Genomic DNA, 72,089 nt, shown 5'->3' on the forward strand with positions numbered 1-72,089 from the left:
TAATCAGTGATAATGCTACAGCAGCTCTTTCACCACCAGCATGATGATGTGTTCTCGCCCTGGCGTGTTCGGGTAATTATCTTTATGACATCATTGTACGGTGAGTATAAATCAGAATGATTAATGTTACAGGTAGCTGGACATACAGGTGTGCACACAACACCACACCACGTGCATCATGCTCGTTCTCCACATCATTCACACATACAGTAAGTTTTGTAAGCAATACAATTAAGGGACCGTTCATAATTTATGGCTGGGGGTGGGGGTGATGATTTTAATGAAGAAGCATGTACAATGTGAATACCCATCCACAGGCCCTCGTGTCTTTGCGAAAATTAAAGATTAAAAAAAACATTTCTTTGAGATGACCCCCGACTTGAAATGCTACACAGTACAATACATTATGAGAAGGCCGAACACTTCGGTATACCCCACCCACTTGCTTTGCCGATCGCTACTTTGCCGATCATCAATTTTGTACACATGTTCTAGGGTGGGGTGGGGTGGGGTGGGTTCCATCAATTTTGTACATAAATATATTTTACAATAATGCTTTAAAAATATGGGAAGGGGAGGGGGTCATTGATTTTTGTACATGACATGCAGGGGGGTCACTTACTTTGTACATAAATTTTAGGGGGGTCATTCACATTGTACATGCTTCTCCATAAAAATCATTATCAACATATATTTGTAAAGATATGAAGTGCCGCAGACTGGTTGCAGCGCATACTGATTACACGCTCTAACTGGGCTCGTGCTTCCCTTCACTATCATAAATCGAACTTGTCGTCTAGTTATCGATCCGGGAGTTTTGATCGTTACCTAGTTTAGATGTGGAAGATGTTGACCTGTCGTACACTGTCCAGTGGAACTTGAGAGAACTCGACCTCCCCACGAACTAGAAGCCATTCAGGTAGGGTAACGTGTTCATTTCAGTCGGTCTTGAAATTATGTGTTTTTCTTGTGGTTACATGTATTTAATACAGTAGCATGATACGTTTAACCAGGCAAGGTATACAGTGTTGAATCTGTTATTGCTGGGTTGGGGCAGTTCTTGTACACCGCGCTGGCGGCACTGTTGTCGGTGGTAAGTGTATTTCAGTGGTACATCTGTAAACATACGTGTATGTAATTTAAACACTGCGACAGAATGTAATGGATGACACACATAAGGATTCTCTATGTATCGTCATAGTCCTAAATTCACAATAATTAATCCAAAATTATAGTGGTCATATTTCAATTATGAGTTTTGTGTTTGCATCAATTTTCTATTTGACAAATAGTGAGGCATGCACATACTTTCTAAGATAAAGTAACTCTGAATTTTGCAACTCAGTCAAGCTGACAAACTCAGGTTATACCCTCGGGTTATGTTGTGCCTGGCCGGGCACATCATTCTTGTCAGTAGATAATGTCAGATAGGTAGGACTGTATAGAATATTTAGTGGCCAATGGCATCGGTAAATAAGGAATAATTGTACTTGATACACCAACCACTCGACACGGCCACAGTAGAAGGTAACTTACATATTCGAGAGGACTGCGTCCTTATACACACAGACACGCTGAAACGGCATTCTGCCACGCGGCTCAGAGACAATGCCGCCTTCCCTCTCTTTTCAGGCAAGATTGTATTTTTATGCTTGTTAAAATCCTCTTGTCTTGAGCTAACCTTTCTTATATATATGAGTCGAGATATTCCTTCTTGTCAATACTCCTGATTTATTATCTGCATATATATAGATACATTAACTGATATGCCCAATGATGGATAAAGTATTGAGTTACATGGCATGGACAAGAGTATATTTTGGACAAAAGTATACCCGCGGGTAATCTCACGTAAATACCGTCTCGTGTGAATATAGGTTTTGCTGCGTCTATGATATTAGCGTTTATGGTATTGTAACAATACAGTGTGTAACATCCATGTGTGTTTAAATACGCCAGTAACTGTAGAATACCTTCAGTTTTAGTGTTAACAGTTAAATGCGTTAGCTGGAATAACATATAAAACACCCCTGTCTCTTCCCTACACAATTCACTGGAGTTAACTTGTGCTTACATTAACTTAGTTATCCTAATAACCACACTAACTTTCCAACATGTCACTTATAGCCTGTAAAGGTAATCGCACTGTAGCTACCCAAATAGCAATATTAATGATATGCTTCTAATGTTATATTACTTGTTTAATTCATGTACGGTATCTACCTTGTAGCACATTGTATGTAGTTTTACTGTTACCACTGAATCACTCCTCGTTAAGGGGAGGGCCGAGTAATCGGCTCTATCAAGTTAATTCCCCGAGTATTTTGGTCATTGTGACGTAACAAAACCAATAATCGCTTAAGATGTATGTTCCTAACACCTTCTGTCGATGATCTTGTGTCCATTAAATATTGACCACACTCGTTAGGTGTTATAGATACAGATATTACGCCATGTGTCGCAAGGTCACTGGCCCACATATGTGAACGTACACAAGATCCGCCGACGTTAACTGACATTATGACTTTAGGAAGGAGTTATGATAAAAGGGTATACGTTTAGAGAACAAAACTGATAGAATTTTGATGCACTTTGGACACAAATTGTAACAACTAGCTATTTCGATTACGTAAAGTTTTAAAGAATCTTAATGAAATTATTTGCACTATAACATTATTTTTTAGACTACTGTAACAATGCATTCACTGCAGCTGTTCTCTTTTGTATGTTAACAGTTAACGACACCACTGTGTTGTTGGCATGGTAACAGGGAGTTGCATATATTTTCCTGGTATTTAACACAATATCGTGGTAGGATTTTTGTCAATTTTAACAACGTGATTTCTTCGATTTAACAATATGAAATTCATTTTGTGCTGCCTAGAAAATGTTGAACATGAGTCTTTTACATTTTGTCACGACACCTACCTATGTTTACCGTTAATGGCAATTCTTATACTCTTTACAACAAACTAAACTCAATTTTAATTGAGACAAAATATATACAGGCTAACAACAAAGAACGATTGACAATCCAGTGTAAACATACGTCAGAGGTAACTAGCTGCCGTCGGCACCATTGTTGTGTTGATACCAGTCAATCAGAGATTGTTATCTTTTGTTTGTTTAAAAAATATTCCATCCGTATGACGGTAGATTGAACATAATCAATTCTAAACTGGACAAACCAGTTATTGATATTATGAAGACGGCCCTACGTTGCCGGGGAACGGTGAATGGCCATCAGTGGAGCTTGAACGCCAGATCTATTTGGTCGCCTCGTGTCCAGGGCCTATTCTGACAGTGAGTCCAGACGGAGATCTAAACAATAATCGTTTAAATACCAAAAACACATTCAAATGTGTGTCAGAGACCTTTTTCAATTTCTAATTCTGACAAACAACTGGTAAGATATTATCATTCAAACATGCCTGCATCGTGTGACCTGTGACAATGGTAGCAGTCAAAACTTCCCCAAAAAGTGACGTCACAATGATGCCTTGTGACGTCATATTGTCTTGGACGGCAACCAGTTGGTAAAACCAACCAGCATGAAATGATGCTCACAAACCGAGGCTGATAATCAGCACGGTCCTCTGGTAGTGCTACGTCATTGTCTTAGACAACTGGAGTATGCTAGCATCATAATTATATTTGGTGAAAATGTTTTGTATAATTGAGAATACATATACAGTGTTATGCCCATATTCCACACATACCACGAATGCAACGAATCGCCACGAATTGACAACTGTGAGGAATCGTAGTTGAATCGTAATCATTTCGTGACGTTCTTAACTAATTCGTAATATAGTCGTAGTTAGTTCTTGCAATTCTTGAGCACAATCGGGAATTCGTGGCAAAAGTTTTGAACTTCAAAATTTTGGCCACGAACTCCCGATTAAAAATAATGGTAGTTAATTCGAAACAAATTCTTAAGCCACCCTGAAACTTGCACGAATTTTGTCCCCGCACTGGCACGCAGTTTTGCATGCCAATGAGTAAATTCGCCGTTAATTGGTGTGAAGTGTGCATAAACTGTGAGGGGGCTGCGTACAAGTGCGCAAAATGTTTTGAAATGTTCAAAATTTCTGGTACGCATAATCTTTGTGTCACTTGCGTGAAATAGTCGTGAACATTGCGCAACCTACTCGCAAACACTGCGGGCGATGCGTATCAAAGCGTGTCAATTTCCGGCCCTGCTCGCATTGACGCATTGGCCCGCTTTGATCATGAACTGTGGGCGACATGGTCGCGACAGATTGCGCAAAGTTCACGCCTTCTAACTTGTCGTGAAGTGAGCGGGCGGGGCTTGTGTATTGTTACGACTTGTTCACGTGGTCATGGCACGACGGGTTCCCACATAGTTTGCACACGGCACGAATAGTTTGCGCATGTCACGAAATCGATACGCATTGGGCACGCCTACTTCACGCATTGTTGGCGCACGAATCAGCGACGACCGCGCACTCGGCAGTGCGTACATAAAAGCGTGCCCATCGCCAGTCCCAGCATTCCTCAACTCGACAGCGAACAGTCAACAAGATGCCTGCCAAGAAGAAGACAAGCAGAGGAAGAGCAGGAGCAGCAGTGGATAGAAGACTTGAAGAAGAGACCGGACAAGAAACAAAGGCAGAGAGAGGGATAGAGACAGAGGTCTCGGAGAGGGAGAAGGATATTTCTCCAGGTTCAGCGGACAGTAGTATTGGGCTGTCACCTTATCCCAAGGATATGGACACTTCTCTCATGACCCCCGACACTGACGGTGGACATATCTTTAACTTAATCGTTCACTTGTAAATAATGTATATATGTTATGTTTTAGCATAAGAAAGTGTGTTCAAAAAAAGAAGAAATAAAAGCACTTTCTTTATTGAGCTTCTTTACATAACGAATATAGAGAATAGTAGTTACAGTAATTAACAGGCATTAGAGTATGTGTTGCTGAAACGTCATGGTCCACATTTGTGGTTATTATTGGACAGTGTGTGACCATTCCCTCTTGCCAAGGAACATCACCAGCAGGAGACAAGTAAAACACACACACACCATGCAAACCATGCTTCACGCTTTCATGTGTACCACCTAAATTACACGCATTGCCACGACGAATTGCGCGGCAGTGCGGGGACAAAATTCGTGCAAGTGTCAGGGTGGCATTAGTGCATTCTTAGGCATCGTTACCGAATCGTAATCGATTCGTAGGTATTCTTAATACCCCCTTCACACTTGAGGCGGAATGAGCCGGAATGCCGTCGGAATGAAAATTCCTGGAGATTCCTGGAAATTCGAACTGCATTCTAAAACTTCTTACCCCATTCCGAATGCACTCCAACTATTCGTGTCAATTCTTGTAACATGCCCGAATGTTCAAAACTTTCGAGGTACATTCGAAGTGGAAAAATATCAAACACCATTTGAAGTGTATTCTAACTGCATTCTAAGTATTCTTACTGCATTCTTACTGCATTCTAACTGCATTCTAAGCATTCTGTACGTGTTCGAGGGAGAATCGTAAAGGCAAGCCACTTCAAATCCTGCAAGAATGTCCCGAATGCGCCTCGAATGTATTTCGATTGCTAGTGGAATTTAGGTGGAATATGCTTCAAACGTATCGGAATGTTTCGATTGCCCTTGGAATACAGTTAGAATGTACATCGAATACACCTCGAATACAGTCAGAACGTCCCGAATCGCATAAAAACGTAGCCACCTGTCACTGAAACTTCAGATATCATTCACATCTTCAAGCTGCGCAAGTTGTCTCCAGCTTCCTGGTACCACGTTGTGTTGCTCATCTTCCTCATCCACCATACCAATGTGGAGATTATGATAACGAGTCCTCATCAAGTTGTGCAGGCAGACACAGCATTCAATGATGTCCTTCAAAACGGAAGACCTTGGCAGCATGGTGGTGAGGAGGATTTTCCAGCCCCTTATTGCAAAGGCATCATCTCCCAGAATAAAGCATGGCATACGCTCGTCATCTTGGGGTAAGGGGAACGGATCAAGAAATCCCATGCTCCTGTCTTCAAGGCAATCCTTGAGCTCGCACTCGTTGAAGATCTGAGCATCAGACATACTTCCGTAAGCACCAACGTCCACCCACAGGAACTTGTAATTTCTATCCACAAGGGCCATGGGGACAACAGGGAAGAAGCCCTTGTAGTTGTGGTACAATGGGCCGCTCTTGGCAGGTTTCCTAATGGCCACATGTTTGCCATCTAAAGCTCCTACGGCATGAGGAATATTCCACCTGTTTCTGAATACCTCTTCAATGGGTGCCCATTCTTCCGGAGTGGTAGGGAAGATGATAACCTCATCCTTGTATTCCTCCACAACGACCTTACATACTTCTGGGATCATAAGGCTGATTGATTTCCTTGCCACGCGGAACCTGTACATGATGCTGGGGTACCTATCACCTGAAGCCAGGAGCCAACTCATCAATCATGGCAGACTCCATCCTATGGTAGTTGAAGAATGACTGCATGTCCCCAACTCTGAGCTCCTCCATCAGTCTTGTGTAATTGTCCATACAGCCTCCTCCTTTCCTCTGTCAGCCATGGTCTGGTATGGAATCTCCTGGGTCTTCTCCTATGTGCTTGCCATCCAAGGTCTCCAGGGCATGAGGAACATTCCACCGGTCTTGGAACTGCTGGGCAATGACCTTCCATTCCCCCTGGGTCCTTGGCAGTGGCATGATGTCATCCTTCAGCTCCTGTATGGTGGCCTGACAGACTTCCCGCACAATCCATACCAATGTGCTGTGCCGACATCGGAAGTCATCCTGGATGGTATGATACCGGATCTCCTGTAGCCAAGTGTCTGAGAGTCACGGCTAGCTTCATTCTGGCATCATGGGCTGGTCTCATATGGGTGCCCCTCCTCTGGATGACTGGGCTAATCCTGTTGAGGAGCTCATCAAACATGTGGGGTGGCATTCTCACATAGTTGGCAAAGGCATTCCCATTTTCCATCCTCAGCTCCTGCGTCAGTCTGTTGTAGTGACCATATTGTAGCCTTCTACCTGGCCGATAATTTAAAGCAATCCTGGTATTCTTCCATTGAAACTTCACATAAAACTGTTTATTATTGTCAGTATAAGACTCTGTTAGATGTAGAAAAATACTTAAATTGTAATATTTATTTAAATTTGAGATCTGCCCTTTCAAAATTTAGATGCGGAAACTTTAATCTAGCAATAGAGACTGGGAGATATGAAAATATTGCTTCTAAGGAAAGATTTTGTTTATTTTGTAAATCCAAAGGTATTAATGTTGTTGAAGATGAGTGGCATATTTTGTATATTTGTGAATGTTTCTCTGATATTCGAGGGAAATATATTGGGAAATATTTAAGTAAGCCGCCGACGATAAACAACTTTATCCATATTATGCAATCTGCAAATGTCGATATGATTAAGAATGTTTCTTTATTCTTATATAATGTACAAATTAGAATGAAGAGCAGAACATTTCTATAAATCATTGTGTACCATTCATGTGATGTGTGATCACGCATTTGACTGTATTATGGGCCAGTTGCCTTTTACTGAATAAAACTGTCTGTCTGTCTGTCTGTCTGTCCTTCTACCTGGTGTCAGCCACGGTCTAACCCACCACCTGTGTGCTCTTCTCCTCCTCCTTCGAAGCAGTCTTCTTCAAGCAATCAGCAGCTGGTGTTGATACTCTAGTTCCAGGGCCAATACTTCAGCTGCTCTACGTTGATCATCCATTTTGGAACTGATACCCAAACATGGGTGACGGCCTTTTAATACCTCTCTGCCACGAATTGTCAAGAATAGTCACTAAGTCCATTTTTCGTACCTGATTCGTACATGGATTCGGCGTATTCTTACCTGATTCGTAACTGTTTCCTAACCTTCTGGTAGTATTCGTAATAGATTCGTGTAAATCGTAATGAATTCTTGACGATATTCGTGCGATTCCAGCCGAATCCCACGAATATTCGTACCTCTATCGTAACTGTATCGTAGAGCGCTCCCGAATTGAACCAGAAAATTGGCACAATTCCGCGAATCCTCACTTTTACCAATTCGTGACGAGTCGTGGGATTCGTGGTCTGTGTGGAATAGGTGCATTAAGATGAATGGTTGATGTAAAATATTTAAAGATCACCTTGTGTCAAAATAGATTTTGACCAAGCCTGCTCCTTTTCAAAAATTGTTTACAGGGCAAGTATAGGCGAACATAAACTTTGGTGTCTTGCACTTTTCAACATAATATATATTTTCTAGTAGTTTCATAGCCAAAACACAACAGATATACCAAGCAATTACCTTTTGCATTATATCTTTTCATGTTTGAACTTTTACCGAGTGTGGTATTTCTAAAATAGACACACCATGGTTTATGTCCCTTGTTATATGACGTCATTGGTGCCAGGTAATTACGTCATTAGACCATAGTCCGTGTGCAAAATACGCATTATGTTGGAAACCGCAAGGAATATCTCCAAATCATCATGATCAGATCTTATTAGACCCATTTCACGTGGTTCAAGTACATGAGTGTTTCTTGTGTCTCGATACGCAGCCTATTGTTTTAACCCTCATGGCATATTTAGTGTATGTTTTGAAATCTAAATATCGAATGTTCACTCGGAGAACAGAATTTCGAAAAAGCGTATTGGTGATCAAGAGTAATTCTTGTTTCATCAATCCACCAATGATTTTTCTGAAACGTTGTCGATGACCCTATAATCGCTAAGGATGTTTATGAAAGTACAAAAATGCGAACGCTAGGGCGAACTGTTTGCCATATTGCTGAGTGTTTATAAGCTCACGTTACACGGATGTTGGTTGTGCAATCCCTATTACATCACTTATAATTTGATCTAAGCTTCAATTACATGAATCCTTGAATTCCAAATGGGTTTTTTCACCAAGACCAAAGGTCTCCAAATACATCAGGTGTGAAATTGAACGCAGTGCTCGGAAAAGAGCACTTGTGTGAAATGTAAACAAATTTCAGAATGTATCGTGTGTATCGATTTCTCATATTGTGCTCACACTTGCTCATGTATTATTGAATAAGCATGGGAAGAGTATCAATCAAGAACTAAGGAAATTAAAACAGAAGTATTTCAATGAGTTGGCACAGTCAAGACAATTTATTACATTTTCCGTCAAGCGTGACGCCATGATTGACGCAAACTCACGCAAAAGGTGAAGTCGCCATTATTTACTATTACAACGATTTGGTGAGTGAGTTAGGTTTTACGCCACTGTGAGCAATATTCCAGCAACATCACGGCGGGGGATACCAGAAATGGACTTTACACATTGTACCCATGTGGGGAATCGAACCCGGTGCCTCCTCTTTTTAATGGTATTATTCTAAAGGTGAAATGGTCTCTCCTCTTTTTAAAGGAAGGGGGTTGAAGCATTGTAAAATTATTGTCCTCCTGTGGGGGTACGTAAGTCCCAAAACATTCAAAGTAAATTTAAACATACAATTATTTTTAAGCGTAGAATATGTGTTATTTTAACTTATGGCTAAATTGTCTAAACTTGCTGGCAGCTGAAGGGCTGGTGTAAATCCAGCTAGGGTCCATGCAGGAAGCAAATGTACTGTAAGTCCCCATGTTCCCTAGTATGGTGATCTACCTTCAGTCGTTAGCAATCAACAGCCTGTTTTTATATTGTATTGTCATTTATAGTTCAAATATTTTAGATTTAATTGCTAGTTTTAAATGGATATATGTGATACACTAGTAGTTTTACTGTTCTTCGTCAACAGGTTTTTTAATTTCTAACTTTATTCATCTTTAATATAGTTATAAAATGTTCTCGTCACGATATGGCTGAAATATTGCCGATGTGACGATAAATATTAACTCACTCACTCACTCACTCACTTTTTAAAGGTATTTTTCTAAGGGTGAAATGGTCCCTCCTCTTTTTAATGGTATTTTTCTAAAGGTGAAATTGGCCCTCCTATTGGTAAATGATATATTTGCTTATTATATCTAAGAGTGATTACACGCTGACATTGCCTTCATGCATCGACACAACTCCTTTTGTATAAGCATTAGGGATACGTCGTCGATATCTCGACATGGATGTCAAGGTCCTTCACAATATTGCCATCACACCGGATATTAGCCAGGTGAACACTCTGAGATGTAATCTATACTGAATACTGTAGGTGTGATGACCATTAACTTGACTTGACCGTGGCATCCGCGTGAATATCATCGAGTTGATCAGCATCATTAAATATAAGCTGACACCGTCATTTGTCGTCATTACATCCGCCGTCCCTGATTTACAAACGACAAATGCGGACACGCCGATTGGTATCGATGTTAGCAGATTAATAGGCAGCATGCAAGGGGGTGATTTGATGGTGATTGTGTAGGCGTAGATAGGTAAAGTCGGATTCTCAGCCTGGTGAGTAACGGCCAATAGGGGCAACTCAAGGTGAGTGTGTCATTCGAACCGTGTAAGTGCAGTTATATGGGGTACAGGGGCGGTGGGGTAGCCTAATGGTTAAAGCGTTGGCTCGTCTCGCCGAAGACCCGGGTTCGAATCCCCACATGGGTACAATGTGTGAAGCCCATTTCTGGTGTCCCCCGTCGTGATGTTGCTGGAATATTGCTACAAGCGGCGTAAAACCAAACTCAGTCAGTCAGTCAGTATATGGGGTACATATTAAACGTCAGTGCAAACGAATACCCAGTCTTGACTATCCTTAGAAACTGATTCCCTTTGGCGTAAAGAGCAAACGAGCTGTGAACATTATATGAATGAACTTCTGAAAATCGGGACCCGTGAAGATCCGGGGTAGAATAGGACTTCAGCAACCCATGTGCTTGCCATAAAAGGTGACTATGCTTGTCGTAAGAGGCGACTAACGGGATCGGGTGGTCAGTTTCGCTGACTTGGTTGACACATGTCATCGGTTCCCAATTGTGCAGATCAATGCTCATGCTACTGATCACTGGATTGTCTGGTCCAGACTCGATTATTTACAGACCGCCGCCATATAGCTGGGATATTGCTGAGTGCGGCGTAAAACTAAACTCACTCACTCACTCTGAAAATCGGTGTTGACGCCAGCAGTTCCCATAGCATGCGCCATTCACACGGTTTGCCTAAAATGTAAGTATTCACAGACCCATTTTTTTATTTTTGTTCCTCTCCATTTCTACATAGATATTTCAAAAAAAAGAAATATGAAAAATAGTGCTCCTGTTTTATGCAATAAATGAACAAGACATGTTGTGTAATGGGTCGTGTTCTTCAATGTGGAATGTGGTGTGAAACGTTTAGATCACCAATAGCTATCCCCAGTACACGCGCCAATTGTGATCCCCTCCTTGCCGAGGTGTTTCTTTATCATATGAATGAAGACATGGTAATTTGGCCAAGAAATTTTGCTTAGGTTTCAGGAAAATCGATGATCTAATGCTGTTAACAATTGTGAGATAGCCTATCCCCTCCTATTGATGTACCCACCTCATGTGTTTCATGTTTAGATATATGCATAAACATTCAGTATTATGAAAAACTCTCCACGAGGCTGTATGACAAAAGGGATGATTTCAACTTTCCAACAATCAATTCCCTTCATGTCGAGTAGTATTCTAACAGCTCCAGTCTTTGATGTTTCACAACTTCAATCAACTTCTTTCGAGCGTGCTCTTTTTTCCAAGATTTAAAAGAGCGTCATACTACTTCTTCTCATTCGTTGTTCGATCAAGGTTACAACATCCAAGGCCTCAATAAAGTTGACACTTCAGTTACAAAAATGATGTCCGATGCAATTCCTTATTTAACGTGTACCACGCGTTCCCGAAACAAGTGTAAATGATTTATTTTTTAAGGTTGGATACGGCTATCCATGGCAAAACAAAGTGCAGAATGTCATGTTGACTTTATCTATAACCTTTGTCAGAAAACCTTTGTCTGCACCAAGTAAATGGAATGATTGTTCAATGTTTAAAGCTATATATGTATTGAGCTTATTTCGCAGAGGTGAACATAAGAAAATTTAGGTTAAGCTTGGCACGTTTTCGTTCATCGCATAACTTACTATTTGAGAAGGGGCATATATAGGTGGCAAAAGCTAGCTCAGAATTTTCCAGATGTGTTGAATGCAGTAGAAGATGCTACCACTTCTTCCCCATATGTCTATGTTTCACAACATTACGAAATAGACACGACACATCAAACAATATTTCTTAAGTCTATCCGAAAAGAACTAAATTCACATTTTTGCTGAGAAGTACAAACCATGACATACTGCAGAATCTGTCCATGTTTATTTGTTATGCAATGTTACATGGATAAACTGTTACACTATAACTGTTAATGTATTATAATGTCTTCCATGTACTATATACCAGTTGCCTCTTGAGTACCGAAATGAATCAACTAGTTCCCCAATTTTCACAAGTGAAAAACTGACTAGCTTTTGTTTATGTTTATGGTTGGTGTCACGGGTGGAGCAGGATACGCTTTCCTGTTTGCTAACACTTGGCATCATGCCTATTTTGATGGCGATATATAAACACATGCTCCTGGTGGAATGAAGAACTTGGGACGTGTAATTGGGAGTATGCCTCGATGATTGTCTGTGAATATAGGCGGATTCGCGCGATAGTAATGAATTTGGCGTTTCATGGTACATGACGTACATGACTCTTTGGCTAATCACCTTACAAAATCTATGGTCTTCTGATGTTCAACGACTAATCTCAGTCATATGTCCCTGTTACACACGTCGCTCCTTCAAAAGACATGACTGGACAGAGCTGCTGGAATATCGCTCTTTCAAAAGACTTGACGGGCCAGAGCTGCTGGAATATCACTCTTTCAAAAGACTTGACAGACCAGAGCTGCTGGAATATCGCTCTTTCAAAAGACATGATGGGTCAGAGCTGTTGGAATATTGCTCTTTCAAAAGACTTCACGGGCCAGAGCTGCTGGAATATCGCTCCTTCAAAAGAGATGACGGGCAGAGCTGCTGGAATATCGCTCCTTCAAAAGACATGACAGACCAGAGCTGCTGGAATATCGCTCCTTCAAAAGACATGACATGCCAGAGCTGCTGGAATATCGCTCCTTCAAAAGACATGACGGGTCTGAGCTGTTTGAATATTGCTCCTTCAAGAGACATGACGGGCCAGAACTGTTGCAATATCGCTCTTTCAAGAGACATGACGGGTCGGAGCTGCTGGAATATCGCTCCTTCAAAAGACATGACAGACCAGAGCTGCTGGAATATCGCTCCTTCAAAAGACATGACGGGTCAGAGCTGTTTGAATATTGCTCCTTCAAGAGACATGACGGGCCAGAACTGCTGCAAAATCGCTCTTTCAAGAGACATGACGGGTTGGAGCTGCTGGAATATCGCTCCTTCAAAAGACATGACAGACCAGAGCTGCTGGAATATCGCTCCTTCAAAAGACATGACATGCCAGAGCTGCTGGAATATCGCTCCTTCAAAAGACATGACGGGTCTGAGCTGTTTGAATATTGCTCCTTCAAGAGACATGACGGGCCAGAACTGCTGCAATATCGCTCTTTCAAGAGACATGACGGGTCGGAGCTGCTGGAATATCGCTCCTTCAAAAGACATGACAGACCAGAGCTGCCGCTGCTGGAATATCCTTCAAAAGACATGACGGGTCAGAGCTGTTTGAATATTGCTCCTTCAAGAGACATGACGGGCCAGAACTGCTGCAAAATCGCTCTTTCAAGAGACATGACGGGTTGGAGCTGCTGGAATATCGCTCCTTCAAAAGACATGACAGACCAGAGCTGCTGGGATATCGCTCCTTCAAAAGACATGACGGGTCTGAGCTGTTTGAATATTGCTCCTTCAAGAGACATGACGGGCCAGAACTGCTGCAATATCGCTCTTTCAAGAGACATGACGGGTCGGAGCTGCTGGAATATCGCTCCTTCAAAAGACATGACAGACCAGAGCTGCTGGAATATCGCTCCTTCAAAAGACATGACAGACCAGAGCTGCTGGAATATTGCTCCTTCAAGAGACATGACGGGCCAGAACTGCTGCAAAACGCTCTTTCAAGAGACATGACGGGTTGGAGCTGCTGGAATATCGCTCCTTCAAAAGACATGACGGTCCAGAACTGCTGGAATATCGCTCTTTCAAGAGACATGACGGGTCGGAGCTGCTGGAATATCGCTCCTTCAAAAGACATGACAGACCAGAGCTGCTGGAATATCGCTCCTTCAAAAGACATGACGGGTCAGAGCTGTTTGAATATTGCTCCTTCAAGAGACATGACGGGCCAGAACTGCTGCAAAATCGCTCTTTCAAGAGACATGACGGATTGGAGCTGCTGGAATATCGCTCCTTCAAAAGACATGACAGACCAGAACTGCTGCAAAATCGCTCCTTCAAAAGACATGACGGGCCGGAGCTGCTGGAATATCGCTCCTTCAAAAGACGTGACAGACCAGAGCTCCTGGAATATCGCTCCTTCAAAAGACATGACGGGCAGAGCTGCTGGAATATTGCTCTTTCAAGAGACTTGACGGGCCAGAGCTGCTGGAATGTCACTCGACCGGGGAATGTATGGCACAGGCCGTAACAGTAACTATGGCGGACAATACTGCCTATACTTACAGGCAGTGTTTGAAACCAACACAGAACTAGACAGCACAATTCTGCAAGCACCGAAGTGACTATGTATTCATTGTAGTTATCCGGTATCTCCACTTGAAAGGGCTTACCCCAATAGCCACTAACGTCTCTTCCTTCCAAGAAGACAGAATATGTTCCAACACCAGGACATGACTTCGATGTACCGGGATTCCTGCGGAATGATACACGTGAAGTTACGCCAGAAAGGTATGACAGTTGATGGCCACTATCATGTCTATATGCTCACGCACTGAATAACAAAGTGGTACCAAATGTCCAGGTAAACCCACTGAAGGCGTGGTGTTCCAGGAGGATAATGAACCTCCTCAGATTTGGCTCCGTGGCTTCTGCATCTTCCCAGTCTCGATGACAACATCGCTGTTGGGAGACGCTTGTGAACCTCGGGGGAGGAGAGGGGGTTGGGGGTGGTAGACTTATGTTGAAAACATGAAAATCCACATGACGTATTCCATGAAAGTCTCGGGACTGTTATGACCCAGCTCATAGACATTGTTCGTGCTGTGTGATGTTATTCGCGGACATTTAGTTACGTGTGTGTGTGAGTCAGTGCGTACAGACTACTGCTACATGTATCATTATTCCAGCAGCATCACAATAAGCGGCTTTCCTATACTGTACCCACGTTGGGGTCGAAACGGCGCAATTGGTCGGTCAGCCGAATCGTTTCACCCCAACAGGCTATACCGCCGCCGCAAATCAGAGTACTTGTTCCTTAAACAAATACAATCATGAGCTTGTATTTTGGACCCAGGTCTTTTCCCTGACATCAATGAATTCCATACGGAATCCCCCTTTAGTCCTTGTTGTTTTAGAGGTGGAACAGCTGGGTGGTTAAATCGTTCGTTCATCTCCCCGAAGACCCGAGTTCAATTCCCCTCATTTTGGTGTCACTCGCCGTGATATTGCTGGAATATTGCTGAAATCTAAAACTAAACTCACTCACTCTTACCGCTAGAAGTCCAGTTGGTATCTTTACTTAAATGGTAAAATGAAACACACATAAACACCCACACACCCACAATCACCAATTCACACGCGCATATATATATATAGATAGATAGATAGATAGATAGATAGATAGATAGATAGATATAGAGAGAGAGATAGATAGATATATAGATATAGATATGTATCCAATTTGTTATGCTATTTGTATAGAACTTCCATCATAGAATGATTTTATCACCTTATTTTCAATCACATATCTCTTACCTATGTGCCTATTTACGGTCGAAGAGTGCCCCTTAATTATAAAAAATCTGGATGGTTATTGATTTTGGTTTCTTTTCAGTGAAACCAGACTGAGTGACAGAGGAAAGTTTTGTTGGACGTCAATGGTGCCGTGGTATCTAGCAATTTCCTCTGGCAGACGTTTCAAGAATTAATCCATGTTTTGATTAAGAGGAAAACAAATATCTAGGTGGGTGTCTGAACATGTTTGATACTTTTGTTCGTAATAAATGTTGTTGCTATGGAAACAATTCACACAAAGCAACTGTTGAGGACATGTTACCATAGAAACGTCTGTGGAACAAAACTGACATTATTTAATATGTCTTAGAATATACAGGCATTCTGTTTAAGAATGTATGAGTTGTATGTCAGATCTGTGGTAATTATATGGTTCATGAGTGTATTCCGAGTTGCCGACATTTGAAGGGAACAATGCATCAGAAACTAATGGAACATTTCGAGTTATCGATATTTCAAGTTTATAGTGTAACATTGGAGTTAAGGATTTGTTTGAGTGGCATTCTAGAAGTTGGTTGTATAGAGATGACAAAACTTTATGATGATCAACTTCTTTATTTTGGCAATGGTGACGTTTCGGTATAGATTCTTATACCGTTTTCAAGCATATGGGGGAATGATGGGGTACACTAGTTTATAGACAAAATACATGTACATATGATCATGTGATAACAATAACAAAGGTGGGAAAACAAAGCATCAAAGAAAGTTACATAATGAGCTACAAGAACATGATGATCGGATAATATAGTATGACCAGAAATTATTGAGAATTTTAGGAATATGTTTAATTGGATTTCTAGTATAAACAGCCTTGACCAGCTATCAAGTACTTGGTTTCATTCAAGAGAGACAACTCCGTTAATCCTTTTTCATTAGTTTGTGAAGAGTTACCCCCCTTTGTTAACTTGCTAGCAGACGGCATTTTCAGTTATCCTCAGTATGGATGATTTGGAGAAGAGGAAGTTGATTTTAGAGTATTATAACAAGGACATCAGATCAGCTAAAGTGATTTCAAGTAGAACAGGCATCCCATTGTCCACTTTTTATCGTGTTTTGAAAAATATTGCAAATGGATATGGCATTGAGCACCAGGGAGGCGCAGGGAGGCCCAGAAAATTGACTGTCGGTGACAGGAGGCGGCTTGGTATTCTTGTTTCTAAAACAAACGAAGGAGTTTAGAAAACTTAAGGCTGGATATGATTGATAGAGGAACTGTGGCTGTCTGTAAGGAGACAATTAAACTGAGCTGCATGCAATGGGTTGGCAGAAAAGTCGAGGAATTCTATCACCGATCATGAAACTTGACCAAAAGGAGCGAAGGTTGAACTGGTGCTTACAGCATAGAAAGTTTAACTGGGACAATGTGCTTTTCTCAGATGAAAGTTCTGTGTGGCTGTTTCCTAATACACTGAAATTCTCGACCAAACAAACTGTAAAACCTTTGTATCAGCGCTCAAAGTACAGTCCGAAATTTAACGTGTGGGGTGGCATATCTGTGTTAGGGGCAACGCCCCTCTGTGTATTTGAAGGGAATATGAACAGTGAGCGGTACACAGATATTCTCGAGTGACATTTACTTCCATCTGCTCACGTGTTCTATGGAAATTTTTGGATTTTCCAGCAGGACAACGACCCAAAACATCGTTCAAAGCATTCACAGGCCTGGTTTCGGACCCAGAATATGACATTATTAGATTGGCCAAGCTATAGCCCTGACCTAAATCCAATAGAAAATGTTTGGGGACTTATGAAGGAAAGTGTCAATAAGAATAATCTGACTAATATTGCTGAAATGAAAGAAGAGGTGGTCCGATATTGGGACAGCATGGACTACGTTTTTCTAACGTCTTTTATCAGTAGTATGCCCCGCCGCATTAAAGCCTGCATTGCTGCCCATGGTGACTTGACAAAATACTAACTGTTCACCTGTCTTTGAATCTTGAGTTATGTTCTGCTAATATTCACATTTAATACGTGAGTAATGAGTGAAAAAAATTAAAAAATTACAATCTATATATTCTCAATAATTTCTGGTTGTACTGTATAACATAAATGAGATTAGTGGGATTGTCATGACAATGAGTGAATGTAAACTAATTAGGCAGAAGCCAAGGAGGTGTGTGTGGCGGGGTGGTGGGGATTAATTAGTGGGAAAACAGTGTGAGGAATGTCAGTTAGGCAGGTTAATGAGAAGCCAGAGTGGGTTGAGTGGAAAATTATTTGTGGATTAGGTGGTTGAAAGCTGATGGGGTGTAATAGCCCTGATCCCTATTAATAGAGGGATTAAAACGGCGTTTTTGTAATGCCTCGACCAATTTACGCTGAGTGTAATCATGTTTGTAAGTGTTTTGGTAGTGTCCCAGTTGATGTTGTGTTGAGGAAATTTGGTGATGTGTTCCGAAATGGCTGATTTGGTGTCTGCATTGTTTGTGGATGTCTTATGTTCTTTGATGCGTATGTTGAGTGGTCTGGATGTTTCACCAATGTAGTTGCTGCCACAGTCGCAGCTGATGTTGTAGACCACACCTTTAGGCTGTTGTTTTGTAGTGTGTTTCCTCAATGATAGTTTGGAGAGGTGAGGCCCTGGAGAAGTAAGTGTCTATGCCTGCCTGCTGCTGAAGTAAGCGACTAGTGTGATGCGATGTTTTGCCGATGTTGGGTAGTGAGATGCGAATGGGGCTTGCTAGTGGCGGGTTTGGGTACTGGGTGGAGGGTGTAGTTAATGACACGGTCAACATGTTTAGTGGGATAGTTGTTAAGTTGGGTGAAGACATGCCGGAGGTGTTTAAGTTCAGGGGTGACAGAGGATAGGTTGAGTGCTCGGCGGGTAAGAGTGGAGATAATAACGGGTTTAGTTCTGAGAGAGCGGTCAGTATGCGTGGGTTTGCGGTTGGCAGAGGTGTTGGCAGAGGATAGTGTTGTCAATGGTGCGAGTGACTAGGACATCCAGGAAGGGAAGTTGTTTCAGTTTCAATGGTGAATTGGATACGAGGGTGCTGTTGGTTAAGGTGTTGGACGAGGGCAGTGGGGTCGTTATTTTGAGGGAGAATTACAAATGTGTTATGAACCTTCCTGAACCAGCAGGCTGGTTTGATTAGTGAGGTGCTGAGAGCATGCTGTTCAAAGGAGGTCATGTAGATTTCAGAGAGGATGGGAGAGAGAGGGGAGCCCATGGGTAGACCATGGATTTCCCCATAGAGGTCATCACCCCAGGTAAAGAAGGTTGAGGTGATGGAGTTAGGAATGAGTTGAATGATGGAGTTAGGGGAGAGGTTAGTGTCAAGGGGGATATCAAGGCTGTCAACGCGGTGGCGGAGAATGTGCAGGGTTTCATTAATGGGGGCGCTGGTAAACAAATCCAGCGGTGCCAGGTTCCGTATAAACTCCAGACTGTTACGGAACCTGGCAAGATTTTAAGTTATGATGTTGTGGATTTGTTTACCAGCGTAATGACATGACAAATCCCCAATCTTGCCAGCCATTCCGGAACACATCACCAAATTTCCTCAACACAACATCAACTGGGACACTGTCAAAACACTTACAAACATGATTACACTCAGCGGAAATTGGACGAGGCATTACAAATACGCCATTTCTATCCCTCTATTAATAGGGATCAGGGCTATTACATCCCATCAGCTTACAACCACTTAATCCACAAACAATTAAGTATCCGTTCAACCAACTCTGGCTTCTCATTAACCTGCCTAACTGACATTCCTCACACTGGTTTCCCACTAATTTATCCCCCACCCCCACCCCACCCCACCCCCACCCACCCCACACACACACCTCCTTGGCTTCTGCCTAATTGACTTACATTCACTAATTGTCATGGTAATCCCACTAATCTCATTTATGTTATTTTAGCTCATCATCATGTTATTGTAGCTTATCATGAAACTTCGTTTGACGCATTGTTTTCCCACCTTTGTTATTGTTATCTCATTATCATATGTACATGTATCTTGCATATAAATTAGTGTACCCCATCATTTCCCCATATACTTGAAAACGGTATTAGAATCTATACCGAAACGTCGCCACTGCGAAAATAAAGAAGTTGATCATCCAAACAGTGTTGTCATCTCTATTGTAGTTAATAGTATTTCAAGCTTTAAAAAATATTTGTTATTCTCGAAATTTAAATCTTACAATATGCTTGAAATGATGGCTATTCAGGCATACATGACATTTGAAATTAGTGACACATTTTCTTTCTTTCTAGAATCTCATTAATTCCAACATGTGTGAGTCAGTGAACTGTAGTGTGGTCAAGGTGAGTGACCTGCTGTCCCCAACTTCCATCAACTTCTCGGTGGCCATCTTGATTTGTGTGTGCCTTGTGACGGCTATGGGCAACGTCATGTTCTTGGTGACGGTGTGGCACACGAAGCGAATGAGGAGGACATTGTACATCCTTCTTACCAACTTCTTCATCACCGATTTAGTGTTTGTCGGCATCAGTCTCCCGCTCAACATCGCCACTTTTCTCGCAGACGGGCCTCCTTTCGGATATGTCGTCTGCTATCTGAAAACCTACATCACCTACGGGACAATCAGCACGTCTGCTTGTGTTCTCACTTCAGTTGCAGTGTACCGACTTCTGCAGGTCTGTTACAACCATATCTACATCCGAGTCATTTCGAGGAAGTGGTTACTGAGCGTGTCCATTTGTCTGTGGGTGACTCCTGTCGCCTTCTGCGCAGGATTTGGAGGTTCTGTTACCTACGACCCCCAGAGATATTCATGTGCATACACAAACATCTCCCTCACCTACATCCTGGTGTGTTGCCTGTACCTCCCCCTCATCTTCACCGTCGTCTTCTGCTACGTCAAAATCTACCTCTTCACGAAGAAGTCACGTCAACGGGTGGAAGTGCATTCAATTCAACACCAAACCAACATGGGTGCCCCGTCTACATCCTCCAAAAAGAGAGATGACGTCGTCTTCAAGATGATGCTGGTAGTTTTCATGGAGATTCTCTTCTTCTATGTAATTCCCGGTGTGTTAAACTCCCTGATCAACATTGTGCCCTCGGCATCCAAACCGCGAGTAACGTTGGCAGCTTTTCACCTATTTCGTATCCGCCCCTGTGTGAATGTGATCACCTGCATCCTTACAAACATGGAGCTACGGATGACCTTGAGGGACTGTTTCGGGTGTGCAAGAGGGCACTCAATAAACAGCGAAAGCTAGATTGTATGCTACTGCTCCAGTCAGCGGAGATAAGTTCCTTGACAAAGTAAACGTTTGGTGTTTCCGACATCGTGATGCCCGTATATGTATATTTCAAGATGTCTTAAACATAAATTTGTATATTGTTTATCCGCTCTATTTTTCGCGAATACCTGGTATCATCACCATTTAATAGTGACCTATAATCACATCGTATCTCATACTGTGGCAATCACTGGATAGAATTAATTAATTAATTAATAGAATAATATAATCTACGTTTTCAAAGATAACCATCCATAAATTCTTATTGATGTACTTTTCATTTCTTTCACATTGTCATAGATGTGCGGGCATAAAATCTACTTGATCGGTAAATGTTATGGAATAAGTCTACTTGCGATGATTAATCTTTAAAATTGAATAAGAAGACACCTTTCCCTGTCGCCACCTAAGTTATTATTTCACCAAAATAAGTGCACGTTAACAAGATTTGTAATATTTCACTTGATTCCGCATATCTAACATCTACTATCTTTTCGTATTTAAAATTGATCTTCCATGATCTAGAATTTATGTTTTATGTTTGTCGTGTATATTTGTCTTAATATATTGTAATATGTAGTGTTCCATCATTGTATATTCTGCACCATGTGGAAAGGCATTGATATAAGCATCAGGCTTGTTTGCCAATCCACTCTATTTTGTTAATATATTATATGCACATGCTCTATTGAACAATAAATATCGTTTAAATCATACATTTTATGGAATAAATCTACTTTGTGAAAGATATGGAACCTTATTTTCTAATTTGTGTAAAACTAAATTGGTTCAACGACGAGAATTCATTTTGCCACCACATGTCCAACTCATGTTTGAAATTTTGTAAATGTATGCCGTCAAAAAAGACAATTTAATAATTACCATGTTTACGTTACCCCTGAGCAGTGGTATGTATTGCGATATTATTTTTCAAATTTAAGAAGCCTTTAAATATCCAATTTACAAATAAAAAGATATGTGAATTTGTTTCCCGTCTCGATATGGTGAAAGAGACAAATATTTTAGAACCCCTTTGCAGCGATCATTGCCCAGTATCCGTAACAATAAACGAATGTATGAAGTCAACGAAAACATATCTGAGAAAAATTTATGATTACACCTTGGTAAACAAAGACAATATCTGCTCCCACGTTGATAATACTGATTGGGGAAACGTACTATCATCACCTGACATAAATGTGCTTTTGTAAAAACCTTATCTCATATCTGCGATTCCAATATGCCAAACAAAAGTGTTACAATAAGATGTAAAGATACTCCTTGGATGAATAATAACATTCGCAAACCCATGCGCAAACACTCTCAATAATTTCTACAAAATGTCTGGTTTAAGAATAAATATATATAAAACTAAAGCAGTGTGGATAGGCTCAATGACAGGTAATTACATGATTTTATGCCAGGATCTTAAGCTTGATTGGCATAATGGGGATTTTGATATTCTCGGAATAAGGCTTAATTCAATTTAAATAACCTTTGGGTAATTAATACAAGAAAAAGACTAGAAATTATTAATAGAACTCTGGGGAATTGGAAGAAAAGAAAGTCGACATTAATAGGGAAAATAACTGTTACTAAAACTTTAGCACTTTCATCATTGGTGCATATAGTCACTTCACTCCCAAATCCTCCAAAGGAATTCATTGACAAATTAAACAATATATTTTATAAATTCATCTGGAATGATAAGCGGGATACGATAAAGCGAACGACACTTATTAGAAAATATGAAGAAGGGGGACTCAGAATGGTTAATGTACAGGTATTCATAAACTCTTTAAAACTGTCAGTTTTATATAAATATCTTCAAAATAAAGGCAGTACTAGCCCTAGTATCTTTCCATTCAAAGATATATTTCTGCTTGGAGCCAATATTGAAAATTATGTCAATATTATGAATCCCTATTGGAAAGATGTATTGGCTGCATGGGGAATATTTTATAAAACACATAAAACTGATTTTACAGATATTGATCAAATCTTATCCGAACCCCTTTGGTTCAATCATCAATTCCAAAATAGTAATTTTATTATAAGACATTGGCATCTCAAAGGTATTCACTCTATAATAGACTTGTGTAATGATCAAGGTATTTTGTCATTTAGTGAACTTAAGCAAACTTGACTATTATCAGGTTCTTTCAAATATACCCCAAAAATGGAAAGATACTATAAGAAATAATTTATTGTTGGTTCATAATCATTATCTTAACACATCACTGATAGGTTTACTTTCAGCACCAAAGAGATCCAGATATTTCTATGATAAACTTATAAGTACTGAAAACCCACCTTCAAAAAAAATGGCAAAAGATCTTTGGTATTGCAATTCCATGGCAAGATATTTTCAAAAAATATAGAAGATGTACAAAACATACTAAATTGATTGACTTCCAGTGTAAATTTATCCACAATATTGTCTACACACAAAAAGAATTATTGAGAATGAAATTAGTAGATGATGAACTTTGCTCATCTTGTAAAATTTGATACATGTTTATTGGGAATGTCAATGTGTGAAAACGTTCTGGTTGAAACTGAAAGAATATATTGAAGATAAATCATCAGAAAATTTTACCATGACATAATATACAGTCTTAATTGGCGGAAATAATAACGACCTTATGAACCACATACTTCTTGCCAGTAAAAAATACATCCATGTATCAAGTATTAAAAAAAGAAGTTATCACTGGATACCTTTGTAAAAATATTGAGTGATATTTTCAAGACAGAAAAGTTTATTGCCAATAAAAATCAAAACATATTACAATTTGACAGAAAATGGTCATCTCTATTGCACACATTCCCAGCTTAATACTACTGAAGATTCCAATATGTGTAATGCCAACTCATATGAATTTCGGTTTTATTGTGTACAAATTTTGTTGCATCATGTACTTTGTATATTTGTATCTACTGATTTTGAATGAATAAAACAATTAAAAAACTCATGCCGAAACGAAATCGACAACATAAAATCGCGAAACAAAAACGGTGGAAATGACTGGGCTACTTTTAGATCACTAAGAAATCAAGTGACTTCTGCAGTAAGAAAAGCCAAGAAAAAATTATATAACAAAATTAGACACTCGAATAAACAATAATCATACCACTAAACTATGGTGGCGTTTAGTTAAAACTATTATGAACAAAAAATCTGAAAGTACCTTCTTTCCTCCTATTACCCACAATAACGAAGTCTACCAAGAACCAGAATCAATAGCAAACGTTTTAAATAATTACTTTATTGACCAGGCAACAATTCTCTGACCCTAATAAGGATCTTCCAAATATGACCTTCAACAATAATAGTATATATATCAGTGATTTATATCTTATAACGCAGGATGTTGAAGATGTTCTATCATCGTTAAACATTACCAAAGCGACTGGACCAGATGGTATTGGAAACCGCTTCCTACGTTTGGTATCCTCCTCCTTGTCACCAACATTAACTAACCTCTTTAACAAGTCGCTTCAAACATCAGTTTTCCCAGACATATGGAAAGAATCATCAGTCATACCAATCCACAAGAAAGGTAATATTAACGATTGTTCTAACTATAGACCAGTTGACTTAACATCTTGTTTATCCAAGGTCTTTGAAAAATGTATATTTAGATATGTCTTTAACTTCGTGAGAGATAACAATTGCCTCTCAAATTTGCAATTTGGATTCATGCCAGGAGATTCAACAGCTTACCAACTCACGCATTATTGCCAAAGCTATAGATAACGGGAAAGACGTCAGAGCTGTATTCTGCGATATAAGCAAGGCATTTGATAAAGTTTGGCACAAAGAGATTATCCATAAACTAAAATCATGTGGGATAGATGGGAAGTTACTGAAATGGTTTGAAAGTTATTTGCAAAATAGAATGCAAAGAGTAGTTATTCAAGGTTACAAATCAGAATTAAAACCGATAATAGCCGGAGTGCCCTAAAGGATCAGTGGTTTAAACATAATATTATTTTTATTTCGCCAAAGTAGAAACCAGGATAGGCGAACAAGCAGTGGCTTATATAAACGCCGCTCCAGTACATGGTTCAAATAGCTGGATACATAATTGAAATAATTTGACAACAAAGGAATAATACAATAACAGATATATGATTGAGTACCAAATATAGTCGTTGTGGTGTTGGTTATGCCTAGCAACGAAATGGACTGCCGCAGAAAATCACGTTATATATATTCTTACATTGAATATAGATGTTGATGGGATAATCACTGGAAGCGGTTACTTTTAGAAATGAACTGGTGTAATGAGTTAAGAATGTCACGATTAGTTGAGTTATTCAATGCGCCGTTACCGTATAAAGTAGTTTTCACATCGTATCCATGAATATAAAAATACACAGTTGTTCTTAAATTTTGATAGTTCCGACATGTAAAAAGGTAGTGAATAACGTCTTCGTTATAATAACCACATGAGCACCTGGGTGTGTCCGATATATGTCGATTAGATCTGTCTGCGTTTAGATCACTACAGCCGAGCTTGAGGCGACAATGAATGATTTGACAAAATCTAGTCCCAAAATTCAAATCAAAGTAGTTGTGAGTGTCTGTTGTGATTATCATGGTTTTAAATTGATTCAGGGAAACAGCGTTAACAGCTCCATTGGGCAATAAATTCCACGACATAATCGCGCTCGGTAAAAATGATTGAGAAATACCTTTGCGTTCTACAATTAATAGTTTGAATGGAAGTAGTATTTCTAAGATTATAGTTGCTTTGTTCAAATCATTTACCTGGTACAAGGTCGTTTAGATAATCAGGAGTCAGACGATGATACATTTTATAGAAAGTTATGAGTTTAGAGCGATGTCGTCTTTCTTTCAGTGTGCTATAATTAGTTTCCCTATATATTTTATCGTGACTGGTGCAACGATAAATGATATTTCAAACTTCTCTGACAATTGATCATTGGACAATCAGTCCTTGGACCCCTTTTATTCTTAGTACATATAAACGACATAGTTGATGGAATCGAAAGTAATATACGTCTTTTCGCAAACGACACAGCACTCTATGTCATAATCGATGATCCCCATACGAGTGCGTTTACTCTTAACTCAGATTTAGACAGAATATATAAATAGGCGGAAACCTGGCAAGTAAAATTTAATCCAAACAAAACTGGAACTATCCAATTTTCACGCAAAACCAAACCTTCTACGAACAACCATAATATTCTGATAATGCTTCTTGTTCCTGCTCACAAGATTATGAGGATGTATTCCACTATTTTTTATACTGTCCTAAATATGATAGCATTCGATACGGATCTTATTTCTATGTAAAAGGTTTCTCCCTGCGGGATGTGCTAAATGGTAATAACTCAGTATCACATCAGACGAATATGGATATTCTACGGTCAGTCCATCAATTCATTATTACATCAAAACGATTTGATTCATAAAAGTTTTTGTAGTTTCTGTTATTTTCCTATTTGTCTCAACTGGCCACGAAACAAAACCAAGGTAAATTGTTGGTATCCAAGATTGTTATTATTCAGAGATAACTTGTTATAACTATTATAAACATGTACAACATTACGCATAAATGTGAACCTTCACATGTATTATTGAGCGGTATTAATATAAGCCAATTAGGCTTGTTTGCCAATCCTTTTCTTTCTTCTTGAATGGAATAAAATATGTTTAAACTAAGTACAGATTCTAGTACTTTAAGAAACATGCATGGATGTTACGACGTAAATTGTAATAAAAACGGAAACTGTAATAAAAATTGACGTAAATTGTAATACGCAAATTGTAATCAAAATTGACGTAAATTGTAATACGCAAATTGTAATCAAAATTGACGTAAATTGTAATACGCAAATTGTAATCAAAATTGACGTAAATTGTAATAATTCTAGTTGCGGTAAAATGTAATAAATTTTTACGTAAATTGTAATAACAGTTTTAATCACTCATAAATACGCGTGTGTTTGTTTTTCGTTGCATTTCATACATCATATAAGCTTGTTAGGGCGATAACTCAAGAAAGAAATGATGGATTTTGTTCAAATTTGGTACCAAAGATATATACAAAGTGGGGGTGAGTTGCGGGTGGGTTTCTAACGGGTATATCTAACACACTTACATGCATGTAGAGTCGGAGGGGTGGGTGGGTGTTCTAACGGGTATATCTACGAGGTACGTTCAAACAGTAGTCAGCCTCACCTAGAATATGATACAAATGCAGCTGTTTTTATGTTATATTCTTCTACATATTATCTGTCAGCCTCAAGCAAATTGGTTTTGCTATGTTGCAGCCTCATGATCCCCATTTTGTGTGACTTTGTATCTTGGCTTGGTACTCCCAAAAAACGTAAAATCTGCAATAAAATGCATCACAAACTCCAGGAAACAAAATATGCTATGTTTGAGATTGGTACAAGTCGGCTAGAATCAAACTTAGATATTAAACTGCACGGAAAAGCAATTTGAAAATACAATCGCTTTTTCAAATGGCTCCCCCTTCTGTTTACTGAATTTTCTCGAGAAAGAAATGATGGATTTTGTTCAAATTTGGTACGAAGGTTTATTAACAAGATTTACCGACACTCAATTTAGTGACCTTGAGGTCATTTTAAAGGTCACAGCGAACGTGTAACAGTTTTGCACATGCCAAGTTTGGTATATGTAGCCGCGAACTCAGGAAAGAATTAATAGATTTTTATTCAATTTTATATCAAGGTGTATTGGCGGGAATCCCCCTACACCAATTGAAACAAAATATGCAAAAAACATTTTGTATGTTGGTAAAAGTCAGACTTTTATATAGCGCCAATTCCAGTCCAAAAGTACTGCTCAGTAGCGCTCCCCGAACAGCTCAAGAAAGAAAAGTTAGACACTGTATGTTTTCTTAAAAGGTATGTCTTCAGTTTGGATTTGAAAATCTTCAGGTTGTTAATTGTCCTTAGCTCCAGTGGAAGATGATTCCAGAGAGTGGGTCCTGCCACCTGAAATGATCGATCACCAAACCTGGTGCTGGACTTAAAGCATAGGACAACAAGAAGACCAAGCTTTTCAGATCGGAGACTTCGGTGGGGCTGATATCTGGTTATCAGGTCAGATAGATACTTTGGAGCTAGGCTATTTTGAACCTTGAAAACAAGAAGATTGAGTTTGTATTGGATTCTGTCTGATATGGGAAGCCAGTGTAATCTCTGCAGAACAGGAGTTATGTGAGAGTATTTCTGTGATCTGGAGACAAGTCTAGCAGCAAAATTCTGTACGCGTTGGAGCTTTCCTATTGAGGATTGAGGCAGGCCATAGAGTAGACAGTTGCAGTAGTCCATCCGAGATGAAATATACGCATGGATTAATGAACAGGTTGTCCTCTCATCAAGGTAGCGCCGGATTTGCGAGATGTTCCGTAAGTGGTAGAATGACTTGCTGCAAACTGACTTAATATGAGCATCCAGGGATAAGTGGGAGTCAAAAATGACGCCAAGGTTTCTAGCCTCCGGACTTGGGACAATGATATGACCATCAATATGGAGGTCTGGTAGAGGAAGATGTTCAGCAGCTCGCTTTGAGGTAATGATGAGAACTTCTATTTTCTCCCCATTGAGCTTCAGCCAGTGTGTTGTCATCCAATGTTTGATTGCCTGTACGCAGCTCTCAATTTGCGCAATTGCTGTAGTGGATGACGGGCGACAAGTTGGCTTGAAGGAAAGATACAGCTGTGTGTCGTCGGCGTAAAGGTGGAAGGAAAGACTGTAACATCTGGCTATGTCTCCTAAGGGACAAGTGTACACTGTGAATAACATGGGGCCTAAGACAGATCCCTGCGGAACTCCATAGACAAGCTCCTTGGAGTCAGATGAGTGGTCATCGATTACGACACGTTGGTATCTTTCTGATAGGTATGAACTAATCCACTGAAGCGCTGTGCCATTGATACCTACTCTTTCCTTCAGGGTGCTGATGAGGATGTCATGGTCGATTGTGTCGAACGCTGCCGACAAATCTAAAAGAATTAGAATTGCAGCACCATTCTTGTCAACTCATTGAATGAGGTCATTTAGGACTCTCACCAAGGCTGTTTCCGTACTATGGTGTGTACGGTATGCAGACTGCAAAGGCTCCAAACAGTCGTGGACAGTGATGTGTTTTTTCAGTCTGTGTGCTACCACACGTTCCAAAAGTATGGAGACAAAAGGAAGATTTTACACTGGCCGACAATGTTTCAAAATTTCAGGATCGAGGTTCGGTTTCTTCAGCAGTGGGGTGATAACTGCCTCCTTGAGAGACACAGGAACATATCCCTCAGACAGAGATGAGTTGATGATGTGGGTCAGGATGGGTACAACAGCATGCATACAGTTCTTCAGGAGCCATGTTGGCATCACGTCAAGCTGCTGTATGAATCTTTGCACCTCTTGTTCGATGGTGGGACGAAAAGAATTCAAGCTACATTTACTGTCATATTCGATTTGTGATGGACTACAAACGTCACACGATGCATGTTGATTCGACAAAGTTGATGGTATATTGATGATCTTATCCATGAAGTAGTCAGAGAACAAGGTGCATAGTGCAGCCCCGGAAACAGAGGATGGTAACAGTTTCTTGTTCTGTCTGAACAGGAGCTTATTGGTGACAGCATAAACCTCCCTTTTTTCTCCCTTGACATTATGCAGCATGTCCTTGAAGTAGCCACGCTTGTGGTCTCCACCAGCGCACTGACATGATTTCTCTGGGTGCGATGTAATTCCTCATGAATAGCAAGGCCACTGGACCGCATCTGAGTTTTGCTTGACGGATTTCATCGTTGTACCAGGGAGCTTCTGCATGGACTGTAACTGTACAACGATCCTCTGGTGCATGTTTATCTACAGTACTTGTTGTGTTGCCATTGTACATATCATAAGCATCAGAAACAGATAAACCGTCATATTCTGACAACTCTGGTATCAAATCAGAAATGAATGTGTCAGTGGGAATATCTTTCCACTTTCTGTAGTGTATTGTCTTGTGTTCTCGCATTGGTGATTTAATGTTTACTTCATACAACACAGCAAAGTGATCTGACTGTACAGATTGATCTAGTCTGATGCTGTCCACATTCACTTCATCCTGGCGTGTGATGACAAGGTCCAGGGTGTGGCACCGGGTATGAGTGGCCATTGTCACATGCTGAACCATATTATGTGCTTATGTGACAAACTCCTGTGTTTACTACCAAAGTACTTTCCAAAAACTGTAAATAAACTGCATAAATAGATTCCTTGTATCTTCATCCATTAGTAGTTCAAGTTGTGGACATTGTCATGTTGAATACAGTGCTAAACTTATCATTCAGAGCTGAACAGAGGTGCAGCCAGCCGGCGCAGCACTCATGCTTTCTCATACACTACCCACCGCCTTTCAGTTGTAGTCATCATAAGGATATAACTCATCCTAAAGTTTTCACTTATTCATACATGATGTCAAGGGTTCAAACTAAGTACTGAATGGTAACACAAGTGTCAGTTCTCAATATTTTGTATATCTGGACACAAAGTTTTTGAAAAATTAAAATGAGGGTGTCCTAAAAAAACAGTCCCCGTCTAAATATATATCAAGCAATTCAAATCTTTGAATGTTGATGATGACGGTAAGTCATCGAATACTATGCTGAACATATTTTATATGATATTATCTAAGGGCATACCATTATCCAAGAGATAGCGCAATAGTGCAGTGGTAAGGCGTCTGCCTATCACGCTGAAGGCCCGGTTTCGAGGAGGCACCGATGTTCGGGTCCCGAGATGGGCACATTTGCGTAGTATCCTTGGACAAGATACTTAGATCCACAATGTTTCAGTTCACCCAGCTGTAAAATGGGTACCCGTGAGTATGTGCTGGCAATGTGAGTGTTTAGTTCATTGCGCCTAACAGGCAGCATGGCTGTATGATCCCCAGGGAGTTGAAAAAGTATCGGAAAGTACGATAGTGTCCTATGATCGGGGATAGTAATGTTCGTAGCGCCGTGAGCAGGCAATGTGCCTGGATGTGAGCGCAGGATCGTTTTCCATTTTCTGCAAATTTGCAAAAAAAAATTATACCCCATGTTGTGATGACTAATATCTCGTTAACCACATTACCCACATGAAAATTTGGATATGACTTTGCTAATGATTCCTTCAAAATAAAATGGAAGCTGTTTTCAAATATTGGACATCGAGAATATAATTAGTTTGACTACTTTTTCAACGCCCCTCGTAACATACTTAAAAGAAAAGAGAACGTCTAAGTAAAAAAACAGTTTGATCTCTGAATACTTCTGAGCTATTTAAATACAAAAAGCAAAGGAATAAAATAAATAATCAGAAAAGAATAGCCAAGGGAAATTTTTAATCTATTTTTGATAACTATTTATCACCTCAGTCTACTCAATCAGGTGGTTAGTACTTCATCGGGACCATTCCCCTTCTTGTCACTGATGATTCTGGTATATCAGTTTTAACAGATTTGGATAAATGATATTTTGTATCTGTTTCTAATGTTAATAATGGCGGCAAGACTTTGCCACCTGTTAGCCATCGCTGTGTTGACAGTATAACAAATGTCATTGTAACCAAAAGGAGGTACCTGATATGATTAAGACCTTGCCAACAAACAAATCTAGTGGACCTGATGGCATTAACATGAGAGTGTTAAAACGAATTTGTACATCTATCGCTGAACCTCTTTGTTTGTTGTTTGTTGTGTATTGTTTTCCTCTATAGTTAAAACGTTTTAGATTTAATTAGTTTTACATACATATCTGTGATATTCTAGTTGTTTTACTGTCCTTCGTCGGCAGGTTTTTTTTATAATATACATATATTTCATTTCAATATCAAATGTTCTCAAATGCTGAAATATTGCCGATGTGACGTTAAATATTAACTCACTCACTCACTTTGTTTGTTGTATAATATATCAAATTAGAAAATTATGGTGTTCGTGGAAACGTACTTAGTTGGTTAACTAACTATCTATCTGATAGACGACAGCGTGTCTCTGTTAATGGAACATTATCAAAAGAACTAAATGTTACTGCAGGGGTTCCTCAAGAGTTTGTCCTTGGTTAATTTGTGTTCCTTGTGTATATCAATGATTTACCTGGAAATTTACGAAATATCACAATAATGTTGGCCGATGACACATCAATCGGTGTTGCGGGAAAATATGTAAAATCCATAGAAGCAACTCTCAACTATGATTTAGCCCAATTGAATAAATGGGCAGAAAAGTGATGTGGTGTGTTCTAATGGTTATATCTAGCATACTTTAAGACATAGAGGGGTGGTGGTGGTTCTAACGGTTATATCTCAAATACATGTAGAGGCGGGAGGCCTAACGGGTATGTCTAACATACAACAATAAAAAGTTTCATGTATTTATGGCCCACATTTTCGAACCTTTTATCAGTCTCTAAAAAGGAGCTGGCAATAGATTTTTAATGAACTTTGTCCTTCAAACCTTTTAATATGGTTGAGTAATCCTTTTTCATTTATCCAAAAAAGTAGTGAGGTTGTGCATTTTTGTTACAGATTTCTAAAATCTATGGACACTATAGGGACGTTGGTAACTTTTAGCAGACATTATTTGACGACATTTCTCATGGTTAGAATATAGCCGACTTTATAGAAATCTTGGTATTTTCGGAACCAGAGAAGGGATATGCCGATATTTTAGGTAGTTAACATAGCATTATATGGTCACGAATATAATTTTCTATTTATTACCGAAGTCTTTAATTGAGGAAATTACGCGATAATCTACTTTCCAACAAAGGCAGGCTCCCCGTCGTCGTTGTATTTAGAAGGCGGCTTCTTAGAAGCAACGTGACGTCATAACATTGTTCATGATGTCATGTCACCATGACAAAGTGATATTTTACCCGGTGCATATCGCATGAAAACAAATTATCCTTGACATTTTTGCCCTCGTAGGTTATAACCATTGTTATGATCATTCTTTGAGGTTAATGCCACCCGTTGATTTCTTTGTTGTATTTTGAGCGGTGAAACTAAACAAATGATTTCTTTAGTCTACCCATAACAATTAAGGTGTCAACTTACATTGTATACCTTACAGAAAGAAGTTTTGACTTTACTTTGATAACGAGCACATATGATCGATTCCTTGAAGCAAATGATAAAATTCAATAGCATTTCTACATTTTATTTTAAATGCATCAATCAAATACAACAAATGAGTAGACAGATTGACTGCTATGTGGCAAGGAATAACCAGGCGCCAGCGATTTATGATATCCTTTGCAAATGTAACATAACATTCCCTCTCATAAAAATACAATAATATGTAGTAATATGATGAAGAAAATAATACGAACCAGGTTAAACTATGACAACGCAATATATGAATGTATGATCGAAACATAAATCATAATAAATCACATATGATCAAAACATAAAATTAACTTCAAATATGTCATTGCGTCAACACTGAAAATAATTCGAAAATGAAGAAGAATAAACGTACATTTCAAAGCGTAAACAAACAATATCCTGTTATTTTGGGATATGCTACGAAGAACTTCAAAATGTAATAGAAATAACATTAAATTATTAAATAACGTAAAATATGTCCTTGCGTCAACATCGAAAATAACTCCATAATGAAAAACAATTAACTTTAATATTCGAAACATACACAAATAATCTCTGGCTTTTCTAAGACGTGTCACGAATAATTTCACAGCTGGTAGAATTCAACATGAAATTATAGAAACCATTTGCTAACAAAAATGTGAAAATTAGTAATGAAGTAGCGTTTGTCACAAACATAGCTAGTACCCCGCCACATGTCGATATCTGAATGTCGCAATAATCCTCTGCCTGACCCTGAAAATTATGTTAACGCTACCGATACTGTTATCTGATGCCTTGATACAAAATGCGAACAAATTCCATCCATTAGGTTTGGAGATATCGCAAGAATACTCACTGTGACCTTGAAAATAATCCGAAGGTTTATTACAATTTGCTGCAAGTATTACAATTTGCATTTTTATTACAATTTACGTCGTAACAATGGACTAAATCCTTAAATCCCGAAAAGCAAATCTCTTTCATCTACATTTACAAATTATTTACCTAAAAAGTCTAACCAATTCAGTCTATATGTTTACAGATATGCATCAACAAATGTTATGGAATTCCAGAAATTTCCTGAATGACAAGATCCATTTTAATTCTGCTCGACACGTTTTTTTCCAAGTATTATTCCTTCCTGTTGCGATGATTAATCTTTGAAATTGAATAAGAAGACATTTTTCCCTGTCGCCACCTAAGTTATTATTTCACCAAAATTTGTAATATTTCAATTGATTCCGCACATCTAATATCTACTATCTTTTCGTATTTAAAATTGATCTTCCATGATCTAGAATTTATGTTTTATGTTTGTCGTGTATATTTGTCTTAATATATTGTAATATGTAGTGTACCCTCATTGTATATTCTGCACCATGTGAAAAGGCATTGATATAAGCATCAGGCTTGTTTGCCAATCCACTCCATTTTGTTAATATATTATATGCACATGCTCTATTGAACAATTAATATCGTTTAAATCATACATTTTATGGAATAAATCTACTTTGTGAAAGATAGGTATCCCTATTTTCTAATTTGTGTAAAACTAACGACAAGAATTCATTTTGCCACCACATGTCCACTCATGTTTGAAATGTTGTAAATGTATGCCGTCACAAAAAGACAATTTAATAATTACCATGTTTACGTTACCCCTGATCAGTTGTATGTATTGCGATATTATTTTTCAAATTTAAGAAGCCTTTAAACATCCAATTTACAAATAAAAAGATATGTGAATAAATACGTACGTTGTTTCTGGATGCATCAAAATAACTCAGTTTGGTTGAGACATCAAATTATATATGCTGTAATATAACAATTATGAAAATTGTACACATACGAACAGGTCGAAAAATGCTGAGCAGTCTCAAAACTGCAACTGCATCGCTTGTCTGTAAAGGCAAAATATCACATCACGGCTTGACATACAACTTGTTTAACCACCAATGGTTTTATTCTACATGCTAGTGTAACTTTAAGTTTTTGAATCACCTGACCTATTTGTAATATAGTGATTGCGGGGACACGGTTTTTCTATATTGGAATTAAATGATAATGTTACGACTGGTATCAATGCTAAGTGGAATATTAACGTGTGTTCATTTACCTTAAACAGTTTTTAGGGATTGTATTGTTTGGTTTGGGGTTGGGAGGTGGGTTGGGAGGAGGGTGTTTTGGGGTTGGGAGGTGGGTGTTTGGGATGGGAGGTGGGTGTTTGGGGTTGGGAGGTGGGTGTTTGGGGTGGGAGGTGGGTGTTTGGGGTGGGAGGTGGGTGTTTGGGGTTGGGAGGTGGGTGTTTGGGGTTGGGAGGTGGGTGTTTGGGGTTGGGAGGTGGGTGTTTGGGGTTGGGAGGTGGGTGTTTGGGGTTGGGAGGTGGGTGTTTGGGGTTGGGAGGTGGGTGTTTGGGGTTGGGAGGTGGGTGTTTGGGGTTGGGAGGTGGGTGTTTGGGGGGGAGGTGGGTGTTTGGGAGGTTGGGAGGGTGGGTGTTTGGGGTTGGGAGGTGGGTGTTTGGGGTTGGGAGGTGGGTGTTTGGGGTTGGGAGGAGGATGTTTGGGGATGGGAGGAGGGGTGTTTGGGGTTGGGAGGTGGGGTGTTTGGAGGTTGGGAGGTGGGTGTTTGGGGTTGGGAGGTGGGTGTTTGGGGTTGGGAGGTGGGTGTTTGGGGTTGGGAGGAGGGTGTTTGGGGTTGGGAGGTGGGTGTTTGGGGTTAGGAGGTGGGTGTTTGGGGTTGGGGAGGTGGGTGTTTGGGAGGTGGGTGTTTGGGGTTGGGAGGTGGGGTGTTTGGGGTGGGTTTGGAGGATGTTTGGATGTTTGGGGTTGGGAGGTGGGTGTTTGGGGTTGGGAGGTGGGTGTTTGGGTTGGGAGGTGGGTGTTTGGGGTTGGGAGGAGGGTGTTTGGGGGGGTGGGAGGGGAGGTGGGTGTTTGGGGTTGGGGGAGGTGGGTGTTTGGGGTTGGGAGGAGGGGTGTTTGGGGTTGGGAGGTGGGTGTTTAGGGTTGGGAGAGTGGGTGTTTGGGGTTAGGAGGAGGGAGGGTGTTTGGGGTTGGAGGAGGTGGGTGTTTGGGGTTGAGGAGGTGGGTGTTTGGGGTTGGGAGGTGGGTGTTTGGGGTTGGGAGGAGGATGTTTGGGGTTGGGAGGTGGAGTGTTTAGGGGTTGGGAGGAGGATGTTTGGGGTTGGGAGGGAGGATGTTTGGGGTTGGGAGGAGGATGTTTGGGGTTGGGAGGTGGGTGTTTGGGGTTGGGAGGTGGATGTTTGGGGGTTGGGAGGAGGGATGTTTGGGGTTGGGAGGTGGGTGTTTAGGGGTTGGGAGGAGGATGTTTGGGGGTTGGGAGGAGGATGTTTGGGGTTGGGAGGAGTGGGTGTTTGGGGTTGGGAGGTGGGTGTTTGGGGTTGGGAGGTTTGGGGTTGGGAGGTGGAGTGTTGGGGTTTAGGAGGAGGATGTTTGGGGTTGGGAGGAGGAGGATGTTTGGGGTTGGGAGGTGGGTGTGTTTGGGGTTGGGAGGTGGGTGTTTGGGGTTGGGAGGAGGATGTTTGGGGTTAGGGGGAGGAGGATGTTTGGGGGTTGGGAGGTGGGTGTTTAGGGGGTTGGGAGGTGGGGTGTTTGGGGTTGGGAGATGGGTGTTTGGGGTTGGGAGGTGGGTGTTTGGGGTTGGGAGATGGGTGTTTTGGGGTTGGGAGGAGGGTGTTTGGGGTGGGAGTTGGGTGTTTGGGATGGGAGGTGGGTGTTTGGGGTTTTCTATTTATACAATAATTTGTTGCATCCCTAAGTAAATAAAGGGCACGTTTTCATGGATGTTCATATGTTTTCTTTTACAGGTTTTCTTTTTGTGAATGCAGTGATGAATAAAGATAAAGTTTGAGTATTTCTTATTATGGATCTTGAGTGTATTCTAGTATAATGATCCCATCTGACAACACAAGTATTGAAATACACAATGCCATTTAGAAAGTGGTCAAATGTAACATATGTTATATTTGGGATTACACTCACTTAGTAAAGTACAGATTCTAGAACTTTTGGGGTTGAGTCCCATCCGGGATTCGAACCCACACTCTCAGAGTCAGGCACCTAATCGCCAGCACACGAAGTCAGACACCTATACCGCTCAGCCACCGCGGCTTCCACAAAAATGAAAGTCGGACAACTGGTAGTCTAGACTGCGGACTTTGTGTACCCCTCTGATAAGTGTTAATTGGCACGGCTCCCACGGCCGAAAGCTATGAAATACACAATGCCATTTTAGAAAGTGGTCAAATGTAACATATGTTATATTTGGGATTACGTTTGGGAGCCGTGCCAATTAATACAACTGTACCATAAAATATATGGGTAGATGTTTCATATGATTTTGTCTATTTTGTTTATATACAATATCTTACTAAAATATACCACAAATACAGATGGGTGATGAACTATTTGTTTTCAAGAGTACCTCTTTGTTTTGTGAAATATTTTCAATCACAAATAACTAGTGTCATTTATGCTGTTGCGGTAAAAGTATATTTATCGGAAGATGTTATCATTTGATGAAAACAGAGACCACATACATGTATTAAATTATATTGTCTCTGATGAAAGTCAACAGGCCTCATATTCTGTTATAATTAAAGTAAATAGAAATTATCTTACCTTAGTGTCTTTTCCCGAGTTTTGAAGCAATGACATAATATGAAATTAGTCTACAGAACTTTCAAGGATTGTTGCTGTTTGCTGAAGAGTCTGATAGTGATATGCTCCAATTACTACAGTATGTAAAATTGCCTCTGCCATCATAAAACAAAAAATGTCAAGAACAGTATTCTTTGAATTAAAAAATGCCAAAACCTGAGCACTCTTTCATTTAGGGTCTGTATGTATTTGAGATTGTCCAAATTGAAATCTCAATGAATTAGCTCCAAACCGGACAACAAAATATCATTTATTGCAGGGCACGATTTTGGGAAAGGAAACCTATATGTCCCTGGTGCCACCTTTACATGATTACCTTGATGCCTCAGACAAAAACAGGTTGCACCTCCTACTCAATATACAATTATCTATGACCTGTGGTTTTGATATTGCTGATTCACAGCATATTACGTCATCAAATTTTATGACATGAGAAAAAGGGTCATTCTTTCAATCTCTGTCAGTGTAATCATTGCTCCAAGCCAGTTTGGGTCATCATTGATCTGTTTCCCAGATGAAGTCTGTTGTTGTTGTTGTTTGGTTTTTTATCAGCAAAATATGAACATTCACAGTGTGCAAGTAGGTATAAATATGAGGTTACATTTTGCAGTTTTAGGTTGCACCAGTGCAAATTCTAAATGCTAAATTGAGTCATGCACTGGGTCACTTGACCAGTAATGTTTTTTACAAAATGGGCACACGTCAAAAAATGTGAAAAACTAGTACTGCACCAGGTAGAATTAAAACTTTGAAAGCTTTGCTTTTTGAGGCAACAGAATTGTTTTGCTCCTTCTCGGAGAACAAAAGATGTGCTGTTTAGCCGTTTTTATGTCCAAAATAAATACCGATTTTGAGTGAAATAGCATTCACACAGACTATGACTATTTTTTTATCCCGTCATTCCAATTTTTACGAAATCCATTTACATCACATTCTTACACTAGATCTGGTTTCATCCGTTTCTGTGAAAGGAAACAAGAATTCATGCATGACAACCTCAATCACCAGAATTGTCCTTGTGACGATAGACACATAACAATATTATGTTATTGTTATGACATACTGACATTTTATAATATCTCCCCGTGTCAGACAATTATACGAAAACCATCGCCCGCGATAACCATTACGACTTTGAATTTGTAAAAATAAAGATCTACGCACCGGCGGCAATATTGAGGGGACAAAATGTACAACGCAAGCAGAAAATAGCAACTTCTGTTGAAAACAGCTAACAGTAACCAATTGAAGGTGATTGAAAACTTAATTCTATTACATATTTTGGATTTTTTCGGAATCAATTTAGAAAATGTATCAATGGTCGTTTTCCAACTCGTGCCTATTTTACCTCCATGTGTGCCATGCCGTACGTGCTTCCGGTTTCATCAAGGGTGGGTACAATTACAAATATCGTGATAATGTTGTTTTTTATGATCTGCATTATTTAGGTATAGAGTCGTTTTCTTTGAATGTTTTTGAGTTCAGATTCTGCTTATGAACGCGTATTTTCAACCATCCTTCGTGTCTTGTCACCTAATAAAACTGCGAGTTTGGCCATACCCTTATGCGTCACTCACGGCTGTCAACAATGTCAGTGTGGGAAGGTTTATCCAACAAAATCTTTATAAACTCGATAAATATGAACATTTTGTTACAAAGACAATACCATTTACCTAATCAGACCATGTAATTAATTCCAGCGAATATAGTTGGATCTATGAAAAGGATGGCACAATTTTTCGGCATCACGATGCATGTGGAGTTGTTTGTTTACCGCCGTTGCCATGATCGTTCCTATTCGTCCAATCGGTGATGTAACACTGAGATTGTTTTTGTTTATAAATAATAAAACCGAAAGTGACTAATATTTAGGAAAAGGGAAACTTCAGTGTTTTCTCTTCACCAAAGAACAAAATTATTGATCAAACTATTAAAAAATGTTTCATTATGTAGAAAATATTAGACAGGGTACCACTCCACGTGATGTGCCTGAAGTAAAAAACGGCCGTTATTTGCGGGTGTGTGCCGATAATTTTGGCGAACAAAGTTTTTAGTTCACGGGCGTTTCGTTTTAAGGTACATAAACTAATTGAAGATTATATATTTAGAAAGCTGAGAATTAATTCATTCCATACATAATTCAAATGACACGTAAATCCGACTTGTTGAATAATTATTGCAAGTTTTATTTGGGGATGTCATTATGCTGCTCTCCTGTTGAATGGGTTCGACAGTAGCATTGAGAGGATTAACCGTCTTAAATCTGCGTTTACTCCCTTGGCGTACTATTTCAATCCACTAGTTTCTATGACTTTTGTCCTGCCCAAAAGCGAAGCACACTAGTGACACATGTGGTCTCACCTTAGACAAGTGAGTTTGTTCAAAACCTTCGTCTGTTTACCTGTTCACCTCTGTGGGTATCCGGGGGATAAGTTATTAACCTTCCAGCGCCTCACAAGCAGGTTCAGTTATCAGGAGTAATAATGTTCATCATGTTGTATGCGCTCAAAGCATGACTGTGGGGTGTGGGGCTCAGCAGTATGTGCGTGGTCTTGCTAAATTATATAAATTATATAGGTATGCCAACCTTCTTCACGGTTCCATGTCGAGGCCCCTCTCTTAGGACCCCTACGTTAACGTTCTCAGGTTCCATGTCATGTCGACCATGTTCTTAGGCCCAACGTTAACGTTCTCAGGTTCCATGTCGACCTTCTTAGGCCCAACGTTAACGCTCTCAGGTTCCATGTCGACCTCCTTAGGCCCAACGTTAACGCTCTCAGGTTCCATGTCGACCTCTTAGGCCCAACGTTAACGCTCTCAGGTTCCATGTCGACCTTCTTAGTCCCAACGTTAACGTTCTCAGGTTCCATGTCGACCTCCTTAGGCCCAACGTTAACGTTCTCAGGTTCCATGTCGACCTCCTTAGGCCCAACGTTAACGCTCTCAGGTTCCATGTCGACCTCCTTAGGCCCAACGTTAACGCTCTCAGGTTCCATGTCGACCTCCTTAGGCCCAACGTTAACGCTCTCAGGTTCCATGTCGACCTTCTGTGTCTTTGAATTCACACTTCACAGTAAAATAGGACAAGAAAAGTATTATGACCAACTCGTACACCAACTGAATTTTAGTAAAATAGAAAAGTGACCAACCCTGCAGTGTATGCCAAACCAAACCCGTACACTAATAGCAGTGGCCGGCGTTGGAAAACGCATTTCTACGGACAAATGCAGTAGTTTGTCTCAACGATACGGTATTCCCCATGTAGCAGAGGGTTTTCCCTACAATTATGCGTGGTGACAGTTTCCAGCTGTCGCTCGTTATCAAGACAGAAGCAATTAATACACCAAGTTTCCTTCGAATCTGAAATTCAACACGAAAAACCTGACAATTTATCTATGATAATGCACATAATAGCTGGAGTTCATGGAATCGTATGCTAGAAAAGTATTCCAATGAATGATGTAAACCTTAGCTGGTATTAAAAACAACACCTTATTAAACTCCCTGCGAGTGGCCGCCATGTTGGATTTTGACCAATCCAGAATATCGGTGACCAACCCCAAACTGCCGGAGCTCAATGGACGGTGTGATACTGTACACACGTGGCGATCGAAACGGCGCAATTGGTCTGTTGACCGAACGTTTCACCCCTATACTGCCACCGCAAATCAGAGTACTTTTTTTATTAATTGGTTCCCAAGATTACAATATCACAGATAGACAGATATACAGAGCCGTGATACATATTGCTTAAAGTAATATAGCTGCATGATGTACAGATAAGATATCAGTATATTAGTATATTCATAAACATGCATAAATCATTACATGAATCTCCCTGGATCTGTCAATTGCCGCCTCCAGCCTGTATAATGAATTTGAATGGGTGGTCCATGATGACCTATGTGGGAGTGATCACTTCCCCACCATTCTCAAAACAGTCAACCCTGGGGATGATCCACCTTTATCGAGAAGGAACTTTGCCAGGGCTGACTGGTCATTATATGAGACTCATGATCGGTTTAGGAACAGTGAAGATCCTATTCAGTCGTTTTCTGATATCCTTAATGGCATTGCTGACAGAACAATTCCTCAGTCCTCTGCGGTTCCACATATTCGTAAACCATGGTTCAATAACGAATGTAAACAGGCCAGAAAGTGTAGGAAGAAAGCAGAAAAATATTTTCGCCGACATCCTACTGTCCATAATTTAGATAAATTTAAAATGTTAAATGCCAAGGCGCGACGCAGTTTTAAACAGAATAAGCGTCAGTCTTGGCGAAACTATGTTTCCAAAATAAATTCTCGAACGCCGATGTCAAAGGTGTGGAACATGATACAAAGAATAAAGGGCAAAGGTTCCAAATCTACCGTTCATCATTTAAAGGACGGTGATAATTTGTTAACTGATAAGGCTGACATTGCCAATAAGCTTGGTGAAACTCTCGCCAAACATTCGTCTTCGTCCAATTACGTCCCTGAATTTCAACAATATCAGAAACAACAGGAGAAGAAGAGAATAAATTTTAACTCGGACAATGGCGAAGATTATAATGAATTATTTTCATTACATGAGCTCCACACTGCCCTTGAGCAAGCTCATGACACAGCAACAGGAGCTGATAATATACACTATCAGCTCTTGAAGCATTTACCGGAATCATGTTTGGAAACTCTTCTAAATATTTTTGACACAATATGGACTTCAGGGAATTTCCCACCTTCGTGGCGTAATGTCATTGTAGTCCCTATACCAAAGCCTGGCCGGGATCATACTGATCCGTCTAATTACAGACCAATCTCTTTAACGAGTTGTGTCTGTAAAACCATGGAACGAATAGTAAATAATCGATTAACATGGTATCTTGAAACCAATAATCTCATAACAAATATTCAATGTGGTTTCAGGAAAACTCGTAGTACCATTGATCATTTGGTACGATTAGAATCCTTTGTCAAAAATGCAATAGTCAATAAACAACATGTAGTATCGCTATTCTTTGATCTCGAGAAAGCGTACGATACCACCTGGAAGCATGGCATTTTAAAGGATTTACATGATTTTGGTTTAAGGGTCGTTTTACCTCTTTATATCATCACAGTTTTAAAAGACAGACAATTTCAAGTCCGAGTGGGTTCAACCCTGTCTGACCATTACAATCAGGATCAGGGTGTCCCACAAGGCAGTATTTTTGTCTGTCACTTTATTTAGCATTAAGATCAACAGTTTATCCAAGGTTTTAAACGATTCCATTGATGGATCACTTTTTGTGGATGATTTTAACATTTCTTGTCGCGGTAAGAATATGCATACTATTGAACGACAACTGCAGTTGTGTTTAAATAAAATAAATAAATGGTGTCTTGAAAACGGCTTTAAATTTTCTAAATCAAAACTAATTGTCTACACTTCTGTAGAAAATATAAGCCTCATAAAGACCCAGAACTGTTTTAAATGGCACTCCCATCAAGGTTGTCAAAGAGGCCAAATTCTTGGGTCTGATTTTCGACTCCCATTTAACCTTTCTTCCGCATATTAAATCCCTAAAAACTAAATGCCTGAAGGCACTCGATGTATTGAAAGTCGTGTCTAATTCAAGGTGTGGAGGGGATCAAGCTACGCTCCTACACCTTTACAGATCACTTGTCCGCTCGAAGATTGATTATGGCTCCATCGTATATGGTGGAGCCTGTAAAAGCAACTTAAAACTCTTAGATTCAGTCCACCATCAAGGTCTGAGACTTTGTCTTGGGTCCTTCAGAACATCTCCTGTTGACAGTCTCTACGTCGAGGCAGATGAGCCTTCTCTTACCCAACGCCGTATAAAATTATCATTACAGTATATTACCAAGCTATATTCTAACGAGTCTAATCCTGCGTTTCACTGCATCTTTAATCCTCTTTAAGAGGACTTGTACAACAAGAAATCTTCTCTTGTTTCGCCTCTTGGGCTCAGGATTAAGCCATTCATTACTGCTGCCGGCATTGAGCTGGAAAATATATCTCCTTCCCGTCTTCTTTCTTCCTCCTTGGCAATTGGTTAGGCCACAGGTCGACCTGACACTGACTAAGTTTAAGAAAGCAGAAACTAATGAATTGCAATATAAACAAGAATATAATCAATTAAAAAGTAAATATAATACATATAAATCCTTATTTACAGATGGGTCCAAGGATGGTGGCGCGGTTAAAGCTTGTGCCACTGTCATTGGGTCCAAAACAATATCTTCCAGATTACCCAATGACAGTTCAATTTTCACAGCAGAAGCAAACGCAATACTAACAGCTCTTAAATATATAAATAAACACCCTAAATATAAACAATATATAATATTTTCCGACTCTCTTTCTTGCCTTCAGGCGATTAAAAATATTTCTTGTAAACATCCACTTTTAATAGAAATTATAGAATTATATAATGATCTTGCAACTAGCCAATACGACATCGTCCTCTGTTGGTTACCCAGCCACGTTGGCATTTCTGGGAATACAATGGCCGATTTTGCTGCTAAGGCAGCACTCAACAAATCTGTGACACCACTTCTTATCCCATACTCTGACTACAAAGCTAGCATTAGAACATACATCCGTGATCTGATGCAAAAGAAGTGGGACACCCAAGTAGGTATCAATAAATTGCATGAAATAAAACCCTATATCGGTTACACTTACTTGGGTTGTCAGTCCAGATTTGAAGAGGTCATCATACGACGATGTCGTATTGGCCACACAAGATGTACTCATGAGTACCTATTGAAAGGTGAGGATCCTCCGTTTTGTATCCCTTGTGATGAAAGAATCACGGTCAAGCATGTCCTGCTTGACTGTGTTGAATATTCCATCACAAGGGATAAGTATTTTAATGTCAAAACATTGAAGGATCTTTTTTATAATGTTAATTATCATTTAATAGTTGAATTTTTAAAAGAATTAGATTTGTTAACTGATTTGTAAATAGATAAATATTTTATTATTGGTAATTTAAATTAGTAACTGAGATTGTTAGTGGCTGTACCCTCAAAGGGGGTTGACGTAGCGTAAAATTATTGTCCTCCTGAGAGGGTACATAAGTCCCAAAACTTTCAAAGTAAAAAATATAAATTATCGCATTTTAAACGTAGTATTTTTGTTATTTTAACTGTTGGCTAAATTTTCCTACAATCGCCAGCGGCTGAAGGGATGGTGTAAATCCAGCTAGGATTCATGCAGGTAGCAAAAGTAATGTAAGTCCCCATGGCTCCTAGCATGGTGATCTACCTTCAGTTGGTGTCGATCTATAGCCCATTTTTATATTGTGTTGTCCCCTATGGTTAAAATGTTTTAGATCCAATTACTAGTTTTACATGTATATCTGTGATACTCTAGTGGCTTTACTGTCCTTCGTCGGCAGGTGTTTTATAAGATACATATATTATATTTCAATATCAAATGTTCTCGTCACGATATGGCTGAAATATTGCCGATGTGACGTTAAATATTAACTCACTCACTCATTACATGAATCATGTATAGATAATGTCGGGTACAAATCGATAGTTAAGAGTCATCTAGTACTGGGGAGAGAAGGCTCCGTTTATTATGTTATTATTTTTTGTTGATATATGATTTTCTATCAAGAATATTTCTTTAAGAGTTTTATATATAAAGTTAGATTTGGAAGCATAGTTTCAATACTGCAGATGTGAATATGTCTCTTCGCAACAATGATGATGTGATTTAGCATTCTATTTTCATATGGAGTACCGAACCAAATCATGTTTTTTGATGATATATCAATATAAATCAGAGTACTTGTTCCTCAAACAAATACAATCATGAGCTTGTATTTTGGACCCAGGTCTTTCCCCTGACATCAATGAATTCCATACGGAATCCCCCTTTAGTCCTTGTCGTATTATATCCCCTTCACACTTGAGGTGGAATGAGCAGGATTGCTGTTGGAATGAACATTCGTGGACAATCCAGGAAATTCGAAATGCATTCTAAAACTTCTTACTGCATTCTAAATGCATTCCAACTATTCGTGTCAATTCTTGAAACATGTCCGAATGTTTTGAACATGTTCAAGTGGGAAAATATCGAAGTGCATTCTAACTGCATTCTAAGTATTCATACTGCATTTTAACTGCATTCTAAGTATTCTGAGCAAATTCGAGGGAGAATGGAAAAGGCAAGCCGCTTCAAATCCTGTCTGAAAGTCCCGAATGTGCCTCGAATGAGTCGGACTGTATCTCAATTGCTGCTGGAATATCAGGTGGAATATTTGTCAAATGTATCGGAATATTTCGATTGCAGTTGGAATGCAACTCAAATGTACCTCGAATACTCCCCGAATACAGTCAGAACATCCAGAATACTCTTCAAATGAACCCTGGCGTTATCAGAACATCATCGAATCGCATAAAAAGATGGCCACCTGCCACGTGCTGCTCAACTTCCTCATCCACCACACCATTGTAGAGATTAGGATAACGAATCCTCGTCAGGTTGTGCACGCAGACACAGCATTCAACGATGTCCTTCACAACGGAAGGCCTTGGCACGAGGTGGTGCGGGAAATTTGCCATCTCTGGGCCATGATTCCAAATGCATTCTGCACTACCCGGAAGCCCCCGGAGATCCTGTAGGTGTCGATTCTTTTCTCTGGAGAGTCCTATGACTATTAGTTTCATGTAGAAAATCCTTCTTTCAGAGGCATCATCTCCCAGAATAAAACATGGCATATGCTCGTTATCTTGAGGTAAGGGGCGGATCAGGAAATCCTATGCTCCCGTCTTCAAGATAGTTCTTGAGCTCACACTCGTCGAAGATTTGAGCATCAGATATACTTCGGTAAGCCCCGACGTGCATCCACAGGAACTTGTAATTTCCATCCATAAGGGCCATGCGGACCACTGAGAAGAAGCCGTTGTAGTTGTGGTATGATGAGCCGATCTTGGCAGGGTTCCTAATGGCCATATGTTTGCCATCTAAAGCTCGTACGGCATGAGGAATATTCCACCTGTTTCTGAAGACCTCTTCAATGAGTGCCCATTCTTCTGGAATGACAGGGCAGGTGATAACTTCATCCTTGTATTCCTCCACAATGGCCTTACATACTTCTGGGATGATCAGGCTAATTGAGGTCCTTGCCACGCGGAAACTGTACATGATGCTTGGGTACCTATAACCTGAAGCCAGGAACCTCAATGTGATGGCTAGTTTCAAGCCTGGAGCTTGCGCCTTTCTGATGTATGTATCCTGCTTCTGTATACGTGGCCCCACTCTCTGCACCAACTCATCAAACATGGCAGGCTCCAACCTAAGGTAGTCGAAGAAAGACTGTGGGTCCTCAACTCTGAGCTCCTCCATCAGTCAGCCGTAATGTCCATTCAGCCCCCTCCTCCTCTCCTCTGTCAGCCATGGTCTGGTCTGGAATCTCCCAGGTCTTCTCCTGTTTCTTCTCCTAGCCCCCTCCACATCTTTTTCAATCAGGTTTTGTTGGATGATAGCAATCAGGAGCAACGCAACATAGTCCATCGTTTTCATACTGTATAGGAGTTGGGCAGAGACCGATGAATAGTCTAGATGAAACAGGTTTTTATACCCCATCCTGGAACATTCCGGCAGCATTCTTGATGCATTCCGGACATGCGTGTTACATTCCGGGTGCATTTAAAGGACATTCGAAACATTCGAGCCGCATTCTGTTTGAATTCTTTAACATTCGATCCATATTCGGGGGTCATGCCAAGAGGGTTCTGAATGCATTCTATGTAAATTCGTACAACATTCGAGGTACTGTCCAACTGAAATTCGAGTGCTATTCACGCAGCAATCGGACCGGACTCGTACGGCAGACGAAATGCATTTTAAATATTCTGAGTGTATTCTAACTCTAACGGCATTCTAAATATATCCTACTGTATTCCGATTCATTTGAGCTTCATTCGAGATCTATTACACTCGGAATGAGCAAGAATCATTCGAGGCAGGTTCGAAGTCATTCTCTTCCCACAGAGGTAACTTGTCATATCTTCCTACGAACTTCTGTTCTAATACGGCCGTATTTCCCGGTTCTCCTAAAATCCCCTAGCGGCAAAACCTCGCAACACGAATTATCTCCCTTGTTTCTATCCAATCGGAGCACGTGTTACATCGACTTAGATCCAACTTGACTAATACAATCAAATGTGGGGCCACAAATATCCCTCCTCTGCCGGGGACTTGTGATGATGTGACACACAAGATATTTAATGGCTAGCTTGTCCGTTGTCAACGAGGGCGATGGAGATCTGCCATTGATCCGTTGTTACATGACTGAGTTCTGTCTAGAAGAAACTTTTGCGCATCGTGCAGGGAAGAGGTTCTAGTTTTCCGAAGCATGCGGAAAGTACCGAGGCCTTGCGAATGATCACTTTTGAAACAACGTCGCTGATTGCATAATTAATCCGGTTGCAACTAATCACGAATCCTGAACTCTCGCGCCATGAAAGGGCCGTATTAGGACAGAGGTTCATAGGAAGATATGACAAGTAACCTGTGTGGGAAGAGAATGGTTCGAAGCGTGTTTAAAGTATTCCAGCGGCATTCTTAGAAAGCTTGAACAAAGTGTATATTTTGCCATTTTCTCCCAAATGCAGTTCGAATTTTCAAAAGAAACATTTGTGACTGATTCTCATTGATTCCTGTCAATTCGAAATAAGTGTGAAGGAGCCTTTAGAATAGGAGCCGTTTGAACAGCTGAGTGCCGAAGACGATTCCCGCATGGGCACAATGTGTGAAGCCCATTTGGTGTCCCTCACCGTGATATTGATTGAATTTTGCCAGGAGCCATATTATATACAATCACTCTTCGTAATAATTTCAAACGGAACTCTCTGTTGCTGGAAGTCCAATTGGTATCTCTACTAAAATTTGAAAATGAAACATTAACTTGCATAAAATACACACACACACACACATCCACTCTCATATATATATATATATATATATACTCTTAAAAATAAGAAACTATACATGATGTTTTGGAGTTTACTTACTGAGTGTATATAACTGATTCAAACATGACATCATTGCTCACTTACAGTAAAATCATCACTTTACAAATTTCCAAACATGATTATCCAGGAAGTGTTTGGTAAAACCACAGGGGGCTATTAAAGTCACTTGGTCAGAGTAATATGTCAGTATCTGGTGTGACCACCATGAGCATCGGTAACAGCTTGGCAGCGGTGACCCACAGAAGAAAGGAGATGCCGAATGCTGTCTTGAGGAATGTTTTGATACACAAAGTGCTGTGTGCAGTTCTTGTAGTGCCTGAGGTTGCGGATTACGCTGGCGCAAGCGTCCATCAAGAGTATCCCATAGATGTTCAATGATGGACAAATCCGGTGATCGAGAAGGCCAAGGTAACAACTGAACATTGTTTTGCTGGAGGAAGTCAAACACATGCAACGTGAGGTCGAACATTGTCATGCTCCAAAGATCAACCGTTGACGTTGATGTAGGTAACGACGTGACGTTGAACTGGGCTTCTGGCAAAAGTCTAGCTTTCCATAGCCGATTGCGCAGTCTGGTCGGAGATTTGGGGCAGTCCAAGGATTTGGATTGTTGTGGATGATGCGACCGTGGTCTTTGAAAGAATATGTCTCAACCGGATGTAGCGATTACCCCACATGTTGGGATTCACCACGGATTGGTTTGTGTCAAATATTTGTTTTGAAGAGTATATGCGAGGACTATATGTGTGTGTGTGTGTGTGTGTGTGTGTGTGTGTGTGTGTGTGTGTGTGTGTGAGATTATATTTATCCAATGTAATATGCTATTTGTATAGAACTTCCATCATAACACAATTTCATCGCCATATATTCAATCACAGTACTCTGAACTATGTGCCTATTTTTGTTACAGAGTGAGAGAGAGAGTGGTGTTTATTTCAGTAAAGAGTGCACATTAATTTTACAAAGACAGGATAGTTATTGATTTTACTTCCTTTTCAGCGGAGCAAGTTTGAGTGACAGGACCCCGTGGAAAGTATTTTTGGACGTCAATGGTGCTGTGGTCTCCAGCAATTTCATCTGTCAGACAAGAATGAATCCAGGTTTTGATTAAGAGGAAAACAAATATCTCGGTGGGTTTTTGAACATGTATGATACTTTAGTTCGTAATAAGCATTGTTGCCATGGTAACAATTCACACAATGTAACTGCTGAGGACATATGTTTACCATAGAAACGTCTGTGGAACAAAACTGACAATATTTAATATGCCTTGAAGACCTACGGGCGTCTGGTTAAGATGTATCTATTCTTTGTCAGTGCTGTGGTAATCGTTAGGTTCATAAGTGCATTCCAAGTTGTGAACATTTGAAAGGAATTAATGGAACATTTCAAGTTATCGAAGTTTATAATATAACATTGTAGTTAATGGTATTTCAAGCTTAAAAACATTCGAAATTTGAATCTTACAATATGTTTGAAGTTACTGGCTTTTCATACTAACATGACATTTGAAATTCGTAACACATTTTTCATTCTTTCTAGAATTTCATTAATTCCAACATGTGTGAGTCAGTGAACTGTAGTGTGGTCAAGGTGAGTGACATGCTGTCCCCAACTTCCATCAACGTCTCGGTGGCCATCTTGATTTGTGTGTGCCTTGTGACCGCCATGGCCAACGTCATGTTTTTGGTGACGGTGTGGTACACGAAGCGAATGAGGAGGACATTGTACATCCTTCTTACCAACTTCTTCATCACCGATTTAGTGTTTGTCGGCATCAGTCTCCCGCTCAACATCGCCACTTTTCTCGCAGACGGGCCTCCTTTCGGATATGTCGTCTGCTATCTTAAAACCTACATCACCTACGGGACAATCAGCACGTCTGCTTGTGTTCTCACTTCAGTTGCAGTGTACCGACTTCTGCAGGTCTGTTATAACCATATCTACACCCGGATCAGTTCGAGGAAGTGGTTACTGAGTGTGTCCATTTGTCTGTGGGTTATTCCTGTCGCCTTCTGCGCAGGATTTGGAGGTTCTGTTACCTACGACCCCCAGAGATATTCATGTGCATACACAAACATCTCCCTCACCTACATCCTGGTGTGTTGCCTGTACCTCCCCCTCATCTTCACCGTCGTCTTCTGCTACGTCAAAATCTACCTCTTCACGAAGAAGTCACGTCAACGGGTGGAAGTGCATTCAATTCAACACCAAACCAACATGGGTGCCCCGTCTACATCCTCCAAAAAGAGAGATGACGTCGTCTTCAAGATGATGCTGGTAGTATTCATGGAGATTCTCTTCTTCTATGTATTTCCCGGTGTGTTAAACTCCCTGATCAACATTGTGCCCCCGGCATCCAAACCGCGAGTAACGTTGGCAGCGTTTCACCTGTATCGCATCCGCCCCTGTGTGAATGTGATCACCTGCATCCTCATAAACATGGAGCTACGGATCGGCTTGAGGGACTGTCTCAGGTGTATAAGAGGGAACTCTATCAACAGCGAAAGCTAGATTGTATCATCTGCTACTGCTCCAGTCAGCGGAGATAAGTTCCTTGACAAAGTAAACGTTTGGTGTTTCCGACATCGTGATGCCCGTATATGCTTATTTCAAAGATGTCTTAAACATAAAATTGTATATTGTTTATAGGCTCAATTATTGGCGAATACCTGGTAACCTGGTATCATCACCAGTTTATAGTGAACTGTAATCACATCGTATCTCATATTGTGGCAATCACTTGATTGTGTGGCCCAGACTTGATTGTTTGCAGACGGCATCCCACAGCAATAATACTGCTTAAAGTGGCGTCAAACAAACACATGATATAGTCAGGATTGTACAATCGAAATCATACGGATGTGGAAAGGGTATTGTCGTTTCCATTAAAGAGAGATGTCGTAGCGCACAACATTCAATTTCACCCCGATTCGCTTTTTGTACTGTCCCTTAGTCGTGCCAGGATCCGATGATCTTTGGACTTATGACCCATGGTTTCTCGTCACTTCGTCCAGACCAGCCTCATTAACAGTCTCAATATGTGGTCTATACCCACTCTGTTACTAAGTCTCCTATCTATTCGTCTTGAGATGTATCGTTATAATGTTTTCCAATAGACCATTAATATGTGAGTGAGTGAGTTAAGATTTAAAGTCACATCGGCAATATTTCAGCCATATCGTGACTAAAACTAGTTCTAAATTTATAATATATACATATAATATATAAAACCCTGTCAACGAAGGACAGTAAAACAACTAGATTATCACAGTGATAAATTTAAGACTAGTAATTAAATCTAAAATATGGTACTTTTAAATGACAATACAATATAAAAAAACGGCTATAGATTGCCAACAACTGAAGGTAGATCACCATACTAGGGACCATGGGGACTTACAGTACATTTGCTTCCTGCATGGACCCTAGCTGGATTTACACCATCCCCTCAGCCGTTAGCAATTTAGCAAAGCTAGCCATACAGTAAAAGAACAGTTATTCTACGATTAAAAAAGTGGAACGTTTTAATTTACTTTGAATGTTTGGGGACTTAGGTATCCTCTCAGAGAACAATAATTTTACAGTACTTTAACTCCCCTCGAGGATACAGCCACTAACAATCTCAGTTACTAATTCAAACTTCCAATCATAAAATATTTAGCTATTTACAAATCTGTTAACAAATTTAATTCTTTTAAAAAAGCAATAATTAAATGAGGACTTATATTAGTAAAAAGATCCTTCATAGTTCGGGATTTGAAATAGATATCCCTTGTGATGGAGTACTCAACACAGTCAAGCAAGACATGCTTGACCGTGATTCGTTCATCACAAGGGATACAAAATGGAGGATCCTCACCTTGTAACAGGTACTCATGCGTATATCTTGTGTGGCCAATACGACATCGTCGTATGATGACCTCTTCGAATCTGGACTGACAACCCAAGTAAGTGTAACCGGTATAGGGTTTTATTTCATGTAATTTATTTATACCTACTTGGGTGTCCCACTTCTTTTGCATCAGATCGCGGATATAAGATCTTATAGCAGCTTTGTAATCAGAGTATGGGATAAGAAGTGGTGTCACAGATTTGTTGAGTGCTGCCTTAGCAGCAATATCAGCCATCGTGTTCCCAGAAATGCCAACGTGGCTGGGTAACCAACAAAAGACGATGTCGCATTGGCCAGTAGCAAGTTCATTGTACAATTCAATAATTTCTAATAAAAGTGGATGTTTGCAAGAAAGATTTTAATAGCCTGAAGACACGAAAGAGAATCTGAAAAAGATAATATATTGTTTATATTTACGGTGTTTATTAATATATTTAAGAGCTGTTAAGATGGCGTTTGCTTCTGCTGTAAATATAGAGCTGTTATCCGGTATTCTAGAAGATATTGTTCGGGATCAATGACAGTGGCACATGCCACTGCGCCACCATCCTTGGACCCATCTGTAAATAAGGATTTGTATGTATTATATTTATTTCTTAATTGACTAAATTCTTGTTTATACTGTAATTCATTTGTTTCTGATTTTTAAATGTAGTTAATGTTAGGTCAACTTGTGGCCAACCAATTGCCAAGGCGGAGAAGAAAGAAAACGGGAAGGAGCTATATGTTCTAGCTCAATGCCAGCAGCAGAAAGGAAAGGTTTCACTCTTATACCAAGAGGCGGAACAAGAGAAGGCTTCTTGATATACAGATCTTCATATAGTGGATTAAAGACACACAGTTACATGCAGGGTTTGACTCATTGGAATAAAGTTTTGTAACATACTGTAAAGTTAATTTTATACGGCGTTGTGTAAGAGATGGCTCATCAGCCTCGACGTAGAGACTGTCAACAGGAGAGGTTCTAAAAGACCCAAGACAAAGTCTGAGGCCTTGGTGATGGACAGAATCCAGCAATTTTAGGTTGCTTTTGCAGGCTCCACCATATACGATAGAGCCGTAATCAATCTTCGAGCGGACAAGTGATCTGTAAAGGTGTAGGAGCGTAGCTTGATCCCCTCCCCACCTTGAATTAGACACGACTTTCAATACATCGAGTGCCTTCAGGCATTTAGTTTTTAGGGATTTAATATGCGGAAGAAAGGTTAAATGGGAGTCGAAAATCAGACCCAAGAATTTGGCCTCTTTGACAACCTTGATGGGAGTGCCATTTAAAAACAGTTCTGGGTCTTTATGAGGCTTATATTTTCTACAGAAGTGTAGACAATTAGTTTTGATTTAGAAAATTTAAAGCCGTTTTCAAGACACCATTTATTTATTTTATTTTAAACACAACTGCAGTTGCCGTTCAATAGTATGCATATTCTTACCGCGACAAGAAATGTTAAAATCATCCACAAAAAGTGATCCATCAATGGAATCGTTTAAAACCTTGGATAAACTGTTGATCTTAATGCTAGAATAAAGTGACAGACAAAATACTGCCTTGTGGGACACCCTGATCCTGATTGTAATGGTCAGACAGGGTTGAACCCACTCGGACTTGAAATTGCCTGTCTTTTTAAAAAACTTTGATATAAAAGAGGTAAACGACCCCTTAAACCAAAATCATGTAAATCCTTTAAAATGCCATGCTTCCAGGTGGTATCGTACGCTTTCTCGATATCAAAGAATAGCGATACTGCATGTTGTTTATTGACTATTGCATTTTGACAAAGGATTCTAATCGTACCAAATGATCAATGGTACTACGAGTTTTCCTGAAACCACATTGAATATTTGTTATGAGATTATTGGTTTCAAGATACCATGTTAATCGATTATTTACTATTCGTTCCATGATTTTACAGACACAACTCGTTAAAGAGATTGGTCTGTAATTAGACGGATCAGTATGATCCCGGCCAGGCTTTTGGTATAGGGACTACAATGGCATTACGCCACGAAGGTGGGAAATTCCCTGAAGTCCATATTGTGTCAAAAAATATTTAGAAGAGTTTCCAAACATGATTCCGGTAAATGCTTTCAAGAGCTGATAGTGTATATTATCAGCTCCTGTTGCTGTGTCATGAGCTTGCTCAAGGGCAGTGAGGAGCTCATGTAATGAAAATAATTCATTATAGTCTTCGCCATTGTCCGAGTTAAAATTTATTCTCTTCTTCTCCTGTTGTTTCTGATAATGTTGAAATTCAGGGACGTAATTGGACGAAGAAGAGTGTTTGGCGAGTGTTTCACCAAGCTTATTGGCAATGTCAGACTTACCAGTTATTGATATTGTCACCATCCTTCAGATGGTGAACAGTAGATTTGGAACCTTTGCCCTTAATTCTTTGGATCATGTTCCACACCTTTGAAATCGGTGTGCGTGAATTTATTTTAGAAACATATTTCCTCCAAGACTGACGCTTATTCTGTTTAAATGTACGTCGAGCCTTGGCATTTAAAATTTTTACTTTATTCAAATTATGGACAGTAGGATGTCGCCGAAAATATTTTTCAGCTTTCTTCCTGCTCTTCTGGCCTGTTTACAATCATTATCAAACCATGGCTTACGAATATGTGGAACTGCAGAGGACTTAGGTATAGTTTGGTCAGCAATGTCATTGAGTAAATCGGAAAACAACTGTATCGGATCTTCGCTGTTCGCAAATACATCATGTTTTAAGTGATCAGCACATAATGTCTCATATAATGACCAATCAGCCCTGGCGAAGTTCCTTCTGGATAAAGGTGGATCATCACCAGGGTCGATTGTCTTGAGAATGGCAGAAGGAAGTGATCACTCCCACATAGATCATCATGTACCATCCATTCGAATTCATTATACAAGATGGAGTCAGCAAGTGATAGATCCAGGAAGAATATGTTCCCGTAGCTGGATGTAAATAAGTGGCTGAGTCATCATTAAAATACATAAATTATTATCGAAATGAATTCCTCAAAGGATTTTACCTTTAGTGTTGGTATGGACACCTCCCCAAAGTGGGTTTGTGTCCGTTAAGATCGCCCATGATAACACATGGCTTAGGGAGTTGATCGTACAGATTTTGAAGATCTGTCTGCCGGATATTAGAAGAGGGAGGGATATATAAGCTGCACAATGTCAGGGCAACGTGCAGAGTCAGGCGAACAGCAAACCGTTTGAAGATCCGTATTTAGAGTGACAGGGCTATGAATAACGCCGTGATGTATCAAAATAGAAGCGCCTCCAGTTGCTCGATCTCCCGGAGAAAAGAATGATAAGGATTATACTGTCTCAGATTAAAAGCTATCGCTGGGATAGACCTTAACCCTATGGAACTTGTCTGTCTGGGGCATTGTAAAGGTCAATGTTGACAGAAGCAATACAACGTACAAATTACCCGATGTGCTGAAACTGGTCAGAAATAGTTCAGAATGGTAAAAGCACCTGGGGCAGGTGCATCGACAAAGTTGAGACCAAAATCGAACCTCCATATTGGGAAAAAGACGGTTTACAAATTGTTATTTCAGTTGACAGTGACAGTGACAATGAACATATTTCAGACCAGAAGTTTTAAGCCTATCCCTGCGTTCTGTTTATTGGGCACACCCCTTCGTTACAATAGTCATTGAAGCACCAACATTTACATGATCGTTTGTTAAAACGTTCCCCTTTCTTCATGCCAATTTCTGAAATTATAGTCACGAGTTGGTATGGCCTAACCTTAATGCCATATAAGACGACCTGTTGCTTTCCAGTGTATATTTATTAAAAATGCATTATCGTGCATTATCCAATGAGGAAGTTCCTGCAGTTTCGCCCCTTGCCCGCTAGGAGTGCTGCGGTCCACCAGTGATACTGGAATATACGCCTATCGGCCAATCCGACACTAAAATCAACATTAACCTACATTTTCTTTCTCTGTAATTCGTATATTACCTTGACAGAAGACTGTGCTCACAGCACGAAGAACCAGCATGTCTGGACGAAACATAATGCTAATAGAATGGTAAGAGTAATATTGTCGTTTCTGGAGCAGTTACTTTGTAAACTCTTTTAACCAATTAAAATCCATTAGGTCACATTACAAAAAGCACTATTGGTGTCGTAATAGTTGATAGAACATTGGTTTAGTTTACACTGCAATCAGCGTTCAGCAAATAACGTTAGCATTGGCCTGATTAGGCGGACAACATTAAAGTGCTTCAGTTTTAAACAACCACTCTTCATATCTGTTGACGCTTCAGGATACAATGGAAAGGAGAAATGCTCAGGCCACGGGTCCTTTTCGAAAGTACTTGAAACATGAATCATTTTCATCGAATTAACGGCTCGTTTACAGTGTTCTCAATAAACATATTACACCCATTTACACGATAATTAGGAATAACTTCCGGTTATAGTTTCTACACATTGAGGCCATTATTCAATCACACAAAGTCCTCTGAAACTCTCCTATATTATGATTTTATGAAAGAGGTTATCTTGGAATCAGTGTTAGAACAGCAGTGTTACGACGTTAATTGTATTAAACAGTAAATTGTAATACTTGCAGCAAATTGTAATAAATATTGACGCAAACTGTAATAAAAATTGACGTAAATATTTTAGTTGCGGTAAAATGTGATAAATATATAGATATATATATTCATGTAAATTGTAACAACAGTGTTAACCATTCGTAAATACGCGTGTGTTCGTTTATCGTTGCATTTCATACATCGTATAAGCTTGTTAGAGCGGTAACTCAAAAGAAAGATTGATTTTGTTTAAATTTGTTACCAAGGTGTATTGACGAGATTCACCGACACCAGTTGAATTTAGTGACCTCGAGGTAATTTTAAAGGCCACAGCTAAGATTGAGAGAGAATTAATAGATTTTGATCCAGTTTTATATCAAGGTGTTTGGCGGGATTCCCCCTGCATTATTGCGATATCTCAGAAACTAATGGATGGAAATTATTCGCATTTGGTATTGGACAACTTAGGAATGGCCAGCCAGTCCTAACTTAACACACAGAAGGAAGCATTCTTCAAAAGCATTTTTATATCATTGGAAAGATCTCAAGGAGATGAATCAACAATATAATGTGCAAGTGTGTTCATATGTTCATAAGCTCACAAACTGGCTCGAAAATGCATTTCTGCAGAAATGTCTGGCAGAATATTTTTCTGCAGAAATGTCTGGCAGAAAAGATTTATAATACGATCTGTGTGCCTCTGTTGCTTCTATAATCACTCTAACTGGACAATGGAACACTGCATTGTATATGGAAGATGTATAATCCTTGAAACCACATTAAGCAGAGCCTTTATTATTGAACACCAACACACCTGAAAATTATCTAAATGAATTGCTCTGTGAGATTTTACTTGAAATTATCTAATTTGAAGTGTGCAAGTAAAGGTGGCCTTCAAAAATGTAACGGCCTTTTCATGAGGCCAGCCAAATATAAGAATACTTGGTGAAATCCCACAAGTCAATCAAGATTAGATATACTATCATAGGAAGCAGATTTAACATCAGACATGATGAATAATAACACAAACAAGGTCATATAACATAACTGCATGTATTGTTTCATAAATGCCATAGACCACATTACAGTTACACATGCTATACATTATGTATATATATATATATATTATGCACATATATATTCCAAACAGAATAACATACACTTTGGTGCATTTGGTTTTCTTTATGGCAGTCTGGTTGTAACAAAAGAACAAAAATTTAACACTTTGACAAATTATAACAAGAATAACATGTAAATAACGAAACTTATATATGGTAGGTGAGGGACATACATAAAAGCTACAAAGGTTTCTTGTGCAGATGTCGGTATTATTGTGACATCTTCAAAATACGTTTTAACCAACGCAAATTTCTCAGTTATTTCATCATTGTTCTAGATCTGAATATCCAAAGAAGATTATAGCAAATGTTTAATGTCATCGAAAGAATGTATGAAAGTAGAATTGTATTATGTGACAATTTTGACAATACTTGTTACAGGAGAGACCTATAAGATGTTTATATCTTAAAACTAAATAACTTTTTGGGTTAATTAGTTTTTTCAAGTTGCATTCAAACCATTACATCAATCACATATTCAATTTATACCTCAATTATAACACAATTTGATCAATAAGTACATCAAAACACATGACAATTCCAAGACAAGAAGGAATCTTCTAACCATGACAGGGGACCATTATGTTTTTACCTATTGTTACCTAGACAGGGATATTTACAATACCCGGTAATCAATATCAGACTGAACAACTATTCCAACAAGAACCATCAGAGATGACAAATCCCCGGCCCCAACATATTTGAAAGAACAAATCATCTGGCAGTTACTTAAAGTCCAACTTGATATCTTTACTAAGTTTCTTGACTAAGTCCAAATTGCTTCCATGGAAATCATGAAAATATAAATGCCAAAATCTGCAAATAGCAAAGGCACAACTTCAAGATCTGTTTGATATGTCTGCCAAGTCTTGTAGAAAGACAATGAAAGGTTTTCAAGTTGAAACCCACCCTCCTTTATGAAACTAAGTCTGAATCGTTGAATAAAAATGCCAAAAATCTGCAAATAGCTAAAGGCACCACTTTGGGAAATGTCTCATACATCTGCTAAGTTCTGCTGAAAGATATTGACAAGTTTTCGACTTGTGACATGGAAACAAAACCCACCCCTCCTTTTGAGACCAAAGTCCAAATCGTTTCCAAAATCTACTTCAATTTAATTTATGCAGACGCTTGACAGTGAGGCAAAACAAATTTAGCTTGTGATTATACAAAAGAAAATAGTCAGTGCATATATATATATATACATCCCATATACATATTTACATCAGTGTTACAATCAGGCCACCATCTCAGAGTTCCGCTGAGGCTTGTCTTCTGTGCTTTGTAAGTGATACCTGAAAAGGAAAATGATAGGATAATAAGAATAAAATCGGTATTCATCTCAATGAAAATACCTTTGATTGCTTCTGCATTTGTTCATTGCTTCGCTCTATTGCCTCTTGTACATTTCTTGGGAGGGTGTTCTCTTCCCTTGGGGCAGGCATGAAGGGCTTGAAGTCGGACAGCTTGATGGCCGGTGTGTGAATGTCCCCCATCTTTCTAATGTAGGACACCCACCACAAGCCTTCCTCTTCAGACAGCCTGGTAGATGACACCCAGATGACTCCCCATGGCTTTACAGGTGTCATCTACCCTTTCTTGTCAAGAGTGACAGGTGTGAGTATTGACAGGTCAACCTTGAAATCTAATGACGCCTTTCTGTAGGTTTCACTTTTCAGTGGCCAATCTTTATAAAGCATGGAGACTGAGGACCCCTCCATTCTGAACACAAACACGTGTGCCTCCTTGTGTCCTTTAGGTAAATCACAGTTGATAAATAACTGCATCATGTCCCAAACACCATCCAGTACAGTAGCAGTGGGCTTTGGGTCGTTACTGCTGGCAAGGACTTGCATGAGAGCATCACGTGTTGCAGCAGGTTTCTGTCTCAGCTCCCTTGCAAACACGCTGAACAGCTGGTCCACATCTTCATGAGTGTGGCCCACCATGAGAAATGAAGTTTCACCTGGAAAGGAGTATCACTATTAAAACACACAGTCAATTATTGGATTATTTGAATATCCTGAGATTCTAATAAAGAATGTTAAAGATCCTCTTAATGACCTCAATTGCATGCATTCCCACACTGTTTATGTAAATATGTTGCAAAAGAACACATACCTTTTGAAGATTTTCAATTTGACTAACAATGCCAAAACATACAGTACAGTCTTGTTCTTGTTATCTTTTGGCGAATTGTCTGCTTGTAAATACAGCGTTTCTGGTAGATGCCCATGGTTCAGCTGAAATAGTAGTTTTTAGTAAATCAATTAAATACTGTTTCATAGCTTTGTGCAGGAACAAATTTGAAACAAATGAACTTAATGTTTCGTGATTAATTAGACAATGACTCATATTGAAAATATATAGTAGTATTACCTGTGCAATTCCATTGAGTTACATTTGCATCGCCTGGAATACGGATTACTTAAGACCCTTGGAAGATGAGGGAAAGGAAGAACAGGAGCTGTCTTAGACAGTTTGCACTGATATGAAAACAAATCTATCAACATCAGTATATTCAGACATTAGATGCTGTGCCATACAAAGAATAACCACCAATAATAATAAAGATGATATGATAATGCTTTAGAAATGGACATGCAAACCTACCTTTTGAAATACTGATCCAGCCACACTTTTGCCTCCCGGTACTTCAGGGAATCATAGTTCTGATCAGATCTTTGATCAACCTTTTGTGGTAGGCAGTCCTTCACAGCTCTCCCATGATGAAAAAATCTAAGAATAAATTTCATTATATATCACAACATTGTACTTAACGCAATTCATACATAAACAAATAGGATGAAAAAAGATTCTGCAAACCCACGTCTGAAAGAAATTTACGAAAGATCTGTCTTTTCTTCACCTTTACAAGATTATCTCAACAATTATCCCTAACTTACCTGGTTTTACTGATCTTGAATTCAGTACACCAACAAACACTGCAAACTTCATGGCCTTCAAGGGTGAAGAGAACATCTGACAGCCTTTGTTCCTGATATCTGAAGACTGCTCTCAAATTACTGTTGATAAAGCGGCTCTGTTTGGTTTGGGTCTTCCTCCAAAACGACAATCTCAATTGGTGGATAACTTCAAAAGACAGTTTCTTCATGCACTCTTTCACACAGCACTTGGTCACCAAAGCTTCTTTCACGTCTTGTGATAATAATGCCTTCTGTTCTCGTTGTCCACATCTCTTTGACCTCTCCCTGAAAAACAGTTTCAATCATAACTATATCTGAGGCAATATCTAGGCTGATGTCCTTGAACTTCCAGTGCATTATGTTTCCCTTCAAATATCATAAATGACCCTGACCCCAACATGGCATACGTTACAGGCAATACCTCAAATCAGTGATTATGTGAAATCCATTTTCATTGAATATATACTGTCAAGAAATATACATATTCTCTTATTGTATATACATGATCACCATATTTCAGACCAGAAACTGCTTCATTTGTGGCTGCTAGAAGAATTAATCTCTCTAGTTATCACTTTACAAATTGAGTACAATCAGTGATAAAAATATTCTGTATATGATTTTGATACATGTTTATTGTGCAATAGCACTAAAAGTGATGCCTTGGGTTGCAGTGTCAACAGTTGTCTGATTGAGAAATGGTGGTGTCTTTTCTGCTCCTGCAAATGAAATACATCATTATTTACTTGTAAAATTATATTCTCCCTCTGAGACAAAACAAAAACATTCTCATAATCCACAATGCCTCCAAACTTACCCAAGGCCAGAAATCAAATTTGCCCCACCTGCCCCTGCCCGTTAAAAATTGAAAATACCTGCAGGGCAACAGTGTCACATTGACAACATAAAGTTAATACTGGCATCTCTATTGACTTTTAATGAACATACCCAGGGACAAATTAAATTGACCAATCTTTCTCATCACAGGTGTTTGGCCTCCTATGTAAAGATTGAAAGAATGATTAGAAAAAGTAATCTTGTCTGCTTTATTCACAACCTTTGTATAAACCAACAATTTTAAATACATGGATCTTAGGCTGATGCATGCTAACACATCCATATCAATAAAGAGCTCAATTAGACACACAACAAATGGTTGTAGTTTGGGCCTTAATGATAGACTGGAAACAACCTTAGAAACAGGACCCTTATTGTTACAGATTGTTTTGAGAACTGTGCATGTGCTAATGGCTAATTTCAGCTCATGTTACCTCAACAAATTTGAAGAGAACATACTGTTAGTATTACTGAATGAAACATTTATTCCAATAATTTTGTGTATCAACTTTTGGATTTAATGAGCCCTAAATATCCTTACAATAAAATATAGTAAGGCTTCGTTCATTCACTTTAACTGTGACATGTGGCATTATAGCCTCAAAATGAAGTGAGTCATTCAAAGAAATTTCACATTTGGAAATCATCACAAATGTATGATTGAGATACATCAATTCTTATGATTGCAGTAGTTTATTTTTTCATACCTGAAGCGATTCTGCATATTTGGCAATTCCTACAACACCAAATTTGATAGGTTTGAAATTAGCAAAGATCATTCCCATCTCTGGGGTTATTACTACAGTTACTTCATTTCTTCCCTGGTAGTTACTTGAGCTTTAGTCTGTAGTTAACGTTATAGTTCAAGAAGGATATAGACATTTCAGTATTGAAATTAAAAAGAGGTGTTACTTTTTTCCAGGTAGAAAGTGTTTAGTGGTTTCAGTTAATAGTTTATTTTGGAAGAACATGCATACACTTTCTTTTCTGCTGTCATATCGACTAAATATGAAACAAGGAAAATGTCGGTGGAGCATTCTTAAGTTAAAACAGTGAAGATAAATATGTGTGTGAACCTTTTTGTTTCCCTAAATCATAATTATTTTTATCTTGATTAAAAACAGGTATAAAGCCAAGGTATTGTCAGTACAGAAGGAAAACGTTAAAATACAATGGACTGGTTATAACTTGATGAGTGGCTTTCAGCAAAGAAGGCCAGGTTTGAGGTATGTCTTCTTCACTGAGTACAATGTATTATATCACATTAACCTCAAGAGCTGTGAAGTTAAATATTTGTATTGCTTGAGATTTTCACTGTGATGTTTTACACTTTGTGAAAGCCTACGAGATTAAATACACATGTTGTACATGTTTGATTTAGTTGAAGACTGGTGACAAGGTTGAGGCTCCATGGTTGGTGCACAGAGCAGCTCGATACCCTGGCCATGTTGAGCGTGTTGATGGAGGTATTGCTAACATTATATAAATAGCCTATTAATTCAAATTATGATTCGCATTTATTATATACCTTACATTGTTATTGTGTCTAATATATTTCTAAAGTATGTTGAATGTGTTTATACCTGAAACGAAAAGACTGAATGTGTTTTTCAGAATATGTGCTAATTGAATTCAGTGACACAACAAAGAAAAGTATTAATTTCAAGTATATTGAGAAGAAAACGTAAGTAATCCGACTATTTCAACTCATATAATATGAATCCACTCCCTCAACATATTAAGATAAGCTGTCATATATTTTTTTGAAAGGACCCATCTCTGAAACACAACTGGACTTTCAAGACAACCGGACTCGAGATAAGCCCAAGTTCATCAGTTTGAATTACAGAGTGGGAATAAATCTTGTATAAAGAAATCTCTATCTTTATTTTATTTCTTCTTGATATTGTAATTCTTGAGCAGCGTCCTGCTTCTGGAAACCATTTACCCTACCACTTTAAGTTTAAGAAGTTTATACTTAACTATGCATAATGTTTGCTGAATTCAAACAATTCTGCTACATCTTACTTAAAACAAAAACAATTCTGCCAGAAATTTCTGCAGAAAAAGAAAATTCTGCCAGAAATTTCTGCATAAATGCATTTTCAGAGCCAATTTGTGAGCTTATGAACATATGAATACACTTGCACATTATATTTTGGGATTCATCTCCTTGAGATCTTTCCAATGATATAAAAATTGTTTTTGTAGCATGCTTCCTTCTGTGTGTCAAGTTAGGACTGGGGACTTTTAGATAATTTTCAGGGTCACGCCGAGGATTATTGCGATATTCATATATTGACATGTGGCGGGGTAATATCCATGTTTGTGACAAAAACTTTTTCATTACCGATTTTCAAAATTTTGTTTGTAATTGGTTTCCATAGTTAATTCTACCAGCTGTGAAATTATTCGTGACACGTCTTTAAAATACCAGGATAATTTGTGTATGTTTTGAATATTAAAATTGTTTTTCGTTATGGAGTTATTTTCAATGTTGACGCAAGGACATATTTTACGAACAATAGCTTTCAATAATTTCATGTTAATTCTATTTCATTTTGAAGTTCTACATACACATATCCCAAAATAACAGGATATTGTTTGTTTACGCTTTGAAAAGTACGTTTATTCTTCTTCACTTTTGAATTATTTTCAAGGTTGACGTAAGGACACATTTGTAGTTAATTTGATGTTTTGATCATATGTGATTTATGTTTCGATCATACATTGCGTTGTCCCAGTTTAACCGGGCTGGCATTACTTTCTTCATCACATTACTAGTTTTATGAGAGGGAATATTATGCTACATTTGCTAAGGATATCATGAATCGCTGGCGTCTGGTTATTCCTTGACACATGCCAGTCATTCTGTCAACTCATTTGTTGTATTTGATTTATGCATTTAACATATAATGTAGAAATGCTGTTCTAATGTAGAAAAATTGTATCATTTGTTTCGAGGAATCGATCATATTATGTGCTCTTTATCAAAGTATAGTCCAACCTTCTATAAGGTATACAATGTAAGTCGACACCTGTTATTTGTACACTAAGGAAACCATCAGTTTCACCGCGCAAGATACAAACACAAATCAGCAGGTGACATTAACTTCAAACAATGATAATAACAATGCTTATTACCTACGAGGGCAAACATATCGGTAGTCATTTGTTTTCATATGATATGCACCGGGTAAAATATGGATTATTTCTTGAGTTATCGTGCTCGAAATCTTTATATTGGCAAAATCCTCAGATTTTTGCTGGGACCTTGCAAATTATCTCAAGGTCACTAAATTCAAGTGGTGTCGGTGAATCTCGCCAATACACCTTGGTACCAAATTTGAACAAAATCCATCATTTCTTTCTTGAGGTATCGCTCTAACAAGCTTATATGATGTATGAAATGCAACGAAAAACGAACACACGCCTATTATGTTGACAAATGTTCTCTTGATGGAGAAGCACTATTTAAATATGCTGACAATTATTTTTAGAAAGTCTCAACATTAGGTATAAATGCCAGAGACAAAGAAGTGTCTTCAACAAGTAGTGCAGACATTATTAAGACAAATTGATACTTAAAGTGAGCAAACATTAACCTGTATTCTGGAATCACTTGGGCCACATCCGGCACCTGTAGGGAGATGCAATATGATGCATTAAAGGGGGGAAATCAGTTGTGTATTTATTTTGTTAAACTTCAAATCAACAATTAATGAAGGGAACGAGGGTGTTATAGTCAAACATAACCAACTTTTGTAAACATGTATATAATTATGGTAACTTGCCTTTTAAAAACAAGAAGTATGTGGAAGTTAACCCACAGGTTCACATGGAAATTTACTTCTGAAATGCCAATCACCTTAAAACATTGATATGTAGAAAATTGGAATCTGTTTCAATTTACTCGCCTTCTCTGACGTACCTGTAATCCGGAGATATAATTTGACTTCAGAAAACCAAATAACCGGGTCATCATTTGAAACTTTGGGGAATATCTACCAAAGGCAAACTGTTAATTTAGCTGAAAAAATGTTAAATGAGTCCTCTCACTTCTTACACAATTGTTATCAACTTTTACCCTCCGGCCGTAGGTACCTTTTGCCTCGTTTTAAATCCAACCGTTCAAAGCTCTATTTTATTCCAACAAGCATATCACTTTTAAACAGTAACGTTCGCTTTTAACATGTCAGTTGTTCTTCACGTGTTGTTTGTCATATGACTTTATGTGTGTAATTACCTGCTCTTTTGAGTACACTTATTATAATTATATATTTTAGGATCATCCTGTCCTCGGTGTGTACGGGTGTGCGTGTCTGTGGGTGTCATACTTTGTTTTTCTTATATATGTTGGGATTGTGTTGCTCTCACGTACAAAGAATTCCCTATGGGCAATAAAGAATTATCTTATCTTATCTTATCTTATAATATACGTTTATTTGTTGCCGTACATCGGTACTCCTACGTTCTCCCAATTCTTGTTTGAAGCAAGGTTGTTGTGTGCATATTGTTAGTTTCCGACACAGCCTGAGTGGACATCGACCATTTAGAACCCAGACATGCATATGTAGTTGGACGGATAAACAGAGAACCTGTATGTTTCACGCACAGGATGAGGGAACGGTAATTAAGTTATCTAACAGCGTGTCAGTAGAACGTTCGAAGGGGACATCTGATATTCGAACTAATAAGCAACCGGACCAATGGGGACCTACTCTACACATTTAATTGATTCGCCGGAGATAATCACGCGCCCAGTTGATGCAACTGTGCGAGATGGGATGGAGGTGTAATGTGAAGAATCCATCTAACTGAATCTTAGGAATACTGTCCAAGTGATATCGTTATCGCGCCTGTCGTGTGTGTAAATCCATATGGCGTCGTAAGTAACAAGATTAAGCCGCTGATTAGCTTTCGAGCATTACGCTGACCCTTTTGGCGAACACTGTCGCTACTCTTCAGAGCATCTCTTCATGGCTGTATACTGTTGTGTTATGAAGTCTGTCTCGGTAGATGATTAAGATTACAAATTCTCTGGCGTTGGAGCTGGCGATACAAGGTGTAAAAGGGAGGCAGACAGAGAGGCGGAGTGCAAGGAGACGGTGTGGCTGATACAGGTAAGTACAATTACGTAATGCAATGTTACATTGAATGCTTGTATCTGTTTGTTGTTTAACGCCTCGCTCAGTTACAGCACCTTATGACGTCACGGTCGTAGGTGTTCCCATGGTTTACATCGCGTTATTGAGTTTGCTATAACAAATTTAATCTTACCTATAAATAGTGCACATCAAAACAGACAATCTGAAATATTTGAACATTGATGATGATGATGATGATGCAGTAATGTAAATATAGCGACAAACCCAGTTCCATAAGCATATTAAAGCGTTCATTGAACGATTCAGGTGGTAAATCTACCAGAAGTATACGTATATGTATTTGTGTCACTAAAAAATAGTGGTGATACCAGGTGTTCGCAGATGGTGAACGTTTCCTGCCTCACCTGTGACACCCGCCATACACACAATACCTGAAGGTGAGCCAGGTGAACTGAAAACACGTGGAACAAGTCCAAACCGTCCTCGTCTCTGTCCACAAAGCGTCAAATGTCCCAAACCTGTTAGAAGGTTAATCAAAATAAGTGCGATGGTCTTGCTATCCTTTACTGAAAGCTAACTTAGTCAGAGCCATTGATCATAAAATTCAGTCTGGCGACATAGATCTTCTGGCGTTGTTTCTACCTGTAGAGAATAGACCGACGTCTAACTAACAGGTAGCGTTATATTAGAACGAAACTAACAGTTTCGCTGTCACCTAGCTGGTTCAGTACTGCAATGCAAGCAAGTGGATACATTCCCATCAGCACCAGCTCTCGTTACCTTAAGCCATACATTACTAGAACCATCAAATGCGTAGTTTGGGTCTGTTTTTGAAATGGAATGTTCTGACAATGTACCTTTTGTAAAATGTATTAGCTTGTATTTGATTATAAATTCATCACATGAAAAAATTCTGGCTTTCAAGTGTCGGGCAAGTTTGACCGTGATTATTTCTATTGTGAACAGCTACAAGAAGACAACTGAGGACTCCATTACATTGTTTGGAGTCTAGAGGAAGTGCGACATGAACTCGACAACTGACATGCCGATCCGAGACACCCTGTCCCAAAGCGGGACAAACGTGACCGTGACAATCCTGATGTGTGTGCTTGTGATAGCTCCTGTTGGAGATCTTCTCATTCTTGTTACCATCCTACAGACCAGGAAACTTCGACGCCCCTTGTACTTGCTCATGGCGAATATCTTCCTGTCAGATATCTGTTTCGTAACCATATCCCTTCCTCTGAATATCGCCACTCTCCTGCATGGTTTCCCGCCATATGGCACTGTCGTCTGCTACATTCAATCCTTTGTGACTTTTGGTGCAATTAGTTCAAGCGCGTGCGCTATATGTTCGATCGCCGTGTACAGACTGACCCAGGTGTGTTGGTCTAGTGTGTACATTAGGATCAGCACCTGGAAGTATATGTCTGTCGTCATGGCTGCAGTGTGGACAGTCCCAGTCGTCATGGCAGCAGCTGTTGGGGGATCAGTTGAATATATAGATTATAAATTTACATGTGACCACACTGGACCCCACCTGGACGTTGTGAGTATCACTGCATTATACCTCCCCATTGTGGCTACTATCCTGGGATGCTATGTGAAGCTGTACCTCCACACGAAGAACGCACTCCAGCGGGTCCAGGCGGTTATGACCTTACCCCTTCCCGCAGCCAGCCACGACGTTAACAGAAAAATGGATGATGTCATTTTTAGATGCATCATGATCATATTTGTTGAGTTTATCGGGTTCTATGTTGGCCCAGGCGTCCTGAACGCAATCCGGAATAAATCGGATCCACCCAGTAAAGGTATCATTGGAATCATATCGTTCTCCGTGTACCGGATCCACCCGCTAGTCAGGATGTGTACCTCAGTTGTGTTGAACAAAGAACTCCGAGACGCAGTACTCAAATTAGTCAGGGTTGTCAATGTTGACAGACGCAGGTAGACGTCATGCCTCCATTGCGTTTATGGTACCAGTGAGTTTGCATTTTTAGCAATTTCGCAAAAGTATCACACCAGAGATGTTTCACCCATTAGGCTCATTTGTAATCGAACCCAGACCTTCTGCTTGACGAGCGAACGCTTTAACCACTTGGCTACCCCATGGTCCCGAATCCCATCTGGACCCTACAAAGACGTTTCAAGTCGACGTTATAGTATACAGGTGGCGGTAGTATCGGGCCCATGGTTCTGACAACAGGCCCGTGGATGAGGCTGTCAATAACCTTCAGCAATATATTTAGTTGTGGGTTCAAAAAAAAAGACTGTCCAGACCGTCAGTATGTACGTTTCGTTTGATACACTTCAACTCAGAAATCATTTGGATTTTAACACGATTTGAACAATCTTTGAGTTTATATCCAAATATTAAAAATCCTTTAACCTCTTTTGGTATGACATGACCGGGGGGTCGAACCACTGACCTGCCTCTCTGATTGGACGCTCAGTCCAGTAGACCACAGAGACATTCGGTTTTCGTGAAGAGTAGAGCGGTGTAAATCAGTCTAGTATGGAGATATATAGCATGCAGTTACTGTTTAAATGCTTTTTTTTTTTTAGAAAAATAACGTTTAGGCCGCAATAAAATGAAGGTTTCAGGGAAAGATGAGTATAAACGTACGATTTAAACGTGTGTCTATTTGTGTCAAATTTATTTTGATTCCCAGGCTGAAATGGTGGTCAGACAGGTGGTTCATGTGTTCCTCTCATAGTTTGGTACAGTACATGGTGGCCTGACAGCTTGTTCATGTGTTCCTCTCATAGTTTGGTACAGTAGATAGTGGTCTGACAGGTAGTTCATGTGTTCCTCACATAGTTTGGTACAGTAGATGGTGTTGTGACAGGTGGTGCATGTGTTCCTCTCATAGTTTGGTACAGTAGATAGTGGCCTGACAGGTGGTTCATGTGTTCCTCTAATAGTTTGGTACAGTAGATAGTGTTGTGACAGGTGGTTCATGTGTTCCTCTCATAGTTTGGTACAGTAGATAGTGGCCTGACAGGTGGTTCATGTGTTCCTCACATAGTTTGGTACAGTAAATAGTGGTCTGACAGGTGGTTCATGTGTTCCTCACATAGTTTGGTACAGTAGATGGTGGCCTGACAGGTGGTTCATGTGTTCCTCTCATAGTTTGGTACAGTAGATAGTGGTCTGACAGGTGACAGGTGGTTCATGTGTTCCTCTCATAGTTTGGTACAGTAGATAGTGGCCTGACAGGTGGTTCATGTGTTCCTCTCATAGTTTGGTACAGTAGATAGTGGCCTGACAGGTGGTTCATGTGTTCCTCTCATAGTTTGGTACAGTAGATAGTGGTCTGACAGGTGGTTCATGTGTTCCTCTCATAGTTTGGTACAGTAGATAGTGGCCTGACAGGTGGTTCATGTGTTCCTCACATAGTTTGGTACAGTAGATAGTGGCCTGACAGCTTGTTCATGTGTTCCTCACATAGTTTGGTACAGAAGATAGTGGCCTGACAGGTGGTTCATGTGTTCCTCACATAGTTTGGTACAGTAGATAGTGGCCTGACAGGTGGTTCATGTGTTCCTCTCATAGTTTGGTACAGTAGATAGTGGCCTGACAGGTGGTTCATGTGTTCCTCACATAGTTTGGTACAGTAGATAGTGGTCTGACAGGTGGTTCATGTGTTCCTCACATAGTTTGGTACAGTACATGGTGGTCTGACAGGTGGTTCATGTGTTCCTCTCATAGTTTGGTATAGTAGATGGTGGCCTGACAGGTGGTTCATGTGTTCCTCTCATAGTTTGGTACAGTAGATAGTGTTGTGACAGGTGGTTCATGTGTTCCTCACATAGTTTGGTACAGTAGATAGTGTTGTGACAGGTGGTTCATGTGTTCCTCACATAGTTTGGTACAGTAGACAGTGGTCTGAAATGTGGTTCATGTGTTCCTCTCATAGTTTGGTACAGTAGATAGTGGTCTGACAGGTGGTTCATGTGTTCCTCACATAGTTTGGTACAGTAGATAGTGGTCTGACAGGTGGTTCATGTGTTCCTCTCATAGTATGGTACAGTAGATAGTGGCCTGACAGCTTGTTCATGTGTTCCTCTCATAGTTTGGTACAGTAGATAGTGTTCTGACAGGGAGTTCATGTGTTCCTCTCATAGTTGGGTACATTACATGGTGGTCTGACAGGTGGTGCATGTGTTCCTCTCATAGTTTGGTACAGTAGATAGTGGTCTGGCAGGTGGTTCATGTGTTCCTCTCATAGTTTGGTACAGTAGACTGTGGTCTGACAGGTGGTTCATGTGTTCCTCTCATAGTTTGGTACAATAGATAGTGGTGTTCAGAAGGCATTTTGGTTTTATCACTTAAACTGCTCGCTCAAACGCACTCAGAGCATACTAGGCGTATCGCCTGAACACACTTGGAGAAGTCTACGGGAAAAACGAATAGGTTTTGCATATATAAGACGGTGGTCACCAATACACGGGGCATTCACTCCTTTCTGCCATTTGGTGCTATTAGTTACAGTTCGTGTTAAGTCATTTAGACTACGAATGACTTACATGTTAGATGTGTAGTTTCAATTGGCTATTGTGGCGTTCGTTTGTTGAACTTGCATTAGTATGTTTAAAGGTTAGGCAATTAGTGGTAGTTAGCGGGTCATTTCATTTCAAAGTTCATTTAGAATCACATAAGAGAATCATGTTTAGTTCTTTGTAAATTTCATAGTTTTCTCACTTATAATAGTTATCACGTT

General features: G+C 39.6%; 6 protein-coding genes across 6 annotated transcripts; 3 read left to right on the forward strand and 3 right to left on the reverse strand.

Moving 5' to 3' along the window:
- Positions 1-847: 847 nt before the first annotated feature.
- LOC124263733 (melatonin receptor type 1A-like) lies at positions 848-21,717 on the forward strand. Its single transcript, XM_046698397.1, has 3 exons — positions 848-919; positions 15,958-16,086; positions 20,152-21,717. Exon 3 carries the CDS (start codon positions 20,170-20,172, stop codon positions 21,121-21,123), a length of 954 nt encoding a protein of 317 aa, XP_046554353.1. The 5' UTR covers positions 848-919; positions 15,958-16,086; positions 20,152-20,169; the 3' UTR covers positions 21,124-21,717.
- Positions 18,842-19,916, reverse strand: LOC124263723. Its single transcript, XM_046698387.1, has 2 exons — positions 19,912-19,916; positions 18,842-19,322 (listed from the first exon to the last, which is right to left on the reverse strand). The coding sequence occupies exons 1-2, from the start codon at positions 19,914-19,916 to the stop codon at positions 18,842-18,844; spliced, it is 486 nt and encodes a 161-aa protein (XP_046554343.1).
- Positions 21,718-35,393: 13,676 nt separating the features above from the next.
- On the reverse strand, positions 35,394-40,990 carry LOC124263724 (extensin-like). Its single transcript, XM_046698388.1, has 3 exons — positions 40,719-40,990; positions 36,353-36,544; positions 35,394-36,018 (listed from the first exon to the last, which is right to left on the reverse strand). Exons 1-3 carry the CDS (start codon positions 40,988-40,990, stop codon positions 35,394-35,396), a joined length of 1,089 nt encoding a protein of 362 aa, XP_046554344.1.
- A 5,693-nt stretch (positions 40,991-46,683) lies between these two features.
- Positions 46,684-47,304, reverse strand: LOC124263725. The gene has a single exon (XM_046698389.1). It carries the CDS (start codon positions 47,302-47,304, stop codon positions 46,684-46,686), a length of 621 nt encoding a protein of 206 aa, XP_046554345.1.
- A 3,191-nt stretch (positions 47,305-50,495) lies between these two features.
- Positions 50,496-51,449, forward strand: LOC124263726 (melatonin receptor type 1A-like). The gene has a single exon (XM_046698390.1). It carries the CDS (start codon positions 50,496-50,498, stop codon positions 51,447-51,449), a length of 954 nt encoding a protein of 317 aa, XP_046554346.1.
- A 16,937-nt stretch (positions 51,450-68,386) lies between these two features.
- Positions 68,387-69,316, forward strand: LOC124263727 (olfactory receptor 11A1-like). Its single transcript, XM_046698391.1, has one exon. It carries the CDS (start codon positions 68,387-68,389, stop codon positions 69,314-69,316), a length of 930 nt encoding a protein of 309 aa, XP_046554347.1.
- The last annotated feature ends 2,773 nt before the right edge of the window (positions 69,317-72,089 follow it).

The sequence above is a fragment of the Haliotis rubra genome, unplaced genomic scaffold (assembly GCF_003918875.1).
Source record: "Haliotis rubra isolate DU_JTF1 unplaced genomic scaffold, ASM391887v1 Scf897, whole genome shotgun sequence".
In the NCBI taxonomy this organism is placed as follows: domain Eukaryota; kingdom Metazoa; phylum Mollusca; class Gastropoda; order Lepetellida; family Haliotidae; genus Haliotis; species Haliotis rubra.

Bases quoted from the DNA above. Each gene is read 5' to 3' on its own strand.
- LOC124263733 (XM_046698397.1), top strand. From the start codon at position 20,170: ATGTGTGAGTCAGTGAACTGTAGTGTGGTCAAGGTGAGTGACCTGCTG.
- LOC124263724 (XM_046698388.1), bottom strand. From the start codon at position 40,990: ATGGAACCTGAGAGCGTTAACGTTGGGCCTAAGGAGGTCGACATGGAA. The intron at 36,545-40,718 runs GTTGGGCCTAAG...ATCCCTCCTCCC, and splicing joins TGGAACCTGAGAGCGTTAAC to AACCCCCAAACATCCACCTC. The intron at 36,019-36,352 runs TCAACCCCAAAC...AAACACCCACCT, and splicing joins AACCCCAAACACCCACCTCC to CCCCAACCCCAAACACCCAC.
- LOC124263725 (XM_046698389.1), bottom strand. From the start codon at position 47,304: ATGGAGGAGCTCAGAGTTGAGGACCCACAGTCTTTCTTCGACTACCTT.
- LOC124263726 (XM_046698390.1), top strand. From the start codon at position 50,496: ATGTGTGAGTCAGTGAACTGTAGTGTGGTCAAGGTGAGTGACATGCTG.
- LOC124263727 (XM_046698391.1), top strand. From the start codon at position 68,387: ATGAACTCGACAACTGACATGCCGATCCGAGACACCCTGTCCCAAAGC.